General features: G+C 41.4%; 2 long non-coding RNA genes across 2 annotated transcripts; both read left to right on the plus strand.

Annotated features, from left to right (window-relative positions):
* Positions 1-4561: 4561 nt before the first annotated feature.
* On the plus strand, positions 4562-18436 carry LOC116231493 (uncharacterized). Its single transcript, XR_004167486.2, has 9 exons — positions 4562-4826; positions 5040-5133; positions 6115-7775; positions 8447-8493; positions 10467-10617; positions 13457-13647; positions 14901-15007; positions 16772-16886; positions 18149-18436. It is a non-coding gene; the product is annotated as an uncharacterized LOC116231493 (long non-coding RNA).
* A 1818-nt stretch (positions 18437-20254) lies between these two features.
* Positions 20255-38903, plus strand: LOC116231492 (uncharacterized). Its single transcript, XR_004167485.2, has 5 exons — positions 20255-20354; positions 22520-22639; positions 26969-27118; positions 35316-35546; positions 37662-38903. It is a non-coding gene; the product is annotated as an uncharacterized LOC116231492 (long non-coding RNA).
* The last annotated feature ends 33186 nt before the right edge of the window (positions 38904-72089 follow it).

The following is a 72089-nucleotide window of genomic DNA, read 5'->3' on the forward strand; positions in this document are numbered from 1 at the left end:
GTGACTCCACTCCTAGGATTTCAGAGGGATTACAAGAGATATAAATAAACTTTGTAGCTTTCAGAGTTTCTATCAAAGTTTTAAATTGATTTAAACTTAAGGGCCGTGTGAATCACACATGAAACCATAGCCTTTATGTAGCAAAATCTCAGAAGATATCTAAATATTAATTGAAAAGTAACCGAGCTTTCTTCAGCATCCTCCAGCCAAGGAGAGCTAGTGTCGAAGAGGTCCATGGTAATGAAAAGCTTGTTTGTAAAGATATTATCACTCAGCTCCAGGCTCTTTTGCACTTTTTGTGTAGATCTCATGCACTGTGTTCCCAAGGGCAGCTGAGGGGGAACCACAGGCGGGCAGACACGTCCACAGCCAGCCCTGTCTCACCAGGCACTGGACTGCATGAATGCAAGCTTTCTCCTCCCCTGGACTTCAGAGCTCCCCAAAGACCCATCCAGGCTCTTTGAAAGTGAAATGAGCAGAGTTCGGACCTTTGCTTAAAATACAGCCTGGCCATATCTGAAGGAGCGTACTGGGGCACCCTCACTTGGCTGCGGGCTACGTGGCCAAAGCCCTCACCATGGGCTCTCTTCTCCTGCAGTATTTTGTGTCAAGTTGAATCAAACGAGATTTTTTTCCCTCTCCTTTGAAAGAGTCATAAAAGAGGCAGGGAGAGATGGAAGACACAACCAACATCTTTAGTCCCAGAAACCAAGGAAGAAAAAAGAAAACAAGAAACAGAGAGAGAGAGAGACTGCGAGGGAGAGGGAGAAAGAGAAGGGAAATAACTTGCTCGCTCAACAGTCAAGGGAATAGGTGATGCACACATCCTTCTCATTATAAAGAGGTTATGTGGGAAGGGAGAGATGACAGATAATATATCAAAGGAAATGAATTGCAGTATTAAGATCCTGACTTTGCTTTGTCAAATTTGCAGGTGATTATTGTATAACTCTCTGCAGCTCTTCTCAGTGATGGAAATGTTCTTCAGAGCCTCAGGACATAGTACTACTGGCAAAAGCAACAGCTCTTCAGAGAGGCATGCTTCTTAAATCTCCTACAGGCTTCTTCCAACACTATTACCCATTCTTTAGATACCGAAGACACATTTTTGCCTCATTTTAATTGGCATTAAAATTAGAGCTCTAAAAATATGGTGGGGATCTCTGAGGTAATAATTTGTTCAAGACAATAATTTTCAATTTAAGATAACTGATGCAATTCATTACAATAGTTTTGATATCAAGAACCAAGGACAACTCCCGTAACATAAATCAGTGAAAATAAAAAGTAGGCATTCTGGAGGAAGAATTGTTCAGTGGTAGACTGAATTAGAAAAGACCACTGAAGACCGTGGATGTTTTTCCTGAGAGAACAGAATTCCTGAGCAAACCTTCTTGCCAATAGCCATTTTCACAGGTAGCATAAAATTTGCTACGTTTGAAAGGTGAAGGTTGTTGACTATCAAAATGTGACCAAAGGATTTACTGTGATGGGACAGCAAAAGAGCTTAGCATAGCCAATGGCTTGACAGCAGGCAGGAAATATTCCTGCCCATGTAGAAAGGATACTGGAGAGTGAAAGAGAAAAAATGGACGCTAATAAAGAACGGAAACTCGCGCTCCAAAATATTGTGACCAAAGAAACAAACAAAAAAACAAGAAGAACCTCAAACTAAAACCAAAAGAAACAACACACAATGATCTTTTTCAAAACTAAGCAAACAAGCAAGCAAGGAAACAAACAAAACCACAAAACAGCTCTTCAAGGAAGTATTTCATTTTTTTTGTTCACTACTCAAAAAATCAAGTCAACCTTTCATTTATTTTTCTGTTTGATCATCTTCTCTTTTCTTTCTCCTCTCCTTCTACCTTCTACATCTTCAGTGACCAAGAAAATATCAAGAATGAGAGAAGGGAAAAAAAAAAAAAAAAAAAAAGGAAAAGGACAAAAAGAAGACAAACAAGTGAAAACGAAAAGAAGTGAAATCTTTCCAGGACTTCTGACCGCATTCTACATCCTTTGGAATGTAAATGACTTCAGTGGGCTCTGTGCCCTCTGATTTTGAAACAGAGTATGGAGAACCACTACATGAACCATACCCTGTTAGCAAGATGGCCAAGGTCAACTGGCGTGGGGCTTACTCAGAAGCACAATGGGCTAAAAAGTCCTGGATGTAGTGTTCAGGTAAGACCTGCATAGGTAAGAAATTTTACTCAGAAATTCTACTCCTCCTCCTCTTTTATTTATTTATTTATTTATTTATTTATTTATTTATTTATTTATAAGATCAATTTAAGATATAACTGTTCTGCTAGACAGGTGTCTGTAATGTACTTATTTCATAGTAGACACAGTATCCTGTATCTTTTGAGGCATCCCTCAGATTTTCAGCTCCTACAAATGCGTGTTATGCCCTGAAAGATAAAAATATTTTAAAAATAACATGCGAAATGGTAGTGTGTAGTGTGACCTAACACTGTCTGGGATGGGAGCAGGGGACTGAGGGAGGAGTATTTCTTACTAACCAGTTTGAAGTGGTTCCCAAACACTGAGGCACAGAACTCTAAAGGAAATTATAAACTATATTTCTCTCTTGGCTTGTTCCCAGCCCTTAGTGCTCATCTTTCATGGCTTTAAAATAGTAAAAGAAAGAGAATTAAATGGAAAACAAAATTAAACAAAAATTAACTTATTAACAAACTCAGGTCCAAGAGATGACTTTTGCCCTCCAAATCAGGAAAATTCACACCTTGTTGCCATCAATGGGAATTCCAGACAAGGCACATCCAAATGGAACAAAGTTACTTGAATGAAAAATTCAGCCATCCTTCTTCCTCTGCCTCCTCCATCAGCTGCCAGAACTGGCACGCAGAAAGAGACCTTTTTGGCCTCGTAATGTTTGAAGTGAAACTTTTGGGGGAATACTGAAAGTCACTCACAGTCCCAGGGGGACGGTGAGCCATTTTTTCCTCTCTCCCCTCTTTGTAGTTTACTTTTCCCTATATGCATTTTTTTTCTTATCGCAGCTTTTCTGATCACAGTATCACAGTGACTTTATCACTGTCACCTCCTCATTGTGAACCGGCCCATCCCTTGGAGGCAGAGAGTCATTGTGGAGGTGGTAAGTAATTTGTTTTGTTCAATAGGTTTCTTGTTATGCATGCATGCAAAGCCGCTTTTATCTCACATTTAAATTTGTGTTTTCCCTCTTATGATTGGTTTTGCGACATCAAAAAGCTTTCAGCATCTTCAAAAACCAAGAAGAACAAACTCTTAGAAAAATAAAATAAAAATAAAAAGAAATCTTTCCTAACACATCCAGCATTTCAGTGCTGCTTTAGAAACGAACAGATCCACATGGGATACTGGCTACTAACGACTATGGAAATAAGCCTCATTTTTTGATCTCTAGGCCCAAACATTATTCATATTCTTTTCCTTAGCCTCAAACAATGTCTTCAGATAGCCCAGGTAAAAGCAAGCCAGAAACAAAACAACATCATAGCGGAACTGCTTTATGCAGATACTTTCAGCTACGCTACACAACTCGCATTGTCTTTGAACCCAGTGTGATGAGAGAATGATTTGAGACTCCAGGGACGACTCCTGGATATGTTTTTACTTCAGCATATTATAGTGAGACAGAAGTCTTTGGCTTAAGAAATGTGTTCAGCAATCTTCTGCATTTGGGGCGTTTTATTATTATTATTATCACTGTAGTAACACTTTGGACAAGGATGAAAGCTGAGGTCAGGGAGCAGACACGCTGCACAGATGAGGTTATGCAGACTCTTTAACCTTTAAGAAAATGGTTTGTCCGTGCTTAGTGGGAAGCAGAGAGCAGGCGTGAGAAAATCTGATCCAACTGCCCTTCCTCAGAGTTAGAACTGCCTGTAACCTTTGGGCTGTTTTTCAGAAAAGGACCTCTGTATATCCTCTGATTTTCAGTCACATTTCTGCCTACTATTCTGAGAATGCTCATGTCATATTTTTCTTAGCTGACCTTTCTGGGAATTGGTTAGAATTTACATAAGCATCTACAAGAAATCGAAATATTAGACTTGAATATAAGTAATGTATATATAGCCCACAGACTGACGTGCAGCACGCTAATTTTTAGATTAAAGAAACTTGAGAAGAAGGGCACTTGAAACTTAAAATGGCCATCAGAGGTTGTTTGAGAAACTTCATCATCAACATGGGACATACATTTATGTTTCCATCTTGTTTCTGCAAATTCCAGGTATGCTTCTAGGAGTTGCAGAATAGTAAATATCCTTTTTTTTCTTTTTTTTTTTTTTTAAAGGATCCTCTCTGACATGTCCCATTTGGTGCTATCCTTTGATAAAGAGGAAAAACCCAAGCCCTGTCTTGCTGAAAATTTGCAGTTATAAAGCTGGACACACTTTATTGACCAAAATGGAGCAAGAAAATAGGCAGGTCAGATTTAAGAATGAGTATGGTCTTAATCTATAGGATTATCTGGGATGAAAAAATTTCTACAATAACCCAAACCATTACTGGGTGTTAATTCCACCACAGGGCTATTTACAGGATGATTTAAATTGACATATGCAGGCTCTGTTATCCTGATTAGCTCACTTGTGAGGGCTGTTGGGCCTCCATACCCAGATCCTCAGGTGCCTAATTCTGGTAAAGCTGTCCCACCTGGCTTCCCAAGGAAATTGGTTCTTTCTTTCTCAGCTCCTCCCTAATTGTGGACTGGAGGAACTAATTACCCTGAGACAAGGATTTGGAGTGCTGTGGGGGGTTTTCCACTGCTTTGAATGAGAGCAGGATTGAACGCTTTGCGACAGTTTAAAAAGGTAATTTGAAGCCATTACTGGTTAAGGGAGGAGGAAGGAGACTTTGCAGCAGGGCAAAACCTCTTCCCCTTCTAGCTCACTGCTGTCCTTGGATTTTTAGGGGCTTTTCATTCTGGCAAATGTATTTTATGAACCTGCTGTACACTCAGTTAGAACAATCCCACACTGGGATCTAATTTCAGACCTACAAAGTTTGATTTGTCCTTTTTTCAGGCTATGTACTCATTTGAACTAAAATTACCCAGCTGCCAGCCTGCTTGATAGCAATTACATCTAAAGAGAGAAAACTACTGAACTTCATGTATTGGTAATGGTTTTTCTGTCTATATTTTTCCTTGGGGATAACGTTGTATGGGAAAATTAGACAGATTAGCCCAGGAAAAATAGTGAACGAAAATACATATTTTATACTTTTTAAAAGTATCCTCATGCTACCAATTAGAGACATTATTTAATGCAGGTATTTTAGCATGATGGTGTTGGTCTTTATATGAAGAAGAACAAAACCATTTTTGATAGTTATTTAAGGGCATCCTAAATACACTCTAGAATAGTACATTTTAATTTTCAATAATGCCAGCAGACTCGAGCATTCAGATTTTAGCATAACCAGCAGGAAAACTGTTTGATGTTTTAATTATGTCCCAGAAAATGCTGAATGTGTTATAAAAGAAATCTGAAGAGGGGAGGGGGGAAAAAAAGGTTTTTATTACTGCTCAAGAGGAAGGACGTTTTACAACATAGCATTAAATATGTAAAATGGAATAAAAAAGAACTTGGATAGTCAAAACTTTGTCTGAAACAAAGTAGGCCAGAGAAGCAAAATAATATGTCTGTTAGAAGCAGTCGGCAGTGAGAAGGGGAAGGGAACATTTACATAGAGATAGGGCTGAAGGAAAGGAAAACCCTTATAATAACCCCAATGTCTTTTAAATTATGTTTAAGAGCAGCCAGAACCGTTCCCAACAAGGTGTCTCACAGGATTTCAGAGTTCCTGATTAATGTGGTGACCTACTGCTCTCTGATGCAATGCATTCAAAACCCAGCTGGGGATTCGCAGTCGGGATGAGGCTGTTGGGACTTCCTGGGGCTCCATCCTGCTGGCACCAGGGTCAGCCTCCGCAGCAAGGCTCAGGAAAGGTGTTCCCAAGGGAGGGGGGGGAAAAGAGAACCTGAATCATTTGCAATGAACTGAACCAGATGTACAAAGCTCCAGTAATTTCAGCAGTGATAGGAAGTGGAAAGGAAAAGAAAATTACTGTGGTTTAACTCTTCCTTCCCTTAACAGGTGTCAGAACAGGCTGATGGAGGCAACATGGGGCATGGCCACAAATGGGCCGTGGGCTGTGATGTCCCACTGCGGGGCAGGGATCCTCCACCAGCAGGGGGCTGCAGAGCCAAAAAGCCTAAATCCACCTCTCTACCCCTCTGAGCACCCTGCAGTATGTGCAATTTCTTGGCTCTTCGTTCTGCAATTCTGAACTGCCTTAAAAGGAGACACCTTCAATTTGGTTAAGATACATAATTTGTGCTTTGTTGATAGATTTGTTTCTCTTACAGCGTGCCATCACGTAACTATCCCCAGAAATGTTTGATTCTTTTTTTTTTTAAATGCCAATAACAGATCTAGGATATGTGTAGCTATATACATACACAGTTAATATGAAAGTCAGGTCCATGATTGTACTGGCTACACGCACACCTCATAGTTAACGCTGCTTTAAAAAAGCCAGCATAAAGCTTTCTGTGACTACAGCTTGCTTTAAACAATATAACCCTTTACTGATAAAATAATAAATAATGTATCTAAATAAATAAAAAGCGAAATACTTTTATTAGGTTGTTGATAATGTCAGTCTGATGAAAGAATCTGGAGTCAGGTGTCGATGAAACAGTGTTTTGAATTCTTCTTTACCAGCGTGGCATTTCAAAATGCCCAGTGTCAAGCCTGGATATTATGATATATGTTTCTTATTTACTATTACAGTTCTTAGAGCTTCTGTGCTTTGTTATTTGATACCTTGGCTGTTTGCTTAAACTCTGTATGCAAATGCAGAGCTCAAATACAAAGCTGGAGTGTTAAGATTAAAGGAGAACTAGGATTCCAAGATTAAAAAGTAAGATGACTGTTTCCTGTAAATATGTATCATTAGTCTGATTCTAAAAGAATGTTTAGCAATGATGCAAATAAAAAAAAATAAAAAAAAATCAGCGCTGTAAAAGAAATGGCCCTAAATGCTTTAGAATGCATGGATAGCAGAAAAGCCTTTTTCCAGCTGTAAATGAATGGCACGTTCTGACGCCCACTGCAAAGGTAATCGTTAGCAGGGCCCCACATGATGCTTTTCGGATGCCTTTCCTTTCTTACACATCCTTTTCCTATTTGACTGCAGTCTGAGCAAGCTGTGTAAGGCAGAGCCTCCATGCCCAGCTCCTTCTCCCAGTCCCTCTATCCCACAGAGCTGCAGCTCGGGAGCACCTGCACACAGGCACTGTCATAGCACAGCATTTGGGTACCAGCTCGGCCTGCAGTGTGCTTCATCAGGATGCTGCAGCCCGGTCTGCAGCATGCTCACCCCTTCTGCATCCGAGGTGGAACTTGTTGCCAAGAGAGCAGCTGGCGTTGTTATTCGAGCTGGTAAACTTTCACCTTGGGAATAGTATTTCTGTGCCTGTGTCACGGCTGGGAGCCGGAGAGTTCAGGGAGAAAAACTTGTTTGACAAGCAAGGCTTTTTTGTTTTTTAAAAAAAAAGGAGGGAAAGGAGAAAAAAAAGCTCCGAACTCGTGGGAATAGGTGAAAGCGACAGAGGCTGGAGACAAAGATGAGAAGCGATCCTTAACGTGGTTGCGTCTGCCCACCCCGCAGAGGGGAAAATCAAAAAGCTGTCAGCACAGAGCACGGTGCTGGGCGGGAGGCAGCGAGCAGCCAGGAGATGGGAACGCTCCAGGTGAGATTGCATCCTGCAGCCCTTCAGCACTGCTCTGGTGCTGATGGGAGAGAAGGCAGGCTGTGGGGTTGAGGTGTGAGGTGCATCCAGCAAGGTTCAGTGAGCCCCGGCTGGCAGGGGAAGCAGCTGCAAAGCAGCGGTCACTTACAGGCTACCTCTCACTTTCTGCTTTTTTCACCTTTTTTGATTTGTGAGCCGTGGTGTGTTTTGCAGAGGAGCGTGTCCCTTTTGAAATGCACATTCTCGAAGCACTGCACAGCATAAATGGGCTTGTTTTCCTTCGCCACCTCTCACAGACACCTTAGAAGTAGACCACAGAGCTCCCAGAGGTCTGCAGACCCCTGGGTTGAAAACTAGTATTCTAATGTTAATCCTTTCAGTTGTCCAGTTCAGGAAATGTGATTATTTTACAGCTGAGAGAACAAAGAAAGGTGATGCCAAAAAGCAGGAATGGTGAAGACTTGGCTCTGATCTAGGATCAAGAAGTGAGGCTGGCTTTCCCATGAGTCTTTCAGATGCTATGGAAGTCACTCCCAAAGTGTTCCTTTTTCATTAGGGAACGTGTAAATTCACATCCGTGGACAGTAAGTGTTCACAAATCCCTCTTAACCCAGAGTGGTGCATGCTTGCGCATTGCTTATCACAGTTCTGATGTGTCTCTTTTCACACAGCCCGGTTTGAAGCAGTGGTCATGCCCAGGCCATGGAGGCAGTCAGTGGTAAGTTTTGGACAAGAAGCTGATTTTTTTAGAGCACTGGTTGCTGTTTGTAAGCGCTAGAAGCACGTCCCTGCCTACTCTCCTGGGATTCTTATCCCTTAAAGCAGGGAACACTTTGAACACTTTGATTTTTGCAAGTACATTCAAATTACAGCTGGCATTCACAGATTTGTAGGTTTTTGAGGCCAGGAGTGCATCCTTTTTTTGTCCAACTTTCCCTGTATTCAGCCCAGTAACTTGCATTTGACTAAAGCATAGCTTTTGTTTGATTAAAGCACAGCTGCCAGAAAAGCATTCAGACCCGATTTGAAGACATCAGGAGAGAGAAATTCCATCTCTTCCCTTGATGCTTCATTCTAGTGGCTAATCACCTTCAATGCTAAATATTTGTGCCATTCTGGCTAGATTAAAGAGCATTTCAGTACGTGGCGTTCCTATGAGATAATTCTTGCAATGAAGTAACCTTTTAATCTTCTTTTTGATAAATTAAACAGTGTGAGATCTTTAGGTTTATCACTGTCAAACATTATCTGCAGTCAGTAAATCATTTTCGTGGCTCTTTTTGAGCCTTCTCCAATTTTGTTATGTCTTTCTTTAACGTGACAACTGGATTCCAGAGTCTGGCTTATGCCCACCTAGGGTTTAGTCTCTAGCCTGCGTTCTCTTCTTTGCTGTGAGAGTGGGGAGCATCTTAACCTAAGTCTGACCAAACTCTTAGGCATCTAAATGTTAGGCATCTAATAGGGTTAGGCATTTCCTAGGCTCCCTCAGTAGTCAGCAGAGATAGGACACTTCTGAAGAACACACTTTCCCATTTATATAATTTTGCTTTGGGCTGTATCAGGGTATCTTCTTTTTTAATTCACTCCACCTTTCCAAGATTTTCAGATGCCACCCTCACATCAGCAGCACTCTTTTTCATCCCTCTGCCAGCCTCTCTGTTTTTCCAAATGTGTTATCAGCAAAGACTATGAGAGCAGGTCAGAAACATTTCAATTAAATAACATTTTCCAAAAACAGTCTGTGGAGATGATCTGATGTGGGCATAATTCTTACTGAAACTAATTCATAGACAGGAGTCTAATGATGTTTACTAACTGAATCCACCAAAGAAAACATCAGCTAGATGCAGACCAGTCCTTCTGGCTGCTAAATTTTGTTAAGGAAAAATCCATGCAGTGATGACTCTGTTGACAATTGTCTTTTGGAGATCTGCCAAGTAGCCAGCTCTTCACCCATTCATCCTGTGCCTTATCAGTATTGCAAGTACCATTTTTTTCAATTGAAATCATATGTGAATTAAACTTAACAGCAATTCCATAATTATCTTGCTCAAGAAATTCATTATAAAGTACCTCTAATCTTCATTTGCATTTTTTTCTGTCTTTTTTCTTCTTCTTTTCAATTTATTTGTGATTAATTGGCTCTTTTGAGCCAACCACATCTGTCATTTGCTTGGGCTATCCTTTTTGCACCATTGGTACAACTGTAGGTTTCTAGTGACCACCATCTTTTTTGCCTGTAACTAATTAACTCCTAGAAGTCAGAAATGATGTACTGGATCTGTACCTTTCTCATTTAAGGAATTAGTCTCTATACCTCTTTTTTCCCTCCTTCCCTCCTTCGACTTACTTTGTCAAGCGATCCAAGTAATTGTTTACCAGCTGCATGGGACCTCCAACATATGCCTCCCTAACTGAGGACCCCCTAACAGAGCAGGTTTTCCCATTGATGTGTTCCAGACAGGTCTCAAGGAGAAGCATATCTTGTTTACTGGTTTGATTTAGTGGTCTACAAAGCCTCCTGCCACTGCCACCTCCTGAGCTCTCTGAGTCAGCTCAGTGATCGAAGAGGCACTCAAAGTCCTGGGGCTCACTCTAAGCCCTCAGTAACTAGAAAACTAGATAATAACATTTTTAACATGTTTAGTGCCATATCTCACCTCTTTTACACTATCTGCTGTTCCTGAACAGGATGAGATGGCTCCAGGAAACAACACCACAAAGTTATCAGCGTGAAGTGGATGATGATGTGGTGTCATTCCCAGAAAGTCTTCTGCTGTTGCTATCTCGTGATGCATCTTGACAGTGTGATGGCATCCCGCAGCTCTCTGTGCATCTTCAGGTAAGCGTGCAGTGTACCCACAGGGCAGCCAAATCACAGGATCAGAGGAACTAAAGACAGGCAAGATCTGTCAGATCACAGAGCACATGCCCCCACCAGTGAGTGCTGTTGGTCCTGATACAGCACGTGTCAGATCTCAAACAGATACAACTTATCTCAGACAAAAGGCCAAAGGGAGTTGGATGTTGTTTTTTGTTTTTTGTTGTTTCTGAAATCTAATATTCACAACTGTTGAGAAAGGCCTTCTGTTATGTTCTGATGTTAGAAACCTGAGTCTAACCCTTGGGTCTGGTCATTATCCTGCTCTGACTGTTGGTCAGTCTGGGCTTGATCCCAGAGGGGAGATAATGTCTCAAAACAGTTCACCTTTCTTCCAGAATAAGCCACAAAGTGAAGGCAAGTAGGGTCTCTGCAGAGGTGTAGTTTGGTCTGTGCAGCACATCTGGTTAGAACTCCCCACAAGGCCATGTTGAGCCCAGCTTAATTGTCTGGGCTGGGGCTGGATGGATCCAGGGCTGCACTGGCTGCTCCAGCATCTCCATCCTGTCAGCTGTGCAGAAGTCACTGCTTATTGTACTGTTCTAATAGAGCAGGACACACACGTTCAACTGTGGAAACGGCATAACAAATGAGTCATGAAAATCATGATTCTTTTCACTTGCTTCCTGTTTCCTTTCAATGAAACTTTTTTTTGGCATTTAAGTTTAATCCAGAGGGATGTTTGTGACAAGGGATTTTTTTTCCTTCTCTGTGATTGATTTAGGACCTACTTATATCTGTTTAGCAAGTCCTTATCTTTATCTATGTTTCTTATCTCCACTGAATTGACAATACTTCAGGTGAGACAGCTCTTTTGATGAGCAAAGCTTACTTCATGTGACTACACAAGAGTCATATGAAGATTGGGCCATTCAGATACGGACCAGAAGAAATACTTCACATGCTAATCAGGGCACTGGACTTCTGCCCCAGCTTGCTATAAATGGTTTGGAATGAATTGTACATGAGGAATGAGGACAGATGCTTTTCAACATCTTTTTTTTTTTTTTTTTTTTTTTTTTTTTTTTTTTTTTTTTTTAGTTTTGAGGAACTAGCAGATCAGGAAACAAAACAAACAAAACCAAACGGGTTAAGGTACATGAGTGTCAGCATGCCCCCATGATGGAGGGGGAGGAATCTGGAACGCTATGGAAGTTCAAACTGCCTCCTCTATCCTTGTGCTAGGCCTGATTGTTTCTCCCTCTTGTCCCATATTATTTACTACACAAATCCATTAGCATTGCTTTTTCTTGCTGCATCCAAGTCTATCACTTGAGCTATTCACATGACATTTTATCCTTTCTTTGGAAGACAATCGTGTCTTCAATCAAAGACCTCTTGACAAAAGGAAATAGGAGCAAGAACTTGAGCTGGCATAATGCAGCAAAGTGCTTTCTGTACACCTGCATAATACGACTCTGTCATCCATTACTTTCAAAATTATGCTGAAAGACTTCTCTTGTTTACATTTTTTTGTGTGCCCCGACCCACTGCTTATTTGACCTTGAGGTTCCCTTCATTCCTCCTTCTGCTACCTCCCTCACTGCCCTCTTCCCATTCCTACACCTTCAGCAGTTATTACAGCCTTTGTTGGTTGCAGTTTGTATAATTATTTTGCAGCAGTCAACACACAAACATTTATTTAGCCTGATTTCATACCAAAGAGACTGAATACCACAGTCAGATCTGTATAAGTATTTTAGGTGTTTTGCCAAACAGAATCTAACGTCTAATTTTGGGCATCCTCTTTAGTGCCAGAGATGAAAAGTTCCTTGTGGATTCACTATTTTTTTTTTTTTTTTATGTAATGAATGAAAGGAAAAAAATAATCCTTAAAAAATCAAAATTATGATGAGAATAACAGTGCACGACTGGAGTTCCAGCAGATGCGTAGCTGACTGCATTTGAGTCGTGTTTTCCACTGAGACAGTGCTGGGCAGACTCCCCATGGGAAGCCCAGGGAGAGGAGATTACCTTCCTATGCAAAGGTAGCTCCCACAGGGCGGGTGTAAATCATGCTGTGTTGTTGACATTCCTTCCTCAGGATGCTCCTGTTACTGATCTCGCTCTGGGTTTTGCCAAGGAACACGTTCAGTCTATAGTTGCCATCTGATCCATCTCATCTTTGTTTTGGGCTGTGCTGGTTATTTCATCTATTTCCCAGAGTGGCTGCAACACCCATGGTCGCTTTTTGCTTTCTCGGGCTGCCCTGTGACAATTTACTTGCCATCTTGTGTATAAACCTAAAATCCTAGGCCTATCAAAGCCTATCAAAGACTTTCGATCAGAAGTCTGTCCACTGTGGTGGGGTAGGTTTTTGTATGCTGCTAAGGGACTTGAGAGGTGACCTAGGAAACAGAGTAACTCCAGTGGTGAGTGTTTCTGTCTGTACAAAAAGGTCACGTAAATTCTCTGATCTCTGCTTCCCAGCTGTACAAATGTGCATCTGCTTCCAAAAGGGTTACAAAACTTTCCTAATAGTGGCACGTTTGTTTGCGATAGACCTGCTCAACACTAAGGAAACCACTTCATTTATCATTATGCTACGTGTCAATGATATTTCAGGCATTCGTTCAGCAGCTCTTGGGCTAGTGTACCTGATTAGTGCCATCAGGCAGCCTGTTCCTTCATCCTTTTCTCAAAAGAAGGGCACAATAGAATTGAGTCAATCTCTTCGTACCTGGGTATAGGCACCGCTTTGGCATGAAATCACCATTCTTAATTATGCAATACTGTCATTCCTTGGTGGTGATGGAAGGAGGAACTGGCTGTTGCTTATTTTTTTTTTTTCCTTCTTGAGATCTGGACAGGCCTTGACAAGTCTGATCCTTGGAATGGATTCACTACAGATGCCTGGGAGATGAGAGAAGTGCTAACTGGCATGAGCCTGGCAAGACATTCCTATACAGAACGTTGGACAGGCCATCCTCTTCTGTGAATGCAGATCCTGAAAGATGGTGTGTCCTTGCAGTCAGTCACAGAGTAGAGATGGTGAGCAATCCAGCTGGGGCAAAGTACTTCTACAGCAGAAACTGGGCTAGCAAGGGTACTGAGGGATTTAAAAGCATGTTAGGAATTCAGATCTCTGGGTTGTTGAGGAATCTGTGGTAACTTCAAATGTTGGAAAATTACTATAAAACTAGGGCTGTGGTGCTGGCAGATAACAGGCTTTCCAACTTTGTGTTAAATGGTACCTCCCCACCTTTTACCTTCAGTTCCCTGTTTTGTAATTAACGCTGCTTCTTTTCAGCAAGATGTTATAACTTATGATGAACTGTGTTTAGCTAGCAGCAGGTAGCATCTCTTGATCACTCACCAGGTTAAAAAGAAGAAAGGTTACCCAACATTCATCAGCTGTAACCTGGGGTTTCATTGCTAATAACTGTAAGAACCAACTTCTTTTCTTAGTGTCTCTGAAACACTAAAAATAATCTTTTCTTTAAACAAAAAACATTTTTAGAGCTGCTGCGTGAAAAGGTAGGAGATGAGATTAGCTTTGTCAGAAGCATTTGTAGCTGGTCTTATTTGCTAACAAGGCAATATTGAAGGATTTTGATACGATACCCGACATTTTGATGTGGATTCCCAGAGATGTTTTGCCCAGGATGTTGTTCCAAGCACTCATGCTGACATTTCCTAGTGTTCAGTGCTGCTGCTGTGCTGGCATCCTGATACTGCTCAGTCCTCTCAGTGATCCACAGAAGCACTGGATGGATCCCAGATTTTAGGATGGAAACCTCAAACAATTTGTGATTTTTCTGTATCCTTAATGGTGAAATCTGTTCCCACACTAACAGTAATCAGAGTCGAGCATGAGCAGCCACAGCTAGTGGGAATCCTGTAGATGATTCATCCATCTTGTTAATCCTATGATGATTATCAGAATCTGTGCTCCATATTTATTTTCAGCTGGCAGTCTATGGCAGGAAGCATTTTCACAGTTAAAAAGCAAAGAAGAGAACTTGGCAATTGTGCCCACTAAAAATCCCAAGTAACTTCTGATTTATGGGACCGTTTCGTTCTTCTCTATCACGTGTGTATATTCCTGCGATTTTATAGGACCTTCTGTCTCAGAGGTGTTTGAAATTTGATAGTGAAACCAAGTCATTGGTACATTGGTACACAATTTCTAACTGCATAGGCCCCTACAGTCTGTAACAGCTACTATGTAAGTGAATCACTAATGATGATATCCCTATTTGAATGCAAAGTCTGCCTACTGACATTTCCTCTGGGTTACCTAGCTCTGTAAGCCTGTGCTCTGTGAATTCACTGGCGTCATTTGGACTACGTTGATGTGCACCAGTGGAGGACCTGACTCACCCTCTGGTGGCTGCTGTGTGAGCGATCCGTATCCTTTGAGTTAATGATCCTGGACCTTTATTCCTCTCTTCTTTCCTCTCATTTTTTCAGACATGCCACCTATTACTTTGACATTTCTCTGCGATCCACAGAACAGCAGCACTCTGCTGCTTTCTTTCTCCAACTTTATGTGGGATATGCTACTAGTACACATCCTAGTTCGACATTCATGTCTGGGGAGTCAAGGCACCCTTTGGTGTCCATGCCTCCCAGTAAAGGCTTTTACTGTAAATGCAATTATTCAAGCACCTCTGGTGTATAAATTTTGCTCCAGAAGGATGGACTATAGATCTGTTAGAGAGACAGTTTACAGCATAATCTGGAAATCGTAGTTTTTTTTTTTCTTTCTTCATCTTTGCTTCCTTAGCTAATTGCTTTTCTCTCTTCAAACTTTTATTTTTATCATCGCACCCAGGACTTCGGAACCAGAATAAAAAGAGTTCACCCACCAGGTGGCATTTTCTCACATGTCCGGCACTAATTCTAACATGAACAATTTGTACATAAAATTATAAAACTGAGGGCCACATATGTGCACCTGTGGAGCAGAAACTTGACTGTTCTCAATTCTGTTCTAATTATTGAGCCTTAGAGCAAAAACTACGTTTCAAAGAAAACTTTCTGTACAGGCCTCAATAGAGTTAAAGGAGAAACATTTTAAGTTGATGAGCTGACACTTGTAGAAGCAAATATATTAAATAAATCATGATTCGTTTTGGGGCTAAATCTGACTTACATCAACTCTGGAAAAACTAGATCCTAATGAGTGACAGTTTGGTGTTTTCTGTCACTTCCTACAGTAATGGCCCCAAGCTGACACCGCTCTGTGGGAGTCTAATACTTCTGAACAAAAGTTTTTTTGGAGTGAGATAGACAAGGTAGAAATCCCAAGGTGACTGGAAGGAATGTCTAATGACTGGAAAGACATATTTACTGGCAGACTGTATGTAAGCTGTGACAGTTGACAGGGCTTGATTGTAATAAATATAGTTGATGAAGAGAAGGGTGACAGGTGAGGACAGAGAGAGAAAAAGAGTCAAAAGATCTGCATTGGCTGAACCCTATTAATGGTAAGTTGGTAACAAAGCCCAGAGTCATAAAAGAAAGCAGTTATCGCAAACTGATGTCTAAACATCGAAATGTGTGGGACCTGCAGGTTGCTGTAACAAGCTCAGATTTGTTGACCTTTCTTCTAGCTATTTCATAGGTGGTGTTTCTAGTTGTATCTCACACCAGCAGCAGGCAGCAGCCAACATTTTTAACTATTGTGTATGATTAATCATGTAACAAAACAAACTGATTAAGGTCATAATTATTGCTTCAATCTATAACTTCTATTGCTTTGATCAGGGGATTTGGTGTTGGAAAACGTGCCTCCGAGTGCTGTGAAGGAAGTAATCCTCCTGGTGGTCTGTTCTGCTGAAAACAAAATGAATTCCTGTAAAGGAAATTAAGCAACAAAAAATCTGAAAGTATTTATTTAAATGCAGAGGCTCACTGCGCGCGCACACACAGATGGAGTGATTGACCCTGAAAATGGAAACAACTCTGGCATATTAAATTGTGACACTTTATAACTGACTGGTCAGAGTTTCAACAATAGGATTTCCAATGAGCTCTGCACTTTCTTCCCCCAGGCAAATGTCACACACTGAAACTAAACAGGATCTTTTTTTTTCTTGTTCATCCGACGTGCTGTTTTCTGTGCCCGAGATACGAATCTGTATTTGAAAATGCCTTAACCCTTTGGAAGGACAACCCTTCCTCTCTGTGCCCCAGGAGGGAGTTTTGCAGCAGATGTGGGGGACGTCGCGTTGGCGTTGGCACTGAGGTCATTCTGCATGCTGGATGTACTCCCATTGCAAAAGGTAAGAAAGAAAAAAGCAGTCATAAGGGAATATCTGGAAGAAAGCGTGCAGGAATTCATGAACTTACTGTAAAGGTTAATAAAGAGGAACATCTCACATTGAGAATATCAAATGAGAGTTCTTCCAAACTCTGGAAATGGGCCTATTTAGCAGCAAAGTCACAGTTTGCTTGCTTTCATCACCACGCAGACAGAGGTGAAAATCCCTTTGCTTTCTTGCTTGTATGAAACATGAAAGAATTTGTAAAATATTTGGACAACTAAAATATTGAGACAACTTTTTTTTAAAAAAAGTTGCTGTTATTTTGAATGAATGGTTCCCCCTCCCAGCAAAAGGCCATGCTCTATACAAGTAGTGTTGCCACTAAATGGGTCATGGAGAGTGCCAAAAAAAAAAAAAGAGAGACAAATGAATCCATATGGGCACACACTACAAGGGCTCACAGAGTAGCACAATGCTTCTGTGTCAATCACGTCCATGTTCCTCCTTTGCTGGCTGCCTGTCTCTCATAAGGCAGTGGATCCAGCCTCTCTGCTTCTTCCAGCTGCCTCTCTGGAATCACAGGATTGAGATCCATGTCACATCAGCACGGGACTGTCAGCCTAATTGCCACGTATACACTTACTTCTTACACACCTCTACTTGTCATTGTCTGCTTATGCATCTGTGCACAATATGCAGGCAGACATGAGCGTGTCCTTTCATGCAGAAAGTTTTCCACGTACTGTCTATGGATTGATATCCACAAATATCCATATATTTTGTATATCATGCAGTTGCATACCTGGACACACAAAAACTTCATCTGCTGTCCACTCTGGATTTGGTACTATCTTGGCAAAATTAATCTACAGTTCTTTTCTTCAGCGGTGATCCTTTGGTGCCCAAGCAGAGCACCATTGTATTTAAATATAATGAATACATGTATATGTAAGTGTATTTATGAACACACACAGTTTCTGCTCTGCAGCCCAGTCTCATGCAGCCTGAACAACACGTAAACAAACTTCTTTGAAGCCTTGATCCAGGCAACAGGAAGCACAAGCCAAAGGAGGTGGTATTTAGACTATGATATAACCTTTTGCTTTTTACATATGTTTGTGTATTCATGCATGTATTCTACACATTCTTTTGCCCTTTTGCAGAGACATTATTACAACTTTGGGCTCGTTGTCAACATGCAAACTGTCTTCATGCAAAAATCAATGTATTACACCCAATATAAGTGGCTGTAGATTTCTCAACTTTATCATCTATTTCAGGTACCAAGACATATTCAAAATCAGTTTCTTGTTGAAAGATGGAAGTAGAGGACAAAGCAGGAACAAAAACCTTCATGGAGTGTATCTTTTCTGGATTCGTATGGAAATGTGACTTTGACCACTGCTTACATCAGGGTCAGGTTTTCATTTCAGTACTGCAGAAGATGACACTCGTGGATGGCTTTTTGCAACTGTTTTTTTAATGTGAATATAGGATTAACACAGGATGTTTTCTTTAAGTTATGTGGTCTAATCAAAATACTGTTAAAAGTAAAAACTGAAGCTGAGTGTGAGGAAAACTGTATGAAATGAAATTCATGAAGAGAATATTCTTTTTCATTTTTAATTGAAGTCATATAAAAGTTTTTTCCCTTTTTTGCACCTGTGAATCTACATTGATTTTAGATAGCTTCTGAGAAACAACTTTCCCAAGAGTGTAATGATCTTCTGATTGTTGCATATGGCACTAGGACCTTAATAAAGGTTCTGAAGTCTATGAGTCTCCAAAGCACCTTTCTGGAAAAGCATAGCTTTCCAGGTTTTGAATAAATTTTTCCTGCAGAAATTGTTTAACATGTTTAGATATCTTCCTTTAGTTTAAACTGTCTCTGCAATTATTTTAGAAGCTGAAAAAGAACAAACAAAAAATCTCTTTTGCATCATGACCATTCATAACTCAAACTAAAGCTACAACTAGAAGCACAATTTTGTATGACCCCAAGAGCGACATTATGGACACTTTTACTGACATAAAGTTTACAGTTTTATTTAGGTTGTTAAGAGAAAAAAAGTTTTTTGCTTGCCACAGTAAATAGAGGTTCATGCCAAAAAACATCAGCTACAAAACTTCTGTTTTGCCTTTTGCTATTTGTTCATAAAAGCTTGCCAAGCGCTCGACCCTCATTATGTACCTTGTTGTCATAATAACTGTGTGAGAACACCCTGCAAGTGCTTTGCTCCAAAGTGAGCTTCTGTGAGAAAGCAAATACGTGATGCTGTAATACTTTCAACAGGCACTACTGAGAGCTCTGTTTGAGGACTGATGTATCAGCTGCTCATCAATGCAACCTTAATATCAAATACTTTGGGGAAGCTTTCAGAGGAAAGGAAGAAAAAGTGGGGGAGTAAGAATAATGGACAAAAATTATTTTCAGGGTAGATGTGCTGAAATAAAATGTGGTTTCACTGAGAAGAAGTTTGCCCTGTTGCGTTCGAGGCTTCTTGTTTAGGTTGATTACATAGCAACACAGAATTGATTTCTTGAGCTTAGGACAGTTGGCAAACTTGACTAGACTTAAAATGAACCTCTTTGATTCCGTCTACAAAATTAGAGCAGATTTGATAAAGTAAAGATGTATCCTTTGAAGTATTCCCTATCAACATAAGTGCTAAGAACACTTGAGTGAAGGAATTTTAACAGTTTTGAAAGCAGTAGCAAAAGAACATCAATAAGGATTGCAGCTAAGGGCATGCCCACAAGGCACTATACTAACTGTATCTATCCTGCAGGCAATAAGCAATTGCTAAAGATTCCAGACTTTTTAAAGTTCATAGTTCATCTCATAAAAACTTTACATGTAACTTATGATAGGATTTTGCTGGATGGGTTTGGCTTCCACTGCAAGACTCTAGGAGGGGTTTCTGAGTTGATCTGCATATTAAGGACATGAAGACACTTTCTTTTTCTCTTGTAGCAAATGATGATTGGTGATAGGTTGATCTTGCAAGGTACGTAAAGTGTGCTTGTGTCCTGTTATATCAGGTTTTACACCCATGAAGGTGATAGGCTTTCTCCAGGCACTTCAGCAGATAAACACCAGCCCAAATGCTTTGTTGATCCAAGATCACATCATGGAATAAAACAGGGATATCCTTTACACTATGGATTTGTCCTGGGTGCTAGATTTCAGGTCCCCATGTTGCTGTAAGTTATTTTCCTTTCAGCAGGGAAACACTATAAAGGCCAAACAACAAATTAGTGGAAATTTCAGTTAGACCAGATTTCTACTTGTCAACTCTGATTCTGCTGGCCCATCAACATCAATGCTACTGCTGCTGTGGATAGCATGTGTGTTGGTTAACCCACTATGGCCTTGAAAATCTACCATTAGTAAGGCAGAGCACAAAGGAAGGAAAGAACACATCTGGGAAACGAAAAGGAAACCAAAAAGGAGGTTTTAAACTGCGAAGTTGCAGACACTAGGAGGTGAGTCACAAAACAACATGGATATTTAATTAAAAAGCTTTTACTTTTCTATGTGGATTTCATACTGGTGGTACTCGACAGATTTCAATGTGACCACAACAAATTAGTGGAAGCCACAGTTATGGAAATAAGGATTCTTAAACATGATCATGTCACTGTGGCTTAAGGAACTTCTGTGTGTCAGCTGAGCTGTGGGAATTGACATGTGTGCACCCTTAGCTGGCCACAAGCATGAGAGCATGAGTCAGTGAGTCAGTGTAACTGTCTTTCAGTGATGTTTAAGCAAGCATCTTTCAGCTCATACTTGCAATGGGTGAAGTATGTGTACTCTTAGTTGTTGGTGATCACCTGATGGGTAGAAAGGATTCATTAGACTGCAGTAACTCAAAAATGTCAGAATCCTTAAACTAAAAACAGCAGAAACGTGTGTGTGATGCTTTAGATCACCTAGCATTTTTCCCTAAGCCATGTGGTTCCTAAATTCCCTTCATGGTTCTTCCTCAAATTTGCTATGAAGGCATTACTTCCACGGTGACACAGAAAGTAAAAGAATTAAAAGAGGCTGTGAACAGGGAGTAGCTGAAAGGGTTTCAAGGATAGCAAAGTGTGAACACATGCTCACTCAGTGAGCCATGATCCCAAGGCAATGGACTCACTAGAGTAGTTTGTTGACTTCAAGACATTTGGAATCATATCCAGCTTCTCATGGTTTAACAAAGAAAATATAGGCCAGGAAAACACTTTGCTCAGACTTATCATTTTTCCAAGATAGTAAGAGATCCTTATAAATGCCCACAAGAATAATTTGTAATGAAAATTAATGATTTTTGACCCTTAAGATTTCACTACTTTACCTTTTTCAGTGCTGAAGCTTTGCTACTGATTAGGTATCACTCTGAATTCACGGAAAGCTAATAAAAACTGGCTGATTAGACAACCCCAGGCACCACATCTTAAGTAGTTATTAAACAATCATTATAGATAGAAAGAGCTGCAACTGGCTTCTGTTGAAACGCTGCTTATTACTATATAATCCTTTTTCAAGTCAAAACGAATGCATAATCAAAGCACAAAGCAAGCAGTTTGAAAGTTCTGAGCTGGCTGTGCAAAGCTATAATGCATCAACGAACCTCTAAATTAGTGCTCAAAACAATAAGTGATGGTAGATGTACAGCAGAAAAAGAAATGGAAGAAAAATATATGGGTTTACAGGCATAGTAGAACTAAGAGCTTCATCTGAAATCATTTCATGTAAAGCCCTACAGGAAAGCACGGCCTTTGCGTCTTTCACTCAGAGGTGCTTGTCTGGGGTCAAGAAGAAAAGTTGTGTGCATTTCTGGTGTGTCATATTGTTATTATAGACACTGCCATTTGCAAAGTGTTACATTAAACTTTGCAGCTGAAGACATACAAACTTTGATTAATCTGGTTCAGAAACACTGTGAATTGATCCTTACCCAATGTCATTTCTGCTTTTAACAGACTCTTTAATGAAAATTCATAAGAACCTCTTCAGATAAATAAGGATACATTCTGATCTTTATTGTACTGGTATGAATTTGGAGCAACTTCAATGAAACTAGTGGAATTGCTCTGGATTTACTAATAGTGTAAATGAGAACAAAATGAAAACCAGAGACTTTAAGAAGACTTAAGCAACCAACTCAGCTTTCTGAATTGGAAGGTTGCTTATTAAGTTTATAGTACAAAACTTCTCCCTTCTTTCCTCTTTACAATAACATCTTTCTTAACAGTTCTTACTAACTCTGCATGAAATAAATGGTCAGGATGTTTAAGTTTCCACCCTGTACCACCTGCAAATTGCAGGCCAGATCCATTTGCTTGATTGAAGCAAGTAAGAGTCATTACCACATAGGTCAGCTGATTTTTCCCTTCTTAAACACCTGCAAATGCAAGTCACCTGGGACTTTGAACCTATTAAGGTTCTTATAATTGAGACAAGGGTAAAATAGTTTGTAAAATGGTACATGAACAGAAAGATGAGAGGGGGAGAGAGAAAGATACTCTGGTTGGATGACAGGAAATCATATAACCATATTTGCAACTGAGCTTTGGGAGCATGGTCTTTATAATGGGGTTAGCTAATCTAGATAGTAATAAGGATAGGAAAGTCAGTAATCATAATCATATTTAATGGATTCCAGATGGAGAAGTATAATTGTTCTCATTATCATTGTGAAAACTCCAAGGAAATACAATCCCAAGATACTTTACCTTGACAAGCAACCAGGAACAATATCGACATCAAGTCATGGGATTTGAAGGTAAAGTTGTCAGTTATTTCCTTTTTGTAGCATTCCCTTCTAATGTAATGATTTGATTAACCTAAGACATTTTGATGTGAGTATAAAAGCAATGTTAATGAAATGCCTGCTTAATTGACTGTGCATCTCTATACCATATGATGTGGTGACTTTCTAAATATGTTGTGGAATTAAAAAAACCAGCACCAAAAGCCCTGTATATCATGAGACTTTTCCTTTGTAATGTGGTTACAATGAAATATGACTGCAAGTATCGGCTTTTTTGGGTGCAGCTGTTCTTTTTGTTTGGCTTGATAATTGGAACCAGTCCCATGGGCCTATTTGATGTTATCTCTTGTTTAAAACTAAACTGTCAAAGCTTATCCCCCCTGTGTACTCAACAGGGAGTAGTTCTGGGGAAACTTTCTTCTTAAGTATTTTTAACCCCTCCTCCCCTCACGCATTCTCTTAACTGAACCAGGACAGTTATGAAATGATGTCTTCACAGGAACATTTGTACAGCAAAATATTTCTTTGTGGAAAATTGAGCCTTTTCATGTTATATGGCTTTGTTAGAGGGGCCTAAAACAAAACGATCCCACAGCAGAAGTCAGGGTGTGCACTCTGAGCTTTATGACAGTTTGCTGTATCTACAAAGGGTGTCCTGTGCAGCATCCCCCTGTCATGAGAGGAGATCAGGGTGTGAGACAGAGACACAGATGTCTCCCACAGTATGAACAAAGTTTTGATCCAGCAACAGCAGAGCTGTGTTTCCACGCAAGAGTGACTTTAATGTGCCTGATCCCAAGCTAATGCGTTCAGGCAGGATTACACTGACAGCGTTGGGGTGACATTATCTCAGTCATTTCTGCGAGGGTCGGCATGCCCTGCACTTTGCGTTATTTAGGTGTATCCTCAGCACATTAAGATTTGCTTCAGGAGGCGTTAGATTCTGAGCTTTGGTTTAGTCCCCTGAATGGCAGATGGTAGCAAGGAGCATGCCTCCTGCAGTCAAGTGAGGAGATATTTTAGTTTGGCTTCACGTCTTTCATTTTCTTTTGCAGTTATTGTCTTCGCAGTTACAGAATTGAGACAGCTCAGCTGTGTGATCTCAGAATAGACAGAACACAAGGCAACAGCACAAAGCTGTGCCAGAGGAGGCTCAATAATGTGTGTTAACTTTTCTCGAAAGTGATCAAGCAGTTGGACTAAGTGATCTTTGAATATCTTTCAACTGAACTTTTCTATTCTGCATATATGTTTCTATATTGAAGAAACTAAAGAGAGACAAAAGTTAGTGGCTTTCTGAGATTAGCAATAAACACACACATTAGTACACCCAGGAAGAAGCTTCATCCCAGGCACTCTCAGAACATGAGAACTGCAGAGACCAGACACTAGGTGATGCACTGATGGGCTCTTTCCATGTTTCTGCGGGCTCTTGCATGTCCTGTGCCACATGTTGCTTTTCTTGAATGTGCAGAATAAGAGAACCTTTGAGTTATTATCCAAAGACATTTTTGTAAAAGAATAGCAAGCAGATGTTTTGTTTCTCCTACAGATACCATGTTTACCCTGCAGAGATGTGGTGGTTTCTACAGTGATTGCAATTTCTGTGCTAGTACTAGGTTTTGCTTTCTATCGTGCACAGGTTATTTCTAATATGGACAGAACATCCGATGAAAGATAAGCTCTTGTTTCTTGGCCTTTGTTACGTTAAATCTTGCCTTTATCTTAGGTGTCTTTGTCATTCCTGTTCCTTCTAGTGTTTAAGACCAAATGCATCACCTTCTACAAATGACCATCCGTTTCTATTATACAGACTTGTGTCAGGCCACCTGGAAGAGCCCTTCTGAGTAAAAGAAATAAAAGCTGCTGATAGCTGTAAAAACAGCAAATGAGTTCCTGCCTTGTGCAGCACTCAACGCAACTAAGGTGCTTCTGGCAAGCAACCTCACTGCAGTGCACTCAAGAGTTACTGATGGGAATATCTAAGCACAGGCTCTCGCCTGCAGGTTGATTAGGGGCCCCAGGAGAGTAAAGGTGCTTGTGATGCCCATTCATGGAAGAGCAATGGCCAAGATCTGGTCCCTCTTGCTATCCCAAATACATCTCCACAGAGCTGTCAAGTGTTAGATGGGGAATGATTCTTATGTCCCTTGAGGGATGCCAGGACTCAGTACTTTGCAGATAAATATAAGTTTCTATTTAAAACCAGTACTACTGGGACTAGATGTAAGAAGGGCTGGAAAAAGTCAGTTCTAAAAATACAGGAAATAGCTATATGGTTACAGAAGTGAATTTCCAGCTGTGGGTAATCATATAACTCACATATTAACAATGAGAATCCACTGCGTAAGGGAGAAACACAACAATTCACATAAGCTTGAAAGACAATGGGCCAATTTCTGATCAGACTGTGGAAAAAGAAGAAGAGAGAATGTATGGAAGGAAGAAAAAGTAGGGGAATGGTGCTTTGTTACTGAGCAGTGAAGTGGACAATTCTAGAAAGACTGGTAAGAGCAAAGAGAAATATTCATCTGCATTTAGGAGGCACTGCTTGCAAAGGTGAGGTTAAGAGCATGGAGCTGAAACAGCCAGAAGGCCCTTTTGCTGGGCTGTTCCATTTGTTCATAGATTCAGCTCATGAAGCAGAGCAGCTCCAGAAATAAATCCAGTATAATCTTTACAACACCTAGCATCCAAGGCTTTCCCAGCAATTCTGAGCTATTTCTAATAGCAGCCTGTCTCACAGCTGACAGAGAACCAATCACCCTGCACGTTTCATAGATGGGAAAACTGAGGCATTCACCTTGTCAGTTACTGAAAGAGTAGAAACAGAACTCATCCGTCTTTGCTCCATTTTCACAAATTTTAATTAGTCATCCAAACTTCCATTTCCTGTCAGGCCTTTTAGCTGCAAAGACCCTATCTCACAGAGTTTTTCTGGCAGGTTTCTGGAAAAGTTCACTTTGTCATTTTTTTTTTCTTGTCCTCAGTCCTGCTGTAGAGATCTTCAGTCTTCCCTTTTTCTTCCTAAGGTCTTCTCCAGTGTCTATTCCTTGAAAATTCCTTCCCAGTAATTGTCACTGTTATTCTAAGCAATAGTAGATGGTTTTGATCTGTGGAGCTTTGTAAAAACTGTGTTCTCAACCTGTCTCTCTATCTGATTTTATTCTTCAGTGTTAGACCTTAATTCTCATGGGCTTGATCAGAACAGCTGCTTTTGTATAGTGGGACTAATTTTAACCAATCATCCAATTGTCAAGGGGTTACTCCTCTCATTTCAAGGTGGCTTCTTTACAGTATTCTCTTTGGTTCCCCCCCACACTTTATAGCAGAGGCTGTGCAATAACACTACAGAAGTATAGTTATTGCTGTAAGGCTTTTTAGGCTCTAACATGGATTCCTCCCTAGAAGAGGGGGATATATTCGTCTTAATAGAAACATTGTGGCTCATGTCAGTGGTACAGGCTGCTCTTAGGACTTTCTGCTGCAACTACAGGTTTGCATCTGGCTTATGATTCTCTACTCTTCCATGGGAAGCAGAATTTTTTCCTTCTACTAACCTGTAAGCTTGAGTAAATCAGATAGTGTTAGCCACTGACAAAGGATGTGATCCAAATCTGTAAGAAGTCAATGGAAGCACCTTACATGTTTATGGGAAAAATAATCCCCCCAAAGTCAGCCAGTTATGTCTGCAATTAGTAACTCCTTCTCCTCCCATTCCAATTTCCGTAATCCTGTTATTACAGAGCATTGCAAAAGCTGTTGCATAGTGTCACCTAATCCACAGCAACAATGTACAAAAAAATCTACATGGGAAAAATCCTCCCCTCTCCTTTCTTTATGGCATAGAGTCTCCAGAAATGTACACCTGATTACATCTCATGTTCTGCAAGGTCTGCCTGCAGATAGTTGTCATATATACAGAATTACTTAATTCTGCTCATCATTAAAATAGTCGGTGTTGTGCAAATATAAAACAAACAAAAAATATTCCGTAGTTTCATTTTTTTGTAACTTTTTTTCTAAAAACATATAGGCTGTTCTAGTTTCCTACGTTTATGCACTACAGCAAGATACTGAAAGGTAATTGCAGCGTTCAAGTAAAACAATTCCAATGCGTTTTATCATTGAAAAAAGAAAAAAAACTTTCATGACAAAGTGGCAGGTTAATTTTTACTTTGACTGTTTCTCTAATATCTGTGCCTCATAGTAGTATGTTGGAATACATACCATCACATTCTATCTTTAGACAAAGGGAAAAATCCAAAACAGAGATGAATAGAGCAATTTCTCTATATATTTTTGCTAAATTGTGTTTCTTGTTTGGTTTTGTTTTCTAAGGAAGAGCTGTGTTCCTGTTTATGATTCATGTTGGATGAGACTCTAAGAACTGAAGAGGAGTAATCAGGCATAAACCTCAATCCTTCGGAGGCTATTGGCTGTCCATCAGCATTGCAAATTTTGGGTACTCTACTTTGGGTAACCAAACAGGTAAGAATTGAACACTAGCTTTTGCCTTTTTAAAATCTCATCCGCCCACTTAGACATCCTCATACATTGAGCAAACAGCTCCACTTTCTGAGCTGCTTACTCCAGTTTCTCAACAAGAAGGGGTCAAGATTGACCCCATCAGATAAAAGCAACGTTTTCAGTTCTTTAATTTTGCTCATCACTTTTGGAGCTTGCAGGCTTGAATCAGTCTTTATTTGCAGGGTTTTCAGTACCTGTAACTGCAGTTCAGGGAAAGTTGATTGTATTTCAGGCTTATGGGGCTGAAGGCAGTATGCCCAAGGCTGCTGCGAAGCCTGGCAAGGAACCCCACAGCTGGCAGCCCTGGATGGAAGTGGGCGTGTATTTATGCCTTTAAAAGCCAGCAAAGGGAGCCTTAGTGGGCCCTGTTGCCTTGATGTGAAGTCTAGCTTGAAAAAGCAAGATTGTTTATTAGTTTAAAGGGGTAGCAGCTAAGGGCCTGGGCAGAGAAGGCAGGCCACGCATGCACAAACAAAAGTCAGAATTGAGAAGCAGGCTGTGGCAGGGCACCAAACTGAGCTCACTTGCCAAGTTTATTTGGCTTTGCCTGCTCATTTTCCACTTTTTACAAATATTTCTTTCTCCCACCTTGCTGTGTGAAAGAGCTGCACACAGAGAAGGGCAGCAGCCCAGCAGGAGGAGGGGCACGGTGAGTGGCCATGAACACCGTGTGGGCATGCTATGACCCCTCTCCCTGTGCTCTTGTATATGACCATGTTTTCAAACCTGCTGCCGGGTCATATCACCTTCAGTGCTACTTGTAGAAAGAAATAATTAAAACAAAACAGCTAGTGAGATGGAAGTGATGGGTTTTAATCCAGTGGTGTGCCTCTGAAGCAGAAAGATGGGAGTTTTGCTCAGTTTTGTTTGGATCTCAGGGCCAAAGTGACCACAGTGAAGATGAAAATAGGTTCTGCAGCCAGCAGTGGGGCTCAGGCTGTGCGGCCTGAGCAAAAAGGGGCCACAATAGGGTCTGAGGTTGTCATTTGGAAGCCCCTGTCTTCTATCCATGCAGGCACAGGCTTACAAATGATAAAAGGAAAACTGGAGAAAGGTGCTGGTGTAAACAAGACCTTAAGGTTACTCAGAGACATGTTAATGCCGGTTATGTATGTGGTGTGTTAGCAGGACGTTTTGTTGGATCTGCTGAGGTGCACCGATAAAATCTGTGCTTAGGGACTTTTAAAGAATGTTGCTGTATTTACAGAGGCAAACGATTATTCAGGGACTCTTAAATGTGTACAATGTGCAGCTACCAGGAATGCACAGGAGGGCTCTGCATATACCTCAGTGCGAATTGTGTAGGATCCCAGATATGTGTGCCAGTGCTGGCATGGAAAATATTGCAGATGGATGTGTTGGTGTGTTACCAATGCCTGCCTGGTCCAGCATGTGGGCTGAACACTCTTAGAATTACAGAATGGCTTAGGTTGGAAGGGACCTAAAAGATCAACCCTCTGCCATGGCCTGGTTGCCCCCCCAGCAGATCAGTCTGCCCAAGGCCCCATTCAGCTTGGCCTTCAGCACCTCCAGGGGTGGGGCATTTGTGACCGTCTTTGAATGCAGTCATGCAGAACATACTGAGAGATGCTCTGAGGTGCATCTTGTTGGCACCGGTGCAGCTCTCTGGTGCACCTCCCACCTGAACAAGAATTTGAGTGTTCTGAGGAAGGACAGTGCCAGGGCAACCTGGTCTTTCCTGTGAGAGCAACCACACAAGAACAGCCTTCCCTTCACGACTGCTGGGCTAGGCTTTCAATGAACTGAAGGCTAAGAGGGGTATTAGTCTGAAGGGTTTTTATATTGTTTTTGTTTGTTTTTAATTTGTTTTCAGTTATTACTTATAGTAAGCACTCAGAAGCCAGTTCAAGAGCCATACTCGAGCTGCAGCTTGGCCTTTCCTGTCTTTTCTGGTTTTGTGGTACTAGAGGTTAAAGCAGGTTGAATATAATATTTGCCTGTGCTGCTTTTGTTGTTGTTGTTTTTATTGGTTTTTTTTTTTTTTCCATCATGTGTTTTTTCACTATGTCTTACTGTATCTGACCAAGTGCAGAGAATATTTGTAAATATGTAAAGCTGAAATGATACTGAAATCCTCCAGGAGGCAAAAAGGCTTATGAAAGCTGCTAAAACCAAATGAATCCCTCTCAAAGGAGCCGAAAGCATGTAAGATAATGCAGGAAACATTAACATAATATTATCTTAACCTTGTAGATAAGATTATCTGATGCGTGAAAACGGTCATCTTTTGTATTGATTCTACCGTGCCATGCAGCAGTTCTTAGGAAAATGAATGGGTCATTAAATGTTCATTACTTGATAGGCTCTAAAGCAGAAAAGATGTATTAGCAAATGAATTAACTGCTTTGTTACAGTTTGAATATATCATTAATGTGTATGTTTTTTCTCACACAAGAAGTGAATTGTAGGCATCTGCAGGGCAGCAGTGTCTGTAGGCTGCTGCAGAGCATTATTTACTTAATATTTGAGGGACATTTACAAATAAGCATTGGTCATTTATCTGATAAGGGAGGATGGAGCATTTGGTGCATTATTTATCCATTAATGATACTGTCATAGGAGAGTAAGACCTACTGTTATGAGGAAGCCCTAATACTCTTGTGGTGATGTGCTCACTGTAGTAGTGCTGCCTCTGAAATAACATCTGAAATGCCTCATTTCCCGAGTGTATGGCTGCGGGAGGGCTTGTGTGAGGTGCAGCCCCTTGGAGTTGCAGTAAACATGAGCAATGGTGCCACTGTCCCTGAGGGGCAGTGACAGCTGGATGTGTTTTCAGGTTTGGCCACTGCAGGTGCAGGCAGTGGAACTGTGGCTGTTTTGGTGTAGCCTTCGGACACTGTCCTTTTCCTGCAGCCCATGGCTGACCCTCGTGAGAGATGCCAGGCAGAGCCTGCTTCCAGTAGCTGAGAGTCTTGAAATCAGCTAAATGTTGCTCAGGAATGCCCAGTAGAGAGAATGCCAGTTACACATTGCCTGAACAATGACCTGGTGCCACAGCAAAAAGCCACAGGCTTTGTTTGCCTCATCCACAGGATTGCTCCCTCCAGTGCTGGTGGCAGAGAATGTTTTTCAATCTTTCTTTTAAAAGCCAATAAGGCTTATAATTGCATTTGAAGCTGCTTTTCAAAGCCATTTGTGTCCACGCCCGCTATGACTTTAAGCAATATTATAAACATATTAACTAATTACGTGACATACTACCCAGAGGGACAGTCAAGAGCATGGTTTCGGCTCGCACAATTGTTAGTGAAATCCCAGGCTGCAAAGCTGGATAGCAAAACTGTGCCAGGAAACCTCTGCTGATGGTTCTGAGCACAGCACAGCTGTGAGCGCAGCTCAAGCTGTAGCTTGGACGGGGCCTCAGAGACTAATAGCTCTGGTTAGAGCCAGACATTGTGCAGTCAAGAGCTGAGCAAAACTCTGCTTTGTAGCTCACTCCTAACCTGCAACACCACCTGCTGTTTCAGTGCACTGTCTCTCGACAGCAGATTCTTCTCTCTCTGCTCAGTGCTATGGATATGCTGAGAGAGGCAAAGTGACTTCATCCGCTACCCCCAAGTACAACTTGGCAAACATGAATAAGAATGTTAAGTGAAAAACTGGTAGGTCTTGAAAACAAACACAGGAAAAAAAAACAAAAAAAAACAAAAAAACAAAAACTGTATGAAATGACTGCTTCTTTCTTTTCTCCATTCCCTTCTTTTTCTTTATCCTCCTTCAAATTTGTTAAGTGCTAAGCAGAACCTCAGGGCTCCTGCTGGCTCCCTACAGGGAGGCTTTAATAATATTACTCCTCATCTCCAGAGTAAATTGAGGTGGCAGCCCCACTTCTTAAGCCCTTTTCCAAAGGAAGCTCTTGTATCCCCCTGTATCTCCAACTTCTGACTTTTCCCTCACTCTATTCCTGCTGCGCATACCCATGGCTCCTTCAGGAGAAGCCATACTGCTGCAATTCCTCAGCTTGTCTGGAGCAGGTAGATGGTGAGCAGAGGGAGCTCTGGCTCCATTCCTTACTCTGCAGTGCATGGCTAAACAAGCAGGAATGGCAGTTAGGACAGACTGAGGTGGTGTTTTCATCTCACCCTACTCCAGCAGTCAGTAACCATCCCTTTGTGGGCCGGCAGGGAACTCCATCCCAGCTGAGCATCCCCATGCTTTGTGCCTTCACCGTTCTGCTCCTGGGGTGATACCATTTATGGACTTTTCTCAGGACAGGGTCTACCATCTCAGCCAAGTGCTAAATAAGTAACAGAATGATTTCATTCTTCTGTTTAATTTAGGTTTCACAATCTGCAAGAATATCACCCTGAGCCTTCTCTCTTCTCTTCTCAAGCTGCTTTTTATTGCTCTCCCATCACTTTTGCTCCATGAAGTTGGGTGATGATCCTGCAGGAATAAAAGAGCTCTGCACCCATGCAAAGCCTGTTTTCTTGGCAGTCTTGAGAGCTAAGCTGTTTGTCCGCATTCAGTGTTAGATTTACAGGGGGACAAGAGGAGCTGTGTTTTACAAAACAATGTTTTCACCAGAAGTCTGAGGAGTTTCCAACTTTGGGCTTTATTTGTATTTTAAATTTAGCATTTGCAGATGTTTTATAGGCATCCAACTATTTCAACAAAATGATCACTTGACAATATTATATTGCTGAGCCTTGAACTCTGTCCAGCTTGCTTTGTTTACAGAAGACCACCTGCAGCCATGGTATATTTTGTGACCTTCTATGGAGAAACAAAATTGTGAGTAGAGGAGCATTACTCAGGTCTTTTTCAGTTCATGAATGAAGCCCACTACAACATGTACAGCAGGGTATTAGGAGGAGATGAATTAATCATGACACGTTACAGAGAACGAAGTGCTTGCCGTTCATTTAACAGTCAATCAAGTATCTGAGAAACTATAGGCCCCTTTGTGGTACAGGAGCACACGACTCCTTCCCAGTCCTACCAGCAGTGACTCAGTGGTGGGAGGCATAATGTCATGGGTTATTCCTGTTCATTTGGCCTACTGCAAATTTCCATGAAACACCAATGGAGGAAAAAAGAGCCCACTCCTGGGATGTGCCTTGCCAAATGCTACGTGTAATGTCAATGCACAAGTTCATCTGCCCACCTTATGTTCCTCTACCTTTGTGCAGAAACTGAGCGCAGCCAAAGAAGCAGGGCTCTGCAGAAAAATGGAAGAAAAAAGAAAATAGGGAATTAAACAGAAACATTTATCAGAATTTCAAGTAAAACATCCTTTCTTCCTGCAAAGGTACCAAACTGCCATATAACAGAAGCACAAGGTGAAACATTAAGTGCCAGTATTTCTTAGCCGACAATGTATGACCTTGTTTCTGAGCAGCTGAACTATGGCTAAAGTCGAAGTGGCTCTTTTGCTGTCAGGACCTCTGTAAGATGTGACCACAGTCAGAAGTAGCATTTCAATGTGAGGCAATGCTAAAACCATATTTAACAATTTCCACTCTGCTTTAGAGGGATGCTTGATAGGCCTGTAAATGGAAACCACAGTGGTTTATTTTTTGTGAGAGTACAGGATGTCATCCTTACTGCATGTCTGGTCTTCACTCTTCAGCACATATTGGCCCTGATTCTGCAACTCTTGTGGATATGAGCAGCTACACAAAAGGCATCCGTATCAGTGGGACCAGAGCAGAATGTCCCACAGGATTGTTCACAAAGAGCCGTTTGCTGTGGAACATGGTGAGAACAGCTCTAGATCTGGCTTTTGCTGAGGACTAGCTGCTAGCAATATGCTGCCACAAGGTCTGAGTCTGGCTGGAGAATGTGTCCCCTGGTGTTTCGTCCAGTCATTCACACAGCAGTGTGAAGCACAAGAGTCCTCTGCTCTCTTCAGCTACATTTTGTGTGCCAGGGAACTTAAATAAAGGCTTAGGAGAGAGCAGAAATGTATCTCCAGGCCTTGAGGGCGTTTTAATTCTGAATCTCAGCTGCAGGAATGCCTTGGGTACCATATAGAGAGTCCAGACTGAGTTAATTGGGTGAGTCCACTGGGGAGGTTGGACATTGCTTTGCAGCACAGCATGTGTCAGTGTCTTCCATAGGAAAAGCACTGCTCCCCAGCCCACTAGGCTTTCACCTGTAATGAACATTCCTATAATTCATGATGTGAAATTACTCTTTCCTTGTTCCTTTTTACAATTATCTTTCTTCCTCCCCTTTCCTTTCCCTTGTCATCTTGGCATGGAAATGAGTCTTGATTGTTTCAGTTATACAATCTAAACAGAGATGAGCTGCAGCCAAATCTCGAGTCTTGTGCTAATTCTTGTGCTAATTAATGATACAGTAGCAGAGTTTCCTTGAAGAAAAGTCTGTCGCATTTCCCAGGTTTGTGTTACTCCTCATACAATTTGAGAAGCTACAAAGCACTACCCCAAACCTGCCTCTCCATTTCTGGTGTTTCCCATTTAATGTTTCTCCTTCCTCTCTAAACTCTTTTCTCTGTCTTTCAGCAAGTGTGAAACAATTTCCTCTTTTCACAGGGGCCTAGTGGCAAGCAGATTAATGAACCCTTAACACAACATGGAACGCTGCTGCCAAAAAATGTATGAAATGCATTCAGCAGTCCCCACAGTGCACTGTGTGAAGGACAATTACCGAAAACAAAAGCTGCAGAGCAGTTCTCTTATATTTCCAGCAGTCTGAAGGGTTTGGATCAGGCTTAGGGAGCTACAGAAATGACCCTGACTTTTATTTTAATTTTAATTAGTCAGCAGCAGGTATCTTTTATGACTTCAAATGTATCAGAAGTCAGCCCCAGTGATAGAAACCTGCATTCTCCTTCATTGCTGGTGCAAGTGCTCCGATGTCTGATTTTACATCAGGGACAAATCTGACTTGCACTGTCTCCTGATGTTAATGTGCTTCTGCTTGAGTTCTCTGTATTGTTCTGAACTGGAATGGAATGTTTTATATTTCAGAAGAGTTTTAAGGGGAAGATCTTTTGGTTTCTCGCTGGCCTTTACAGCTCCACGCTAACCTTACCCAGTGATTCTGCATGCAGTATTTGGAAAATAGCTTTCTTTCTGTCTTCCCTTCTTTTTTTTCTTCTTTTTTTTTTTTCCCCCTTCTTTAATGAGCCTTTGTTGGTCCAGCTTGCTCTCTTAGTCTCTTAACACACTTGTGTGTGGAACACTAACTCCTTGAAATGTGAAACAGATGGATGAAGTGTGGGACTCAGAGATATTTGTTTTGGAACAGTGCTGCACATCAGTGTCTGTGGAAGAATTTCCAGCAGCTGGGTCAGCCCGCTGAGAGTTCCCCAGTTTCAGCACAAAAGAGAATCCCCCAAAGAAGTTTTGGCGGTCCCTAGATCTCCCCCGGGGAGCTTTTGCAGCTCATGAAATGCAGACTTTGCACTCCCAGGTCGACATCTGGTACTTCCAAGTTCAAGTGCTAAAGGTGAAGTTATTTTATTGCAGGGAGCTTCAGGCGTTTTGTTTGCTTGTTTGCAAAATGCTCAAGAAATAACATGATTTTAAAAGCTTTATTAAAAACTTCTTGCATTTCAACAGAGGCTTCCACCTTCAGAAATAAAATTATGCTTTGTAGCTGCTAATGACTGCAGCCTCCCAATACTCCTGTGAAAAAGGTATAAGGCAGGGAAATACTTCTGTGGAAAAAGAGTCACATTTAGTAGGTGGGGACACAGGAGGTGAAATCCAGGTCCCAGCTGAAGTCAAAGGGAAAATTCCCTTGATTTCAGTAGGGCCAGGATTCCACTGGCAGTGATTAGGAGGCTGCGGCCACAAATCCTTGCTCAGAGTCTGTCCATTACATGGACAAGCAGTCCATTGTAGCTGTGCACTCACATAAACAAGACTTAGTGGAATCGGGCTCCCAAACTTACCTTTTCATTTTCAAAAGTGGTCACTGATTTGAGATGCCTGGCTTGAGGCACCTGAAAAGGCTTTTTCACTGTCAGGGAATTTTTGTGCCTGAAATCCATCTTAGTTGGAACCTAAATCAGCACCTCCAACAAGTCAATCTCAGTTTAGCAATCACTCTCCTAAAAATTTGCCTTTTTTATGTCATTGTGGAAGGCCAAGAATAATAGACTTGGGATTTGGGATTCCTAGTCTTCAGGGCTGTGTCCAAATTCTTTACATTTATCTTTCAGATATTGAGAGCACCTCTGAGGATGGGCATCCTCATTTACCATGAGCTGGAGCATTCCCCTACTGAGGTGGGTCTCTAGGTTGGCATATGCCCAGAGAAACAAGTCACCATGAAGCAACACAAGCAGAGATGACGTGTGGTTTTTTGACTCTTCGAACAAAAACATACCATGCAGCCAGCATCTTCAGGCACTGCTGTCCCTGCAGAGCCCCCAGACAGACAACGACAGCAGGTAACAGGGACCTAGGGGGACAGAGTTGGGCACAGGTGGGGATTGTTGGGATTGTTGGGACACATAAGGAGGGGAAGAGTTCATAGTACTGCAGAGAAAGCAGAAGGATATTGGTGGGTAGGAGATTTTCTTTCTTTCTACACTGGGGTCCCCACACCCCCTTCACCACAACAAATCCCACTGCTGAGAAGTTTAGATATTGAGTCCCTGGAGCATGTCCAAAGAAGGGCAATGGAGATGGTGTCTAGAGCACAAGTCTTCTGGGGATTTGATGAGGGGGACTGGGATTGTTCAGTCTGGAGAAGATGAGGCTCAAAGGAGACCTTATGACTCTCTGCAGCCCCCCGAAAGGAGATAGTAGTGAGGTGGAATTTGGTCTCTCTTCCCAGGTAAAAAAGACAGGACGAGAGGTAATGGCTTTAAATTGCATCAGGGGAGTTTCAAGTTTGATATTAGGAAAAATTTCTTCAGAGAAAGAGTGGTATGACATTGAAACAGGCTGCTCAGAGAAGTGGTGGAGTCAGCATCCCTGAAGGTTTTCAAGAAAAGGGACATGGTTAGTGGGCATAGTGGGGATAAGTCAACAGTTGGACTAGATGACCTTAGTGGTCTTTTCCAATCTCAGTGATTCTGTGGTTCTAACAATCTGAGCTTAGCTTGACCTTAGTGACTTCTAGTGGCTCCTGATCTGCAAAGGAAACCCAGTGCCTTGTATTTACATCACAGAGAAAATAAACCAAAAAGTATGGAGACACCAGTGCCCTCAGTATGGATCTCAGCAGTGCACCTATGGAGCATGGAGACCTCTTGTGCAGGCACGTGGGTCCTGGGCTGGCTGAATCCCTGGTAGGACATGTAGCCAGCAGTGCCGCACCTTAGGACTTGGCAAAGGGGACAGTTTATGTGGTACTACAGGCATCCAGCGTAGCCCTAGGTCTGGCTGCTCAGGTTCCTGCCATTTCTCAGCAGAGCAGCAGCTTTGCTGTCAGATCCTTCAGGCCCAGGATGCGAGCGGGGAGCCCAGTGCCAGACTTGCTGCCCTCCTCATTCTCCTGCCCAGTAGCTGCCTATTTCTAAAACAGGATATGATATATGGTGCAAATTTACAGCACATCAGCTAGGCTGCAGTAACTCGTGCTCACGCTCGGCCCCATGAGGTAACTGTGGTAAGCCCTTGCATTAAATATGAAGTAGCTTAGCTGTCAAAGAGTGGGAGCTGAGCTGCCATGCATTTATTGTGGCTCGTGAACTCAGACGGTTCCTGCGGAGCAGCTGACGCGCTGCAAATTTGCACCTTAGCATTTCTCGTGGTGAGCTGCTCGTGTGGCTAAAGCCATGGAGAAGGCATGTGGGCTAAAGTGGAGGTATTGAAATTCAGTAGGGCAGCAGCCTGGGGGGCATCTCACATTCACACACACACGCACACGTATATATATGTATCATTTTCTTTTCTGTGGGTTTCTGCTTTCCAGGAGATTAAGGTCAGCTGAACCAAAGCTGACAGTGATACTCTGCCAAAAGTGGCAAATTTTACCTGCTTGAGAGTTGAAGACGGACAAAAGTCAGTTATTGGCTCTGTTTTCTAGACCTCAGTGAATAGCTGTACTTATTTCCTTAGCACCTTTATTGTAGGATATCAGAGGGCCTCACAAAGTATTTCAGGCACATTTTACACATAAATGCAAGAGATTTAACACTGTTGTCTGTAACTCAGACTGCAGCCTGGCATAGCATTACTGTAATTTTCTCATGACCACACAGAGAGTGAGAACTGATGGCAGGAGAAAATCTCGTCCCCCCACACCAGTCTGTGCTGACCCAGCACTCTCTGCTGGCTCCAGCCTTGGGTTAGACCTTATCAAAATTACAAGCCTGTTTTACCTGATCTGACTTAGCAAGGCAAATATCACACAGGTTGTGTGATACAGATTATTTATGATGAATCAGCTAAAGACTGATCAGAAAGACTTCTTGGCAAAGGAATGAGCAAGGAGCATATCACAGATATGGTGGGTAGGGGTTCCCCCACACCAAAGTACATAAGCTAATTTTTCCCTTTTTCCTGGGGACTTACGTTAGAGACCACGTTGATCTCTCTTTTTGTGTGCTTTCCAGTTCACTGAAGTGGAGGAAGGTAGAAATGGAATGTTTTCCTGAATGTGTCTACATCCCTCTATAGCCATCCATACGTGGAGCCAGAGCCCTGAAGGGAGCTGTACTGAATCACCCAACTGGAACCTCCTTTTCCTTTGGCATTTCAAAACCTAAGCAGGCTTCCTAAAGGAGGCATGTCTGGTTTCACACCATACTCCAGCAGCAATGGCCAGAGAGCTCTGGTCTGCGAGGCAAAGCATGTGTATTCACCACATTGTCTTTCATGGTCTTCTTGTGGAATCAGATCAGTTCTATTTTCATGGCCTAATTCAGCCTTGCGAAGGTGAGCCACATGTAATAGATGCTGTTCATCTTTTTGCCGGCTTCAAACTGAACTGTTATTTATGATGTTAGACTCTTAACAAACTTATTTGTAAGTAACTCTGAAGAACGTGAAGCTTTTATGGGAGATAGGAAAAACGTTTGGATGAGATTCAGTTTGTTTTGCTGCTTCTCTCTCGCTTTTCTAATATGGGAAGATAAGAAAACGTATCGATTTATTACCTACTCGTTAAGCAAAGACTGAGTTGCTGGAGAGACAGGAGAAGGACAGTCATTTTGTGAAACCTCTCTGAGGATGATGAATGTCAAGCACTTCTCTGAGCCCAGATCTGTCATTTCGTTCTCTCTTGGATGTTGTTTTTTGATACATTTACAGCCATAGTAGATTTGGTGTTTTCACAACTGTGAATTTGAGCCTGAGTTAGGGAAGTAGGCATGGATAGGACTGTCAACTTCTCTCCTTCATGCAAAATTATCCTGTATGGAGAGGGAATGCTTAAGCTCTCTGAGTGGTGGGTTGCATGAGCTGTTAACGCAAGGGTCACAACCACATAACTTATCAGATATTGTCTTGATAATAACGCTTTTATTCAAATATCCTCATGCATTAAAATCAGTGTCTGAGCACAATGGAGTTGATATTACTCATTCTATTTGTATGAATTTCCCTGCTGTTAATGCAGGGAGAATTTTGTTTTTCACTGATTTGAAGATGTGCTTCTACCCAGGATTGCAGCAACTACAAGTCCTCTCAAGACTTCGCTGTGCAGAATTCTAGCACCAGGCCAAAGCTAAACTCTCTGAGGTGGAGCTTTTATGAAAGAACTGTTTCCTATCCAGCAAGTGTGGTTTCATCAGTATGAAATATTTTACAGGAACGTGTCAACTCTGATGATATTTTCAAAGATAAGAAGTTGAAACGAATAATTGTGACACTATAATTTTATTTTAGTAATGCTGAAACATTTTGTTACAGTAAGGCACAATCTTTCTTTCCTTCAAAGATAAAAATGCTATGTCGCTGGCATTTCAATTCATTTTATTTAGACTCCTGGGTCATATTAACATTTCTTAACCTTATGCTATTTAACAGCCCTATGTTTGGTATTCTTCAGATACAAGTTTTTAATGGTGCTCATTATTATTATTTTTTTTATATATATATAATTTATTTTCAGTGAGAAATGTATACTTTTGATTCCAGAAGAGAAAATGATCACAACATCAGGATTTCCCACAGGATGGAAATTCTGGCCCATCCATATTATTCCATGAGGGACTCTTGTTCATCACTAGGAAATGTGGACTTGTTCCAAGTGTAGTACAGGCTCCAAAAGTCCCAAACCACCAGAACCTCTCAAAGCCCCAAGAGCTCACAATCAAAGTAAAAAGCAGGGGGCAACAGATGGATGGAGACAGATGGAGAACCACAAAGAAACCAGGAGACAGGTTCAGGTCAGCCTGATAACAACCATCTCAGTGGTTTCCTCTTCAGCTCACACTCAGATCTTGCAGACCTGTCTTCCTTATGCTGTCTTTAACACTTTCATGTCTTGCCACAACCAGAGAGACTCATATTTGACCATCTTATAAGGACTGTGCACCTTATGTCTTGGTTGTACAACAGTTCTAGATAGGAATTTAATTCACATTTGCCTTCATCCTGTGATCTCAGGGGCTGTTGGTAAGAGATACCAATCGTTGTGTGTAAGTGCCCCACTCACATGGCTTTTCTATGGGATAGGAGAGGTTAAGTCAGAAAGAAGTATTGCATACTTACAGCAATTAGTAGTAGTTTTCTGAAAAAATCTGTTTTTTTAAATGGAAAGTTTGAATGAAAGATATGTGTTTTGTATAGATGTGGCATGCATGGCTGGTTAGTATATAACCCATGACCAGGCATTAGCAGCTCTCCGAGTAGACAGAGGACGTAGAGCTGGTAGATACCATTAAACACTTTCATACTCCTACGATAAATGACCAGGGGGAGCTAGAGATTGTGTTGCCTTACAAAATTCACAAGTAATTTTTATGCTTGTAAACCTCTTTCTCTAGAAAGAATTATTATGAACATTATTTGGCCAACAGCAAACGAAAAACCTTATGACAGAAGAAAACAAAAATGTACTTTAAAAGTGTGAAGGTCCCTATGGAGAGGAAAAGGGTGAAGGTGGCAAAATTGCTGGCAGCATAGGACACTCCAACAGCAGGAAAATCTGATCTTCCTTGTTATGTGGGTGAGCAAGGTCACAAACCAGTACAGACTGAGAATATTCACTGATGTTGTGTGAGTGGTTTGATGGCATTTCAAATGTCATTTCTGTAACTAACAGCAGATTTCTTTCCTGAAACACTGTGCTAAAGAAACAGATCCACACATCTTAGCTTATAGTACATTTTCAGATGAGATCTGCTGAAGGATGTCCTATGGAAATGAGAGATGAAAGCACTGAATTTCAATGGGATTGGCTTTGCCTCTGTGTACAGCGGTTTCCCTTACAAGCAGATTTAAGGCTGTTGAAGTAACTGGTGACAACACCAGACTGGATCTATTTCTTTACTTCTTTATCTCTTAAGCTTTGGTCTGCTGTGACTTCAGTGGGAGTTTGAGTACCACAATCCAAACAAAATACAAAGTTCTGCAGTTCGGTTAGCCATGGTTATAGTCTATTGTGTAATGAGACAAAGAGAAATGTAGCTCTCCACGAAATGGAACTGCTGCTGTTATTTTATGAAACAGCTGCATTCAGAATGCCAGCAGAAGCTGCTGTTTGAGTGTTTTATTGGGATTATCTGTTAGGAATAAATTAAAGATTGCTTCATTTAAAATGTGCTGCAGGAACTTGGCAGGTTGAAAAAAAATCAATTTGTTGCCAGAGATCTCCGTTAAGTCAGTTATGATGAGAAGATGAGGACTTCTGCATCCTTCCATCAACAAAAGGAATAAATTATCACAATAGTTGGAGCTTAGAGTGCTTAGCCCTTGCAACACTCTTTAGTGGAGCAATAATATGGAGCCGTCAGCTGACTTGAGAGTGCATTTTCTCCAAGAAACTCAAAGAGCAGTTGAAACTAATCTTGGCAATAGGGATGCAGTCTGTTTTACTGTATGTTGGCGCTTGACTTGCATGCCGTATCACTTGATCAGGAAAAGTTGGATGGGTATGTAATTACATGCAAATGTTCCTCAGGATGGAAGCATCATCCTGTCAGACTGAGGGAAAAAAAGATAGGTCCCATTCTTCAGATGTGCTCATTAGAGAAATAACAACTTCATATTTTTTTAAAGCTTTATTTTAGGGAACTCCGTCCTCTGAAAACCGGAATCAGCCCTGGAGATTTGTACATTTTCTTTGAATCAGTGCCTCCTCAAGGAGCACATACACGCCAGCATTTGAAAGCAATTATCAGAGACATTTTAAGAGGAAATCGGGGACATGTTGTGGGAATGAAGGAAGATATTTCTCATTCTTCTTTACTTCTTGGGTTATATTGCACAGACAGATCTCACATAGAATGAAATTCACCCCTGAGCAGAAAGTCAGTGCAAGGCAAATAGGTTTTGCTTAAGCCTGAGGGCTTAGATGAGAGTTAAGTGGTGAACAGGTCCAATGACGGCCTGCAGCACAAGTGTGCATTTTATTAATCAAAGATGTCTCGTTGTTCTGAGCCAGCACTACCCAATAATACATCCAGTGCAACACCCAGACCTGTTTGATGGGGTCTCATTTTTGAAAGCCAGAAATGTTAGATGGGGATGTTTCTGTTGTCTCCTGTTACAAAGATAAGACTCAGATTTGGACTTTTCTTAAATTTGATTTGGGTAAAAACTAAACAGAATAGTGAGTTAAGCTTTTGAATGCACTCTATTAAAAGCTGCTTTAGTCTCTGCTCTTCTTAGAAGGTGTTCTTGCTTTCAACCACATTTTTAATTGTCTTTCAGTTGAAATACATTCTTTACAGATGTAAGAGAAGGATAATAGAGTTTTTTTCTTTGCATTATTTAGAGAAGTTCGTTGCCTGATTTACCACTCTTTAAGTAAGAAATCTAGGGTTTCAATTTTATTTCATGTTCCCTTGTTCTTTTTTTTTTTTTTTTTTTTTAATAAAGAGACAAAGGCTTGGATAAATGGTTACCAGAGCATGGTTAAATGTAAAAATCTGTTTGTTTACAATTCATACCTGTTGCATTGAAGACTTCTAGCTCAGCCTGCCTAGTAAGACTTCTTCCAGCTGAATTTTCAGTGAGGAATAGTAAGCTATGTTAGATGTTAGACTCTAAAGCTGAAGATAATTGTAAAGCCTTTCTTTCTCTTTAGGTTTACTGAGAAACTGAAAAACTGAAGTGCAAGTATCATCTCTCTTCTCCGGGAGAAGTTAAAGGGAATTAGATCAACTAATTAGAGGCAATGCCAAGCTCCATCAGCATGCCAGGATTCAGCCTGCTGTCACTGTCAGGCACTTTCCAAGCCACTGGTTGCATTGGAGCCTGTTGGTGCTGCAAACCTTGTAATTGAAGTGCTCCCAGCCAAACCCTCTGGGATCCAGATGTGGCGAGGGTAAAACACGTCAGCCCTACAAATCTGCCGCATGGGACAGAAGCTTCCCAGACCTCAGACCTGACTGTCAGCCCTGTCCTTGCTGGCTTCACACCACAGGCTGCAAAAGCTGCACCCAGCAGCAAGGGAAAGCGTTGGCTGTGACTAGGAGCTAGAGCTACCGGTGCCACAGGTAATTGCAGAGCTAAATGGAGGGAGAGCCTTTGTGGCTCAGGCCCATGGCTACCATCACTGGGGGAGCTGTGCTGGCATTAACAGCACTGGGAGATTTTTACCAGTTGAGGTAAGTTCTAGAAAGCAGATAAGATTCAGGGATAAAAAAACATCAGAAGGAGCACTTCACAGCTTTGGCTGCATTCCCCCCAAAGCAGCACAGTCCAAGTTAGAGGCAGCCATGTGGGGAATCATGGGCTTATGAGCTCTTTGATCTGCTCCCATCATGCTGATACACCTCCTTGCTGTCATCCCAGGCTGGGCTGGAAGGGCCAAGCATGGTCCAGATAACACCATTTTAAAAATATCTCCATTAGCTTCAGCAATAATAGCATGTGAATGAAGAAATCAGTTTCCTGTGATGAAGTAAAGAGTTTTTCTGGGAAGTCAGGGTGAGGAGGAAATAACTCAATGAACCAAATGATCAGTCCAAAGATAGCAAGCATTTCAGTCTAGAGCTTTTCCATTTACTTTGTTAATTTGTCCTCATATCCAACACAGAGACAGACAATTCAGCAATGAGTCATTATTAGACATAACAAAGCCAAATATGTATTTGCAGGCAATTTTTAGGCAGTTAACGATCATCTGGAATACTGTTCTCCCAGCAGATGCTCTCTCTCTTTCTGTGATTTGTGGAAATCCCAGTAGGAAAAAAAAAAAAAAAAGTAAAATTAAAAGCACTTATGAGCAAAATCCTTTCTAGGAAGTATGAATATTTTCTTTCTATTAGTATTTTTACTTTTCTTCTATTGGCTTTTCCAGGCATAAGCGTTACTTCTAAGAGTGAACTTGCTGAAAGACAGAACTATGTACCTTTAAGATAAACCACAGGGAATTAGTATCTAATCAAGCAATGGATTGTTCATGCACTGTTTGTCCAACCATTGCAGAGACAACATGTAACCTCTCAAGACATTTCTTTTTTTTTTCTTTTCTTTAAAAGATTATTTCAGTAGTCAAGCCCAAACATTTCACGTGATCAAATTAAGAAAACGTAAGATTCTTTGGAAGGGGGAGGAAAAAAGAATTGCTACACTGACAAATTGTTTTAAAGCTTTCTAGGGACTACACAATAGCTCTGGGATCCCTTGGGTAAAAATGAAATAGCTGCACCTTAGGAATATAATGGAAAGATATTATCAGCCATGGTTTACAGGGGTTAGAAAGAAGATCCAGCCGGACTTCCCACAGAATATGTGAATAATCTATGAGAAAGTTTGAGCCCATTAAGGATAACTACACAGTATATGCTAAACCTTGATAGATGTTATACCCTATTGGAAGTCATCTACTTTTCGGATAGCCTTTTAATTTATACTTTAATATAATCTTTTAAAAATAATTCTGACTGTACTGCACTTCTGACACACAGACCATCGTTTCAAATCCTTTTATCGGCACATGTATCACTTTGTCTCATACTAGTAATAGGATGGGAGTCAAGGAATATCTATAATTTCACCTCATGCCTCTTAGCAATAATGGATTTATGCGTTGCAATGAAATACTGTATAACTTGCTATTCATTGAATGATACCAAAGTATTGAGGAAATTTGCTCAGTGACTGTTTTCTGCAAAGACCATGAACAGTCTTGGGATCAAAGCAAGAGCTCCCATGGCTCACTGAATGCCCAAACCTGTAGGCTGAAATCCTGTTCCCCTTAGTGTTTTCTTTCTGCTCCATGAACAGTGAATCTCTGCTACACACCTGGGGCTGGACCACTCACCTGCATGGAAAAAATACATGCTGCAGGGTGAAGAGGATCCTAAGTATGGGTCCCAGTCTTGGCTAGGGACTTTCATTGCTTATTGTGGCTGCAGATTACAGTGGGAACTGGCAATGAGGTGTGCTCAGTGCTCTGAGAATGCCTCCAGAGAAAAAGTCTGTAAGATTAGGTATTTGAATGGAGCAGGGGCAGTAGGGATGTCACGTGCCATATTCCCCGTGCTTTCTCTGTTAAACCAATGTACATTGGAGCTGGTTAAACTGCTTCTTGGCTCAATGTGCTGGAACACATTCCCACAGTCCCACATCTCTCAGACACTGGACAGGGTAAGTAAATGCACAACAGAGGATTTGACCCAAGGACCTCTCCTGTATTTAACATGAAATTAACTAAGTTGCTTTGCCTGTGTGCTTTTATTGCAACTTTCTGGCAGTATAGACTGTAGAGGCTAAGGACTCCCATTACCTACATTTTTGCAAACACCCAGTCATACTTTTTTCATCTTTTTCTGTGCTTCTTTGAATTTCTACCTGCTTTGCTGTACCTGCCCTTCCCATCCAACATCATAGCAACCATACTACCATTTTCCCTGCTCCAGCCAAGCCCTCCAACTCTTTCATTTTCCAGTATTCCACATTAATGACAACTCTCACTTTTTCCTAGGGCAGTGAAAATGTGGCCACAGAGCCCAGGTGAAGAGGTGGTACTTAATTCTTTAGGACATTATCTGTATAACCTGGTCATACAGGGTTGTTGATAGTCTAATGAATTTTCACATAAACATGTGCAAGCTGTAACTTAGCTATTGGCTATACTAACCATCCTAGCAGCATTGTATCTCAGTTCTCAGAGAGAACTTTCCATCTAGAAGTTTTGCTCTAGATTCTTAAATCCAGTTGATTGGACAAAAAAGCCAGGTCTGTGCAAGACACTTAATACTCTCAGTAGAAATTAGAAGCCAGGGGTTTGTGATCAGCTCCAGGGTTTGATCTTGTTTGATAATCAGTTTGATCAATGCTGATTTTCTATACTGGTGCTTGAGAAAGAACCTTTGCCCCATCATGACGCTGAGGTATCTGTGAAGAAATAAACTGGTCATGTACTATTAGCTTGTTCTTATTTCCAACTGACAAAATGTAATAAAAGACACTAAAAATATGTGGCACACTTAGAACCTTGTTTCTTGGATCTGATTGCTGTAGTTTCTACAGGCCTATTACACAATTATGAATGAAGTATAAGGTTTTCCTATTTAGCCAAAAGTAGGACGTATGAAAATCAGCAGAAATGTGCTGGTAGTGGCTATGTGGGAAACATAATGATTTATTGCATTCAGAATTGACCCATGAAGCCCACCAGATGTGAAGGTAAGGGCAGAACTCTCCACCAGGGAGTATGGCATGGTGTATTGTGTAAAGAGGTGTGTTGAAGTCAATTGATGGACAGTGTGTTCTGGAGCTGTGTGCAAGCATAGAAACAGCCAGCAAAAAGAAAGGGAAATCTACATTCCAGCTAGCAAAGATAACAGCAATTGGACAATGAGAGCACCAGTAACCTACATGGTGGCAGAAAAATACTGGTGTACTAGTGCGAACTGAAAAGTACATGGACCAGTGCAAAGCCACTTTCTTCCCCCAGGGAGCTTTAATTTGATTAGTCAATTATTAGAAGTGGAAATAAATGGTTTAAGGAAGTGCAGTGGTTTCTCTCATGATTTCTTGCAAAAAGTTGTGGGTATTTTTTTACTTGGATAAGAAGAGAGCTTAGGCTGCTTCTCAGATTTGAAGAAAACCAAATAAATTGTGCTTTTGCTTGCCAAGACAACATTTATCGAAGCTCTGTGTAATGCATGCCCTAGTGAAGCAAGTAGATGCTTGGCAGAAAGAAGACAGAGCTGAGGAATAGTTTGCTCCTGCAAGAAACTGGTATCTCCCAGTCAAGCAAGGCCTAAACCAATCAAGTAGTGTGAACTACAGATACCAGTGTATAATTCTAATCTTTGTACAGTAATAAGATTTCGTGATTACTGCTTTGTAGGTTGCACTCTGGTCAAGCAAGATAAGTACTGGCAATTTCCCTGAGCCTGAATTCAGTAAGATATCACATGTCACTTTCAACAGTGCTCTCTGTGTGCTGTGTCGAGATCAAAACCTGGACTACAGTGTATCAAACAGATCACATAGTTTGTTAGGTGATGGTGCTGTTAGGATGGCACAGGCTATTTCAATATCAGGAATATTCAGGCTGAGGAGTTCAGTGGGTTTGCAGCTATAATTGCAGTGAGGTTTTGAACAAGTTGCAAGACCAGATTTTTGCTTGGTGTAAATTGTCACAGAGGAGTGAAGATTCATTCTACTTAAGTATGACAGAAAGGCTTAAGGTACAAGATCTCTAGGACGAAATTGTGTTTGGAATGAAAAAAAACCAACAGCAAATAGGGCAAACCCATGTGGGCATGATCCTGTGGTCAACATCTTCAATTCTGCTTGAAAGCCACTAAGCCTGAGGACTATATCTCTTTGTCATATATTTGGTGCGGTCATGACATAGAGCTGGATTTGGTATCAGACTTCTCTGAATGCTCAAAGAACAATGTTGAGTTCGAATGACAATATACAAGTAAGCACTTTAATCTGTTTACCCAGTTCTGTATTAAACCTCTAGAATGTGACAGAAATCAACCGATGTACCACACTCAGGAATCAAGCCCATCAACAGCGTCGAGTTAAGAAGTCCTACTGTTGAAGGGAGTTCTCTTGCAGTTAAAGAGAAGCATGCTCAGTTCCAGATTTACCACACCTTTCCAAACAAAAATGAGGCAAGTTTCTTCACCATTTGATGCTGCTTTGGTAAAATTGGGATTATGTCCTTATTTCCCATGTTTCTTGCTCTAGAGAAAGGGGGAAACAGAAGCTTCTCTTATAACAGCTAGGAAAAAGAAATGATCTGAGCTAAGACTAATAGTTGTTGCAACAATACAAATAATAAGTCTTAAAACCTTGTAAAAATGTTTCTGTGTTCAATTGCAATAAATTAGCACTAGTTACTGAAATGTTAGGAAGGTTTTTCTTTGCACTGCAGTGATTAAAGCAGATAAATAAGAAGCTGGACAATTTTTGTGTGTGGTTACTGTGTCTTAGGGCTGCCTCTAATAGCCCCAGTGATCTTTCCATCATTGTTAATGGGCATTTAATTGGGATTTATTTCCATGGAATTTCTGTACCTTCAGATCATTACAGCACTGAGGGAATTTTATAGCCATGGGGATCAACACGGTCTCTCTAGAGGTTCTGTTTGATGAATGAAGTTGGAAAGAGTTGACATATAGTTAGAGACCATTACCATTTAGAAACACAGGAGTGAGATCAATCCTTTTCAAAAGGATCCTCTTTGTCCTATACTGTCTGCCAGTCGTGACTTAAAAAACAGTACAAAGAATGCATCTCATCTTTTCTTCTGTTGTTAATTGATCTTTCCTTACAATTCTGTATGCTTTCTTTATTGCAGAGCATTGAAACCAAATGGAACCCCCATCTGTGGAGGAGATAGCTATTGCATTTTGCCCCACCTTTCCACAGCTTGTAAGATCACAGAGAAGAGTCTTGTAATTCAGGGGAGGTGAAATCAATTCTTCTGCATGCCATGTATTTCCTTGGCAAATCATCTGTTTCTCAGAGAGGGAGAAAAATTTGTGTCTTTTTCTACTTTGCTAGGTGAAAGATCAAGTGAATATTTAAGACTCTGAATGAATGATGTGTGCCATAAAATAACAAAGATACAATAAATAGAATTTATCTTGTCCTGTGGCTTCTGCAATAGGATTAACTGATACTCACTGTACTTAATGTGTAATTAATGTGTGGACAGACTGTTGTTAGCTATGTACATGTTTGATGTCAGTAATATTTTAAAGTTTAAGAAATTAATAATGAAGTCTTTTTGACAAATTTGTATCTTGATAATGTAGAGCTCCCCCCCATTTAGCCTTCATCTATCCCTTGTTGGAAGAGTTAAGCTAGCTTGACTGGGTCAACATCTTTTCTCTTGGTCCCTTCCCATCTTCAGACGACTTTCCATCTGGTTTCTCTGGTGGTTCCTCTTATTATTTTTTGTGTGCATGCTTGAGTATTTGTAAAGGTCACAAGAAGGGCCTTCTTGTCATGAGCAACGACTTTGAAGCATCCCCCTGCTTCTGAGTACTTTGGCATGTAGTTAAACAAATTTCCACTTGGTAACTGTTCTTTTTTTTTTTTTCTTCCTGGTTCTACGAGTGAGCACTCAAGACAGATTTCATTTCCTTTAATTGCTCCCAACCTGTTCCACGCTCTGCAATTGAGCCTGAGGAAAAGCATTCAAGGCAGCAATCTACAGGCCTTCAAAATTACCCATTCTTATTTTCATATTAACCCTTCAGTTCTATGCACAAGGGTCGTGGCATTTGGCAACCCACCACTTAGTGTGAATTTTGCTATGGCAGGATGAGGCTCCAAACCACCATCTGCACTTATATCTTAACTCTTAAAATGCCAATACACTATCTAGTGCCTGAAAATGAATATGCTCATTGCATCCTCTTTTTTTTTTTTTTTACCCTTGGTATCTACATTATTTCTTTACTTTTCCTCTGTTTTTATGAGAGACTCTCCCCCTCTTTAGAGTATTTCTACCAGGACCTGCACTCCCTTTGTACTTTAGTGCCTCCCCAGCAAACCTAATCCTTGAACCCCAGCTGTTTTCAGGCCATTATAATTCTGAACTACTACAACAGCAATCAGTCTGATTTGGCACTTCCTCCTTAGGCACAAAGACTCAGTGCCACATCAGTAGGGGGTGTGCTTTTGGCCCACAGCCTTGGGAAGGAACAAACTCCCTGTACTGTGAATAAACAAGGGCCATTTAATTTATCTATATTTCTGCAGTCTAGCAGTTCCTACCCCATTGCTCCATGCTCTCCCAGGCTCACAGACTGGAGAACCAGGAAACAGCTTCTCTGCAAGTCTGAATCCCAGACTGAACAGAACTCTGCAGAGGAAATGGAGTCATTTTCCAAAGGCTTCCCAGCAGGTCTGACCTAACAAGACAGGACAAAATGTGTGCTAGGCACAGGTGGCTGAATTAGATGTTCCAGAAGCTACCAATAGTTTCTCAGGAAAGCTGCAGAAAGCAGAATACCTACATTCACCAATCCCAGCCTTGTGTCTCAACTAACCCCAGGATTCATCAGTTGAATTCATTTTCATACAGCTTCACAGTTGGAAGGATCAGCTGGGAAGAGCTGTAAGTCATGTGTTTCTGGGTTTGTGGGTGCAATTTAGATGCTGGAGGAACCATTCAAAAAACTTGATGTTTAACCCCAGAAGGCAGGCTCTTCTCATAAAGCAAAGTCTTCATGGAAGGAGGACACATCATGTCCCTTCTCTGGTGCAGGTCTTACTTGCAGATAGGGAGGGATGTAGGAAATCATCTAGTCAGGTGAATTAAAAACATAAGCTATGCAGGCATAGGCATGAGGCAGAAATGCTGAAGTGGTTCTTTGCTTAATAGAATGTTCATGTTTGTGGGATAAAATGGATTTTTAAAGAATCTGTTCACAATTGGATGAATTATGTATGTATCCGTTATGTAACTGAATACCAACCTAATCTTCCATAATGACAGGCAGAAGCCTTCTAATGTTTGGGATGGGACTGCTGTTTTCTTCTTACTTGCCTATCTTTCAGATCCATTGTTTTGCAGTTCTTTACACGATGCTTCCTTTCTTCCCCCTTTGAAATTCATCCGTGCTAACTGCCTGTATTTACTCTATGATTATGCTCCCTTGAAAATGTCTTTCCTTTATTACTTATGTCTTGATAGCATTCCAAGCATGCCATGCTGCGTGCTTTCTTTTTCTTGCTATTGCAAGTTTAAGCCTCTGGATCTAGCCTTGTACCTACACCAGTCCAAAAATGGGATGCAGCTATCATGCAAGGTGAAACAAATGCCTTTACTGGACAGAGAACTATAGTGAGGCTGCTTATAGGTCTAGAACAGACTTTTCCCTTCAGTGGTTTGAAAGGACAAGAAAAGCACCTCACATGAGTAAGCATTTGTTAGTTCAATTCCTGAATCAAAAACTCAGTTGATTTTTAGCATCATTTGATGCAAAAATTGCTATATTTTTTTTCTTTTAAACATGTTTCTGCTGGAAATTTTACTGCTAGTGTGGGTGTTCTAATTTATTCTTGTTTGTTTGCTTGTGCCTTGGTAATATGGCACAATGTTCAGATAAAAAAATATTATTCTGTGAATTAGTGTTTTGTTTAATACTGAAGGTGTTTTTCATCTGCCTTTCAGACACTGATGTATGGAGTTTGTTTGCAGAAGGGCAGTCTTGTGGATTGGCTTTATGGGGGGGATGCTTCTCTTTTCAAAATTATGAAAAAATCTCATTTTATGAAAAAACCACAAACCCCTTGAGAAGCAGAGAGGCTTTCATTTCAGAACTGAACTGCTTCTGTCCACTTTTCTTGGAAAATCTTCAAGGAGTCTCCAGATCTCGAATGTTGATGTTTGCAATCTCCTGTAAAAGAAAATACCCCCTTCCCCTCATCTTTTCAAACGGTGAATTATTATATACATATTTGAATATTCACATTTGGGTGGATTGCTGACCAGACTATTTCTGCGCCCTGCGAGAAATTATGAGCTTTTTCCCAACTTCAGCTTCACAAAGTCACGTTAAACATTTTCTCGCAGCGTTCATTAATAGCGCGAGCAGTTTTATTCCATGACTGGGGATTTGTTTCGCCATGGGCTAAATTAGATTGGCCACATGTGGTGCTCAGAGTGTCACAGTGGGGTCCATGTAACACCCTCTCCATGTAACACTACTCTGCTGGAAAACAAGGGAGGGGGAAGAGGGAAGATTTGGAAGAATCGATAATTTTGCAGTTTAGCTCAGTTTCTGGTGGCAGCGGTTGTTGTTGTTGTTGTTTTGAGTTGTGTGTAATACGTTTGAAGAGAAAGCTAGGACTGGTTGGAGCCTTAATAAGAAATAAAAAAATTGGAGGTGAAAGGGCTCACTGATAAAAGAGCTGCTTTCATTTACTGCTCCAGGCATCTGCTGTAAAGGAGCCAAAGCGAATGTGCAAGCATCAGAGACAGTCGCAGGAGGGAGGAGGCAACAGTCAGAGCTGTGAGTAACTGTACATAAACATAATTCAAATCAAAACAGCTGAATTACAATTTAGGACATAAAAGGAAAGAAAAAAGGTGGGATGAAGTAAAGAAAAACAAACCCCACAAATCGACCACAGTCAAACGAGCGGGGAACACAGAGGAGCAGCAAATGGAAGGTAAAAAATTGAGCAAAGCCATCAGGGTGCAGTGGTTCATTCCTGCGGTACCCTGTGGTTCCCTGCTCAATTACTCAATCAGGTCTCCTGCTTTCCAGGCCAAGAGAAGCCCTGAAGTACCAAATCTCGCCTTCAGGCTTCTCATTTTCAAACACAGGGCTCTTTCCAGCTCAGCCTCCCCGTGCCCACCTCTTTATGCTGCTCCATGCCACCTCCCAGCCCTGCTGCTCCCAGGAGTGCAGTAGCACTCGTCATCTCGCCATCTCGTGTCACTGCTGCTGTCTTGTTCTGTGTTCACAAAGATCCTTTTACAAAGGAGTTTTCATCCACAATTAAGGCTCCTAAACCCTAACACAACAGCTGTTGATGCTCCACAGCCACTGGGGCTTTTGTGCTTTTTGCCTTTCTCAATCCCACCCAGTGTCACTGGCTGGTTTCCCTACAAACAAGTACAAATCTGGATTTATAATCCTATTAAATATTTGGCCTTGATAATACCATGTGGCAATGAGTGCCACTGATGACTCAATTTTAAATGTGTTTTCCTGACATTCTAATTAAATGGGGAGAGCAAGAAGAACATTGCCAGGTTGAAGTGGCTAAGGGAGAATGCTGCTGATGGACTTCACAAAGACTAATTGACCATTCCTTCAAGTCCAAGAGATGTTGCTGTGATGGAACAAAGACCTGTCTTTGTTCAGTGGCCAGAGGAGAATGGCAAGAATAGAAGAAAACAGTAGGATAGAAGGTATCTCAAGCAGAGGCTGTTGCCCCATACTTCTGAGGGTGTTATTAGCAGCTCTGCCTGCAGTAGACTTTTGGGGAACCACCTCCCTGACTCCACTGCTGAAGCCTTCATTGTGCCTGAAAGACTGAGGGTTTAAGATTTTCCGCATATCCTTGGGTTTTACTTTCTCCTTCATGCGAACTTAGCTTTGCGCACACATTGTGCAAGTTTCATTTCTCAGGATAAAATATGAGAAAATACTAAGAAACAAAATAACTCTCATTCCTTTAGGAAAGGCCCAGTTATTTCTCTCACTGATCCGTATGTCCAATTAGTCCATAAAAGTTCCTCTCAGCTAATTTGATCTGAGCCATCTGATGTGTGTGTGTGTGTGTGTGTGAGTGCACAGCGAGACGAGGATGTGCGACAAGAATTTTTCTACAGCAGAAATGTGTATATTTCTTCATGCATACATAATTAAAAATGGTTGAAAGTGACTTTGATTAATCTTTCTCAAGAATTCAAACTAATGTTAATCATATTTCAGGAGCAATCATGCAATAATATTTTTAGCCAAAAAAAAAAAAAAAAAAAAAAAAAAACGGAGGCTGTTTGTCTTGTGGCTGGAAACATTTTGCAGTCCTTACTTCAGCTTGTCCTAACAAGTGACCACTGTCAAGCAGTTACTAGGATAAATAGTGCATAATAGCAAGGACAGAGAGAAATGAAGAGTCATAGAAAAGGGAGGAGAATCTTGTTTCATCTCAGATTTGAAACAAAACAGAGGCCAAAATCAGCAGGGTGGGAAGTCTGTTCCAGATGGCAGAGATGCAGAAGTTGCACCAACAGTAGCCGGTTTGTGGGAAGAGGCAGAGAGAATTAATACAGTTTCATCCAACAAAGTATCAGGTAATGTAAAAGAGGGACTGAACAGTGCCAGAGCTCTGACTGATGCTTCCCAAAGGGGAGAGTCCTGCAATAATTGGGAGGGTCACAGTGACTCAGAAACCATGCGCTGCAGGGGAGCTGGGGGCGGCAAGTGGGGTTAATATTTTTTTTCCTAGACACAGCACTGAGTCATAAAGCATTATCCTTTTGTTTTTTTTTTTTTTTCTCTCGCTCTTTTTTTTTTTTTTTTTCTTTTTCCTCCTTTGGGCTGTTCTGTTAAGTAAAGATGATCTGGTATGTTCTTTTTCCAGAAGCTTTTGAGATTTTACATTTTGGAGAGGCATCTCCAAATGGATATCAGGAAAGTCTGAGTGTCAGAGGGAAGTTCTTTACAGAGAGAGCAGTGAGGTACTGAAAGAGCTTGCCCAGAGAAGCTGTGGATGCTCCATCCCTGGAAGTGTTCAAAGCCAGGTTGGATGGGGCCCTGGGCAGCTTGATCCAGTGCCAGATCTGGAGGTTGGTGGCCTTGCCTGTGGCAGGGGAGTTGAAACTTGATGATCCTTGGGGTCCCCTCCAACCCACACATGCTGTGATTCTATGAGCTTGCAGAGCCCAGTAGACATGCTGTCATCAGCTGGACTCCGTGTCCTCAGGCAGCTCTATTCTCTCATAGAATGCTTAAGGTTGAGAAGACCACTAAGACCATATAGCCCATCAACTCATGCCTGTGATTGCTCTGGACCATGTCACTCAATAAACACCTCCAGGGACATTTCTTATGCAGAAGATGCCAAGTGTAATTCGGAATCTCCCACACATCGTACTGGCTGCTGGCATGGAGCAAGTGGTGAACATCTTCTCATGGTCCTTGATGCAGATTTTAGAAATGCATCAAACTTGAGGTTTTCCAAGATCCACGCTTGCAAACAGGACCAAGCTGGCACTGCCAGATGTTGGCTCTCAACCTAGCCTGGCATTTTGTATGGACAGCTGTCAACCAAAATTTATGACTGAGCACTGCATAAGGAGGGCTAATGTGAAAAAAAAAAACATTCCACGTTTGGCTTGTGGTTAGGACTGAGCTCATCTCGAGATTCATTTCCAAAGTTGAATTAGGGTGAGGTTTGGGCTTGGAGCTGGCAATCTGGGAGTCACTGTTCAATGATTTCAGCTGCAAGATGTTAAAATCATTTGCATTCAGAAGGGCCCTTCCTAGCACTTTGCCATATTTCCTTCTTAGAAACTGGTTTGAATGTTGGAATCAAAACAGTTAAGTCACTTGGGATTTGCTGATCTGACTTCGATTTCACATAATATTAGAGCAGCTTGGATATAAATGCTAGTTTTCAATGATGCCAGGCCTTAACAGTTGGTTTAAAAACTAAACAATGAACATTAAGTTACCACAGAAGACACACACATTGAGTCTCCACTGGTTATTTGGCAACGTTGTATTTTCTTCAAACTGATTTCATGACTAAACACTGTCTGGAATAGCAACCAATCCTTCAGAGAAAAAAGTAATTCTTAGGATTTTGGTCTTCTTATTGTTCACATTGTTCCCCGAAATCCTGTGCAGCTTTTGGCTGACATTATTCATGAGGAAAAAAAAAATAAATGCTTTTTTGAATGATGTTGAGATCTTAAAAAGTGCTGCTAAACTTTTGGTTTTATTATTTTTTTAATCTGACAATTATTTTAATTTGTTCCTCAGAACTCAAATCACCTGATCAATTTTTATTTTCACTTTTCCCAAATTCAAGCAGCTTTATTCAGTGCAAGATGATACATTTTGACTAATCAGTCAATTAAAAGCATCATTTTTCTATATGCCTAAGAGGAAGAAACAGAAAGAATGTTCAAAATGTTCAATGACCTGAAAAAATCTATTTTGCACCAGGTCTGTTCATCGAGCTTTAAAACCAGGGCTGGCAGTGGGAGGATCCCAAAGGAATCTCACCCAATTGAACTGAATTGACCATTGTGTTCTTAAGGGGCCAGTCGACTTCCAAACAGATTTTTTGCACATCACTCCCAATTTAAGAAGCATGCAAACATGCAGCTGATAGCAATCTCTGACTGAATTGTCTGTAGGAAAGAAGCAGAAACCTTGCTGCTCTTGATCAGATATCTTTTCAAGGCCGCAGTGTATTTTTTAATAACTGTGCAGAATTTAAAGTTGTCATCTCAGGGAAATTTGAGAGGGACAAGATTATTAAAAAAAAAAGAAAAAAGAAACAACTAACAGAAGAGGTTGAAAGATAAATTGCAGTTGCTGAAGGCACCTCCAAAGCTTTACAAGCTTTCTCCTTACCTCCTCAGTTCTACCTTCTTTTCCAAAAATTATACTTTGCTGGTCTATATTTTTATGTTGTGGGCAGGATGTCTATAAACTAATCTTTATAAGCCCTGGTAGAATATCCAAATTTTATCCTGTAGGTATTTCTAAGTTTATATCACACCAGTGCAGTTCAACTAGGCAGACAGACCTCCCTCAACCTAAATGTTGTGCCCCTGGGCTTCTGATCACTGAACACGTGACAAATCTTTGAAGAGAAATGGAGCTGATGAACCAGATGGCACACTGAGAAGGGCTTTAAGAGGAGCTGTGCACACAGGGCTGGGTGCACTTTCTCCTCTCTTTTGAATCATTGGCTGACTTGAGCAACATTTCAGGCTAACCTGAGAAAACATTTCTCTTCCTTGTTGCCTCAAAATGAATAAGAAATATCAAACTAGAAGAGGAATTCATTTCAGGTTGAAATATATATATTTTCAATTATTTTTCTGCTGCTGCTGTTGTTTTTAACTCTCTTAAAAGGGAACTTAATTCAATTTCTGAATTAAAAGTTCCTTCCAAATGAAAAATCCAAGCATTTATTTCAGGAAAGGCAAAGGGAAATGCATTAAATATTCATTTCAAATTTGACCTAATTTGATTTGCTGAACCTAACATTGATTTGCCATCACCTTTTCTTGGCTTGGAAAGGAGCTCTTCCCAGAATGTTGCACAGAGCCCTCCCTTCAGAGATGCTGCAATGTCAGGTTGCGTGTGCTCAGCCCGATGCTCTCAGTGCCATCTCATGCTCAGCAGCAAATGGTGATTGATGGCACACGTCAGGTGTCAGGGCACACCACATGGCCTGAGTGGGCACTCCGTGACCGCATGACTGAGGTGTTTTGCTGGTGTGGTGGCCCCAGGGCATTCCTCTGCAGTCACTGGCCACGGCACCTGTTATGATGCCTTCCTTGGCTCGTGATGTCACTCTTTGGCTCTCCTTTACCCTGATGGTGCCAATGAGTTTGTGCTGAGTCCCAGGAGCTCCAGTTCTATAGCACACTGAGGAAACCATGGTAATGCATGACCCCTCTGTCTGCTGACACAACTCATAGAATCACAGATTTGCTTAGGTTGGAGGGCGACCTTAAAGATCATCTAGTTCCAACCCCCCACCACAGACAGGGTTACCAACTACCAGATCAGGCTGCCTAAGATTTCATCCAACCTGGTCTTGCATGCCTCCAGGGAGGTACTCATCCTACAACACCGCTCTCTTCATCTGCTCAGGGGCAGCTCTTGTGCAAGAGGGCTTCTGACATTTGTCACGTATAAAACATGAGAACCATTCAAGAGGTGCAAATTTTGCCATGACCATTTCTTCTAGGATGAAACTCATGACACAGAGGAGGCTGTATCTACCTGTCAGCCTCCACCCCTGCCAGGCATTTTCTACTGCTGACTCCTATTTTTTGTCGTGCTCTCTGCTTGTTGTCTGAGATGAGATGAAAGATTTTTAATAGTGATGGCATACAGCTCTAGAGACAAAAGGGCCTATTCTTTTCTTATCTTGGATGTGTTAAAAACACTCTACCTTCATCCTGCTATGTTCAAAAGGAGACAAAAAGTGAAATGAAGTGAACAATTTTTCAGCACCATTAATAAAACAACCCCAAATGATATAAAATAGCCTTGCTTTCCAGCTCCTTGTTTCACATGACAAATACTGTACCCACGAGCTTTGCCTTCTCTCATGAAGAGAGAGAAAACCTTCAGAACTTTTTCTGGGCTCTCAAACTTCCAGTGTGGTTCGTAGGGACTGTAATTTAGCCCCAGGCATTTGAGAATCTACTTTGTGTGTTTTGGCAATGACATGAAAATGCAGAGAGAACTGTACATCTTGCAGTTGTATGCTGAGCTAGGCGATCTAAGGGGCCTGTCTATAATAGAGGAATCATCTTTTCTTCAATGAAGTGCTACTATTGTTGTGATCTTCAATAAAGGATATAATGGACGCATTCATGTGGTGGCTGTTGTTTGTGTGTCATTCTTTCAGCGTACGGCTAAGCGCACAAGAGTCTTTTAAACTCTTCTCTACTCTGATCCAGTAGTGCTAGTATTTTGTGCCAAACTAGGTTGGTTTTCCCCCTGCAAGCTTTTTTTCCTATTATTTTTGGATAAAGCCAATTGACCGCGAAATACCTCTTTATTGCAAAATGATATTTTGAAGCCCTTACTGTGGGATCATGGGTCAAAACAGCAGCATAATGCCCATTTGCGTGGAGGTGATGGTTGCTTAAATATCCAGCTTTCTAGCAGTAGTCACTTTGGCCCATTGTAGGCACATTAAGAAGTTGATATTTATTTAGATGTAATAGTCAAAGCTTTATGCTACAATTGTATTAATAACCATTTTTTATACAAGAAGTCCAAACTGAAGTTAAGATTTTCATGTGAGCAAACAGTATCCCCAGTCCTCCATAGGGTGACCTGAAAAACGTCATTTCCTTCTGTTTGATTACAGTACAGGGTAGGGGAGAGATTTTCACAGACAACAGGCAATGTTTGTGTCTGGAAAGGCAGAAATTTGCATGAATCTATAGAGCAGTGGCATGAGCAAAGAGTATCTCAGCATGCAAGGTCTTTGTGCACTTCTCACAGACACAATCCAAAATGCACGGTCAGATAACTGGCTCTGAATTGGGGTCCAGGTTTGAGGAAGGGTGCCAAGCAAAGGCAGTAGTACCCATGGTGAGGTTCTCACAGGCCATGAGAGAGTGATAATTTTTCAACCACACCTCAACAGTTTTAGAAGAGAGGAAGGGGAGGAAATGTTGCCTTGAATCTACTCTAAGGAATTTACGTGAATCAATAGGCCTACGTTTAAATAAGTTTAGATGTAATTATCCGTTACAAATCTGGTTTTCTGCCTTGTTAGCCGGAGATCCTAGGCACTTTCATTTAAAATTTGTTCCAATCTCAACCTCATTTAACTACACAATGAGAACAGTTTAGGTGAAGAGGAAAAAAAAAAAAAAAAAAAAACAGGAAAAAAAAGAACAACACAAAACCTTCCAACATCTTTTCTTTTTAGGTGAGTTGAAAAGGATGAGCACCTAGCAAGGTTTTTTCTCAAGTCACTTTTTAAAGATTGTTATTATCTTTTCATATTAAAGTTAACATTACCATATGCTGTTGAGCTTTTGTTGATGGCGATGCTTAAACTGGGATGTTGTTTCCTTTGGAGATTCTTACTGCCAGTCATTAATTTACATTTTTTTGAAATCATACAGCGAGTGCTTTGTTGATGCCTGTTTTCATTTTGTTTCTCTCTCTTTTCAGGTCACACATGAGGAGTTTTTTCAAACAGCAAGTTAAGGCGATGGAATGAAACCAGTGACATCTGCCACTCACTCTCTCTCCCTCCATCCTGTTTACCCATACCCCCCCCCTCTTTCCCTTTTCTTTTTCTAATGCTCATGGTTTTCATCCCATTCAATAGCTCCCCCCAGTTCCACTCACGACCCCCCAGTTTCACCAGTAATTACTCTGGGGAATGCATTTGAATCTGAATCTCCTTCATTCTTCAGTCCTTTTTTGCCTGTTGATTTGTGGATGTCTTAATGTTCCCATTTGAGCTGAGATGTCTCCCTTCATAAACTTCAGTTGTGTCCGTTTTTATTTAGTCTCTGAGGAAATCAAAGATCATGTCATGACAATGATGTGTCCAGCACTTAACATGATCCCATGCTGATTGTCACAGGCTTCTAGGAATTGTCGTACTCTGTGTTTCTCTTTTCCCTATTGTGGTTGACCATCTCCATAACAATCTAAATAAATGCAATCTAATTAAAAAGAAAAAGGACAAAACTGCCTCCCCACTCCCTCCTTAAAAGCTGAATGAATAACACTGAATCCTCTCCAGAAGAAAATTTATGAGGCTGAGAGTTAGGGTCCTGATCCTGAAATCTTTACTCATGCACTAATCCTCACACATTTGATTTATCCTTTCAGCTTCAGTTCACACAATGACTCATAAAAATAAGTGATGTAGGATCGGGCTCTTTAGAAACTTGAAATGACGTTGTTTTCCCCAGTGTTTTCTTTCATTATTGTGATTTTTAACTACTGCCTATATGGGCAGAGAAAAGACATTCAGCGTTCAGAGATCTTTTCTCGGCCCTTACTCCAGCAAGTAAAGAGAGGAGGAAGAAATGGGTTTGATGTGACAAGCACACAGTTAGAACTTTTAGATTTCTTCAGCAATAGAATTCTCTGTTTCATATCGCATTAAGACTATTGCCAAATGGGAGCATGGCATTGTGCATCCCTTTTACAGTGGGAAGTTCCCTATTACAGTGCCTTATTTAAGATAAGATGCTTCAAAACCAACAACCAGAAGAAAAGAACCTGAATGCTTGTTTACTAGTATTGCAAACTGTTTGCAATAAAGATCACCACCAAAAAGGAAACAAAGGAAATTTGAGACTACAGTAAAGCCTGATCTGTTTAATATATGCCCCTAAAATTTAATGTGCACAGTTAGGATCCAGTTAAGTGAAGTGCTCTGTCACTAAAACTTGGATTGGTGCAGCCCTGCTGTAAAGTTTCTTTCCTGATATCATTTTGAAGTGAGAAGAGGAAAGAAGAGAAACAAATTGACAGCGTGATAAATTCCTGTAATGGATTAGAAACAGTGCGTTGCTGACACTGAAGTCAGAAGAACAGAACAGTTTGGGAAATGGTTCAGAGATGCTGGCTCTGGTTATTTCTTCCAGTGGAGTAATAAGAATGCTGGAAGCTTGCCTTATGTGTGTGCGATCTGGACTCAAGTCCCTCTGGAAATGCATTTTAAAAAGGGAGGTCTCATTGCTAAAGGGTATTGTTCGGAAAATTATACAAAACAACAACCAGAAGAAGAGACGGCTTTTGTAGATGATGGGAAATATCAGGAATGGATAAAGTTATTCATGCTAGGCTGAATTCTCATGTCTTTGTTCCTATCTGAGACTGAGTAAGAAATAAGGAGTATTTAGCATTTGTCTTGCTGCTCCCTGCCAGGTATTTAGCTCAGGAGTCTCATCAGAACCATAAGGGGCAATTTAGAGGATCACTGAAGGGGCAGAGGATTGCTTGTTGACTGGTTGGAATCACATGTATTCTTTTTTCTTCTTCTGTTTTGGTGAGTACATTTTGATACACTCAGGAAGTTACCCTCCGGCATCTGGGAATCGTTTTCACATGAAATGATGGAAAGACAACCCTCAGTTTCAGCACCAAATCGCACCCCACTGTTGGAAACAGCACATCCACATGTGCAACCCCACTTACAGCCCAATCGGGGGCAAGCTCCTAATAGGCCCCCCTCTTGCATCAGGACCACAAACCAAAGAGAAACCCATGTGAAGCAATCTGACTTCCCCACACCCTCTGCCCCTTGAGCAGCAGCTCATGTCCTACAGGAACACGAACTTTTGTGCTCCCTTCCCTGTTCATCCCGACTAGTAGTAGATTTACAGAGTCTCTATCACAGCGGGTGTGTTGTTGCTGCCTCCTTGTCCTCCCCAGGGCATCACCTCCCCTCTGCGAGGGGAGCAAAGAGCTGTTGCCTCTGCTGGATTGAAATACAGATATTCTGCCTTGAACGAACTATGTGTTGCAAAACAAGAGGAAGCAATGGGAAGAAGGAAGAGAGGGCTTTTCCAGAGAAACGTCTGGCTGGTGGGCCTTAATGGAGGTGTAAAATTATACGAGTGTGAAATGTTATTATTATTATTTATGAACTACCCTGCACTCTGTCTGACACTGCCTGAGATATCATTTTACTGGCTCATGCAGAGCGGTGCAATTCTTTGGCTTCCTTCCCTGCTGTAAGCATATCCACAGCATGAATGCATCTGGGGACCTGATGCCAGGATCTAACTGACCAAAACAAAATATGAAAGCTGGTGATCTGTCCTGAGCTGGGCCAACACAAAGCAATGGTCGTAGCAAAGGATTCTTGGCCTGATTTATACCCAGGGAAAGTTTGGCATGTGAGGTCCACACCAGAACATAAACACACATGATGATGTTGAAGCAGAAGAACCGCTGTTGGAAAAAGCAATATATATTTTCATACATGTAATACATCCAGTAACAGGTACACTTTCAAATTAATCCTCTGAATGGTTTGTACCTGCTGGTGAACTATGGGAAGCTGGAGGGCTTGAACAATCTCTGAGATACTCAGAAGAGATTTCCAGCCAGCAGTGGACATTTCAGATCTAGAAAGTGGCACTTAGGGGCTCTCTGGCAGAGATGGCCAAGGCCCAACTAGCAGCCCCCTTCCATCCATGGCTCTGTAAGTGCCATCAGCTCCTGCCAGCCTGGAAGCAGCTTGCCTTAGATCTCACGTCCCCAGCAAGCAATAACTAAAGTGCTTTTGGTGGAGGAGCTGCTCTGACGATCCTTGCTTTCCCCAGTTTGGCAGTGCGGAGGAGCTGTCATCAGGATTCAGCTAACTTACTATTGTTCTCCCCCTCCTGCTTCAAAATACCAAGATTTCCTGCTGCTTTCCTGTGAGTTAAATACCAGGGATTTAGGATGAGCAGAGCAGCAAATCATCCATTGGCTCTTGCTTCCTCTCACTCCCTGTGAGCAGCATTTCCTCCACCGCTGATTTATATTTGGTTCCGCAGGAAAAGAAGCTGCCAGGGGAGGATTCAGCCTCTGACAGTGCACCCACCAGAGGCTGAGCTCATGCCTCACAGGAGCAGCTGTGTGGATGCCCCCAAAAACCCAGCCAACCTCCTAATCCTCACTCTCAGCCTGGATCTCAAGGACTTTGGTGTGGTGTGTCTGCTGACTGTCCCAATGGATGTGAAGGTAACCCTGGTTGCCACTCATCAGTACATCCCTCTGCCCCAGCCTGCTCTTGAGTGTAGCATGGGTGATTGCCCAAACACTGCTACCACATCCCAGTGCCCACAGAGGTGCAAAGCCCCTATACCAAACCTTTTGCCTCCAGCTGCAGTGGCTGAATGCTGAGCTGGGTAACTCAGGTGATGGTTGTTGGGTGATAAGGGCTCAAAGTTGATGTGAAACACCAACAGGGCTTTCTAGGAGCATGCTCTCCTTGGGGCTGTCTACTCCCTGAAGCTCCCTGAATCCTTTGATTCCTCTCCAGTTGTGGGACGTGCTCCACTGGTCTGGCTGTATAGTACACCATTGGTGAGTAAGCAGCTCAAATTGGCTTTTGTTCATCTCTTTAAAGGCTCTCCCTAACACTGGTCAGGAAAAGACCCCATTGCTCAGTTCAGCTTTGCTTTTGACTTGAAGGTTTTCCGCCAAGTAATAGCTCTGGGTGGGAAACAGAAATACTTCTGCTTGTCTGCTCCAACAGGTGGCCTTGAAAAAAACAGGTCTCAAGCTGAACTTTTATTCTGACTTGAGGAAAGGGGAAAAAAAAAAAAAAAAAAGCTACTCTTAACTTGACTCCTATGGTCTGTTTTATTTCAATAGGGAAACAACTTACTAATTAGGGTAAGACTCTTTAAGAAAATATGTTTTCTATTCCACTGATAGTCAGTTACAAGCGATAACGCTGTTAAATGTAGTGCCTAATAAATCTAGAAAAACTACCCAATAAATGTAAGTAATAACAATGATTAACAATAAATTAAATGCAGAGAACTAGGAATGTACCACATTATTTTTAACTAGTCTGGTCCATCGGGTTCTTATTATTCAGTTTGTCCTCCACACCTGGAGTTTATTAGAGTGTAATACAAACTAAACAGTCCCTCAGAGAGGCCATTGGAAGGGCTTAGTATAAAACAATATACAAGTTTAATAGTGGTAACTGACCTTTTTTTCTTCTGCAAAAATGTATCTTGGTAACTTGACTCATAAGGAAATATAGTGCTTTTTTACATAATCCTAATGGGCGATCTTCTTTTTTGTTTAGTTCAGATTATTTTTATTCACAAGACAGCAAGACCTATGACCAACAGTCTGTGGTATCCCATTCTTCCAGATATAGAACAGTTATTGAAGAGTATTTTTCTTTCTTCGCCCATTTAAAGATCAAGTGAGTAGAAGGGTTAATGCTGTATGCTCTTCAAATGATGATACTGTTAAAAAATGGCTAAACTTTACCACATTTATGCTTGGCAAAAGGTTGCAAGCAGCTTAAAGTTCAGGGTTGTTCAGCCTCAAGTGGCTTTTATTTGACACAGCAAAGATAAGGTTCATTTGCTGCAATATGAGTCCAGGCCTGACCTTTAAACACCTCTGTAGTTGGACTGGGGGCTTTGGCTCAAATCAGTGCGTGGCTTTTTGAAAACATGTATGTATGAGTAATAACCAAATATTCACAGTGATGAATGTTGTTTGTAGCTGGGCTATTTAGTTTTCCTTCAGGTTTTCATTCAAAAATGTTGGAAAATTATCACTGTCCTTTTCATTCTCTCCTCTCTCCCATTTGTCTTCTGAAACCGCAAGCTATAGCAAATCCACAAGGCAAAAGATTCTTTTCAAATTTTTTCTCTGGATTTCCATTGTTACACTTATGCCATCTAATGGACTGCAGTGTTTTTCTGTCCTGTTCCCACTTTTTAAAATACAACTCGGTTTAATCTTTCTAAGTTTTCCAACCATTTTAAAAGTTAAAAACTGCTGTGGATAAGATGCATTTTCCCTGCACAGTGATATAAAAATGTTCTGCACTCTGTGTATTAGGTACTGCACTACTGCTGCACGCGTACCCACCCTGTGCATTGTTCCAGGCTAAAAATCCCTTTGTTTAGATGCCTTTCTATGCTCTAAAGCAGAATGTGTTGCAAACATTGACACTGCAAATTACTCTATTGAAGGAAAAAAAAAAAAAAGCTCAGAGACAACTTAAAATTCAATGCCGTTCAGAGGTGCAAATAAGTCAAATATCATATGGAATTTGGAGCAGAGACAGAAATATTTTTTTTATAGTCTACATTATCTTCAGACCTACTCATCTTGCAGGATTGGCTCCAATTCTTACTCACTTAAACAGCGATGCCAAAAACCACATTCAGCTTGCTCACTGAAAGCCTTCGTCTTATAATCAAAACCATTTTTATTTTGATTCACTCCCCCTTCATTTTAAGGGATGAGAAACTGTTCCCTGGTTCTGCAAAGATCATCTTTGCTTCAAGCATAGAGTCGTTCAAGTGCTTGATCAAATGACAGGCAAACACTGTGGAAAATAACTAACATTTTTGAAACAAAGTACAATGGGTTATGATTTTTCAGGTGGGTTCTCTTTTTAGTTATGTTTTTCCTAAGTATCTCTGGCAGGAGAAGAAATAATTTTTCTAGATCCTTTAGCAAATCCAGCCAGGAAAAATGCAATTTGCTATTGCACCAAGAGGATTTATCCTAATGGATTATAAAGCCACCGGCCAATAAAGTTGGATCCAGTTCTTTACATGTGATCTGATCCGTATCCCTAAAAAGTTACGGTTTGACATGAAGCAGTGTCTTTGTGGAGTGTTTTGGGTTGTCCCACCTGTGGGGTGGGCAGGAGCTCCTGGTGACTGCTGCTTGGGGTCCCAGGGGCTGGGTGACAGGCTGTGGCCGCCTCTTGCTGCTGTCATGGATACATGTGTGTCCCCTGTGCTGCTGCTTCAACCAGGTTACCTGCTGAGGGCCTTGCTGACGTTCATGAAAAATTCACCAAAGCCAGGAGAAACTTGAAGGTTCATCATTGCTTTTGCAGTCGCTTCTCCTACTGGTGGGGAAAACACACTGGTTTTGTAGTACTTGGATCTGCTCTCATTTATGCTGATGTACCTTTATTCAAAGAGGAAATCCTGGGTTACTCTGACTTAAGATCTGCCCCTGGGGGCTGTCTTGAGTTGTTCTAACAAAGCTGTGCTCTCCAGGCTGTCATTTATATCACTGGATGCCTGTCCTGCTCAGTCCATGCCCTCAATGATAGACTCTGTGCGAGAGTTATTTGACTTGTTCTGCTCTTCTTGGAATCACAGATCCCACAAAAAAAAATTCTGGGGAAAATAGGCAGTTTCTGCATAGCACTTGGTATTCACCCCCTCTGAAAACTGTACTCTGTGAGGGAAAGGTACAGAGGCTGAGAATCAAAGGAAAGGGCTTACACAATGAGCTGAGCCTCCAATAAAAATGCACTGACACAGGTAATGATGGCTTGGAGAGGGATTGTTCTTACAGCTGGATGCATTGAGCATCCTAACGAATGGTAATTTTTTTTTTTAAGCTTTTCTTTCTCTTTTTTTTTTTTTTTTTTTTTTTTTTTTTTTACATAACATATCTTTTGGGAGGCAAAGTCCTATACATAATTAAGGAAGTTTCTTTTTTAACCAGATGCATTGCAAGGTGTGCTTTCTAAACAAAATAGATAACCATGACAATACGAGAACTGCAGGATCATTTTATCCCTCTCCCTCCACTTTGAATTTTCTCTATGGAAAATCAGGCGCCAGCTCCAGTGCCTCCTAAGTGCAGTGCTGTGATCTCGCATCCCAGCAGCCTGGTGCCAGCAGGCAGCAGTGAGGTCCGTCTCTGGAAGGAACAAAGAGTGCGTGGAGGCAGCAGGGTGGGCTGAGTGCCCTCCTCCCTGCTCCACATATGGGCAGAGAAATGATTTCTCTGTATTGATTCCTGCCCTCGTTCACTCGCATGTCCTGTGGGGATGAGTTTGCTCTGCTCGTGTTTATACTGTGTTTTATATGGGGCTTGGGGATCTGCTGGAGAAAAGTGAGAGTAGGTCTGAAATGTAGTCATCCAGTTGGTATCTAGGGGTCATGAGCGTAAGAGAATCCCTCTGAGGCAAAACTCTGCCCAGGTCAAGGACCTCCTGTGCCCCGAGTACTCTTTGAAGTCACTGGCTCTCAAAAAGTGTTTTAATAGTGCAGGAGACAGGCTCTGATAAAGATGCAGGGTAGCAAGTCACACGCTAGTAAGGAGAAACATAAGTGCCACCTTGACTGCGCTTAGCATAGGGGAGGTTCTAGCCATGCTTGTGGGAGTGCTTTTGAGAGACATAGTTAATAGGAATGGTGGTGATTGGTTGGTGGTTGGATTGGATGATCTTAGTGGCTTTTTCCAACCTTAGTGATTCTATGATTCTAAAACTGTCTACCTGTGCCCTTCTGCTGCTGTGCTGCAGTGAAGTCAGTGGGTCTGAGAAATTAACGTGATATTTGAGAGAAGGATGCAAAGCCTGGAAACAAATTACTGATGATATAAAGGAACAAGAATCATACACTGGTTGAATGGGGGCTGCCTAGAGGCAGAGTACTTCTGAAAACCAGGCTATTTGCTCAGGCGTTTTGGAAAATCCTGCTGTCCTTCATGTGTCAGAGGCTGGGAGAAGGCGGGTGGCTCAGGAATGCAGGGCCCCAGGGATTCCCTTCTCTGTGTAGGCATTGTTGAATCGTATTTTTTTTCCTGAAGTATTTACATGGAGAATTCCTACCCCATGTTTAAAGAGGAAAAATCCGCAGAAGTTTAAATTCACCCTGGGGCACAGACTCTGCTCTTGGACTTGCCAGACGTCTGGCTCTCATCCAGAGAGCCTGAATTGCAGGTCAGGCTTTCAGGGAAGAAAGCAACTCCTGGGAAAGAGCAGGTAGGAGGGCTCCTAGCAGCTCCTGGTGGGGCTGGATGGATGTTCTCAGGGCTGGAGTCAGGACAGTGTGTGCCTATACCACAGAGACACTTCAGCTAGAGCCTCTTCATGGAGGCTGTACCCTGGTTGTAGGGGTGGCTGATGGTCACCAGAATGGCCATGGGATAGAGAGTACAAGGCTTGTTTCCCTTGATGGCATTTATTTTTTTTCAAGATGAATTCTTCGTGTCAAGAGAGCTCCTTCCTCACTGAGCAGGATGTCTGCATCCCACCATGCTGACCCAATTCCTTCCATCCTTCTCTTGGGCTGGGAACAGCAAGGTGCCCAGCAGCAGATAGTCAGTACGTCCTCAGTGTTTCATATTCACAAGAAATAGGGGAGATGCAGTGTCAGGAAAAAGTGGTGTCTTCAGGGTTTCCCATCCCATCTGCTCCCTTTGTAGTCACAGGCTGGTGGCCTCAGATGGACCAAAGCTCTGGGGCCCATTTAGCTGTAACACTGGCTAATGATTCCCCTTGTCCTTTTTCTGAACCATGTTATTTCAGTGTCTGGGCCACAGACCCTCTCTGGAATCTGTGCCCAAGGTCAGTGCAGTGTGGCTGGCACGTTACACTGGGAAATACTTAGAATCTTCCGACTTTGGAGCAATGAGAGGGTGAAGGCACGCTTCTTCCAATCCCTCTTCCCACATTTTTTCATAAATGTGTCAGGGTGACATAACGCCAGTCTGAGCCAATCTGCTCATTTGTACCAAGCCAAGAGCCTCTCAGCTTTAATTTACCAACTTGGAGGCTTTCTGAGGGACAGAGGTCTTCAGATGAAATACTGTAGTTCAAGATGATTATTGTTATAGTTAATGGGAAAGCAGTTTATATGAAACACTCTGTTCTTTCTGTGTCCCACACTTCTACAGGACATGCTGGATAACTGGTACCATAAAAGTGTGCTTTTGGCAGGATTCAGGCAGCAATAAAGTTATGCACTTTAGACTGCAGCTAGGAGAGAGAAGGGGGAGAAAGGAAATTCCTTTGAAAATTATAATTTCAACATGATAAAGTTGGCTGAAGAAGTGCAGCAACAGATAAAAATCTGCCTTGGTAAAAGGCTGTGACCATTCAATAAAACAATGAAGCACTGAAACGTGTGGAAAGTGTTTTACCATGAATTAAAAGTGCAGGGAGTCCATCAGCAAGCAGCAGTTGACTAATGAGAAAAGCAGATGCATGCATTTAGGAAATGTAAAGAAAATGTAAACCTTGTAAATTTTTACGTATTACCTCTTTGCAACAAAATATGAAAACCAGGTTAAAAAAAGAAAGTAACCCCCTGGAAAAAAAAAAAAAAAAAAAAAAAAGCACCAGGTATGTCTATAAAAGAATCAGGAAATTTAGTAAAAAGAGAAACAAAAAAATCATGACAAGAAAACCAAAGAGCTATTGATATATTGAGAACAGAAACACTGAGACAGAGAAAAAATACTCATTTTTGATTCTCTTGAACATATTTTTTTATTCCCCAGTTATAAAATAGAATCTTTTCCAGCTCCTTTTGGCAAGCCCAATCTGTTGGAAATACTGAATAATGGATATGTTCTATAGGTACATCCTCTAAAGGACACCTAAACATGATGAAGACAGTTTTATCAACTGTCTGCTGAAGTTTACAGGTAAATGTTTGCCCTTGAGTCACCAAAAATCCAGAGTGGCCTTTGGAAGAGAAAAAATCTAGGACTATAGATTTTCATAGCTTGTTCATCATTTTAAGAAAATTCCCTTGGAAGGTACAAAACTGGAAAATCCAATCTACAAATATGCCTTCAGGACAGACAAGAGTGCTTCTAAATGTAAGGCAGCAGTTGGCAAAGTTGATTTAAAAGAAAAATACATGTTCTGTGTGGGGGCAATGTTAGTACAATGCAGCCCATGAACGTCTTGCTCTGAGATGTGATTTTGCAAATCAGCTTCTTGAAAATCTATTACATGCTTTCCTTCCTAATGGTGATTATTAGCACTATCGCTACCCCACGTTTTTGAAGGAGCAGTCTCCCTGTCTGAATGATGAATATTTGAGGACCATACTTGGCTTCAAGTAGCTATAATGGAGGTGCAATGTTTTCTTCAGGTACGTGTGGTCATCTCATAGATGCCTGGCGAGGGGATGGCAGAAGAGCTGCTCCATGCATTGCTCCTGTTGGTAAACTGGTCCTTAAGGAACCAAACCATGAAGTCTTATCCTTCCTTGGTGCAGTGAAGGACCTCTTTGAGGATGGCACACCAGCATGCCCAGCTGAGACTTTGGGTACTGGCTCAAGTACTGATATCACGATGTGTATAATGTTTGACTGCCTGAGGTTTGAAACATGCATGGTCAAACCTGACCTGATTTAGTGCCTGATCTAGCAGTCAGCAGCCCTGCACACAGCAGGTTGGAACTAGATGATCTCTGAGGTATCAAGCCATTCTGCAATGCAATTCTAAACTAGGTGTCAGCCCCTGGCTACCAAGATGTCCCAGGTATTGAAGCACATTTCTTTCTGAGGTGCAGTTAGGTGGGATCAAATGGAGGTTGGTTTGAAGGAACTGTGGGACTGGACATCCATTTTCCCAGATGTGCAGAGATTTCAAACAGTCCTTCTCTATAAAGCAACCACACAGGGTCATGGGGAAACTCAGGTTGGAAAAGGCTTCAGGTCTCCTGTCCAACATCTTGCTGAAAGCAGGGTCAGCTATGAGACTGGAGTAGTTCAAGTGCTTTTTCCAGCTGTGTCCTGAAAACTCCCAAGGATGGGGACAGTGCAGCTTCTTTTGTTATCCTGTAGAGGCCCTTATCCCTATAAGCCTGACTTCACCATCTCAATAGCCTCCTCTTAGGTAGAGGGTAGGCAGCGCTGTAGGATATTGATAGATTGATTTCACACACGTGCAGTTGGAATAACTGAAAAACTAATCAACGGCCACTGAGAAACTTTGGAAAGGCATTAAAGAAATCCTGTCCTTTTTTGAATGTGCTGCAAGCCTCTCTGTTTTCCACCAAGTTTGTGGGTGGCCAAGCCTGGATGTGTGCCTCCATGTGCCATCCTGGTTCTGTGAGGTTGACTGCAGCGATGCTTGGATACCCAGAGCCCTTCCTGACCCACCTGCATGTCTTTGTGATGTGCTGGGGCTGCTGGCAGATCAGCTCTTAGGGGTGGTTTAGGTTTCTTCATCATCTTTCAGGGACCAATTAATAGTCCAAGAATTGCAGAGACCTCAGTTTAAAAAGCAAGGGCCTAGCATGATCGAGATCTCTCTTAATTTGAAGCAGGCATCTGTAAATCACATAGCTCTACGGATGTCAAATTTGGCCTAGAGGACATACATCTACCTCCCTTTCTACATAATATACAGTAGCAGTTAACTGTAATGAGTGGTAATATAACTCAAGTGCCAAAGGGATTAGACATAGAGGGTTCTGCATAAAACACGATACTCAGGGTTTATCCTTTTTTTTTCTTTTTTTTTTTTCTTTTTTAATTTTAATGTAGAAGGCTGGGGCATTTACATTTAATCCTGTTGTTGTATATGCATTGCATTATTTTCAGTCTATAAAATTTATATTCCTCTTCAATTAGATTACAGCTGGACCAAAAAGAGGGGATTCTGCTCAGTGAATGCCGTTCCAGTTCCTACACAGCACAGGCAATTGTCACCTCCTTCCTCCCCTCTCCCTTCTGCCCCCGTGCCTTTCCTTAACTCAGCTGTGCTGTAGCACTTGATCAATTGCAACAGCACTAAAAAAAAAAAAAAAGTTAGTCATACATGATCAGCAAAATGGCCAAATGATGTCATCCATCAAGATGGACATCGCAATTTGCCAACTATTTTCTCATAAATCAAATCATAGTCCCACAAGGAAGAAGAGCAGCTCATGAAGAGCCAACATGGCAGCAGTTATCGGCAGACTGAGAGAAATGCTCCCTCAAGTATACAGTAATTATTTTTACTCGATGGGAAATAAAGAGGGGAGAGATGGTAGTGTAGAACTGGAGAGTGTCTGCCTCACTTCATTACTATTCCCTAGGCAAAGGGCGCAACATATGCTTTTCATTGTGAAGCCAATAATTTTGAATCTTGGGACAGGTGAAAACTTAAATGACATTTGCAAACCTTGATTTATTTCCCTGCTTAACTCTGGAACATGCTTTAGATTTAGCTCTATACATTTCCATAGATTAGTGGCCAGTGTCACTGTATTTGCAGTGACCTTTAGCAAATCTTTCCCTTTTGTTATCAGTTAATTAAATATTTTGGGTACTAATAATGCCGTACTGAAGCCATCCCTGCTTTCTTTTTGTGTATACATATGAAACAACAGGGGGATAGTGTGAACATTTTAATTTTTTATTGAGATTCTCTCTTGCATTTTTTTTTTCCCCTCTCTTTCCCTCTCTCTCTCCGGTTTTCCCCTCCCATGTGCGATTTTACTTGCTGGAAATCTCATTAAAAGTTATTTATGAGCTGCTAGTGATCCCGTAAGGATTACACCTAATTCAGTCTGTAAAGCTTTTGAGTTACATTGCTTCCCAGGAATAGTCCCCACAGCAAGAAGGACCACCTTTCCCATTGTTTGACTTTCCTTATCATTAGTATAAATACTTCATGAGAGGTTCCTTACAAATGCAGAATGGATCTCTGACTGGACTTAGGCACAAAGTGCCATTAGGTGCCTTAAGATTTTGCTTCCTAATGCTTTGGTTCATCCCATTTTA

Source organism: Phasianus colchicus, chromosome 8 (assembly GCF_987193195.1).
Source record: "Phasianus colchicus chromosome 8, bPhaCol1.hap1.1, whole genome shotgun sequence".
Classification (NCBI taxonomy): Eukaryota; Metazoa; Chordata; class Aves; order Galliformes; family Phasianidae; genus Phasianus; species Phasianus colchicus.